This window comes from Lolium perenne, chromosome 3, assembly GCF_019359855.2.
Source record: "Lolium perenne isolate Kyuss_39 chromosome 3, Kyuss_2.0, whole genome shotgun sequence".
Classification (NCBI taxonomy): domain Eukaryota; kingdom Viridiplantae; phylum Streptophyta; class Magnoliopsida; order Poales; family Poaceae; genus Lolium; species Lolium perenne.
The window spans coordinates 296,484,661-296,556,510 of NC_067246.2; the positions used below are offsets into that span (position 1 = coordinate 296,484,661).

At 44.3% G+C, this 71,850-nt stretch overlaps 3 protein-coding genes across 3 annotated transcripts; 1 reads left to right on the top strand and 2 right to left on the bottom strand.

Moving 5' to 3' along the window:
* The first annotated feature begins 9,918 nt into the window (after positions 1-9,918).
* On the top strand, positions 9,919-39,016 carry LOC127345082 (uncharacterized). The gene is made up of 8 exons (XM_051371496.2): positions 9,919-10,283; positions 11,209-12,235; positions 12,775-12,995; positions 13,090-13,216; positions 28,989-29,265; positions 29,363-29,495; positions 29,576-29,662; positions 38,241-39,016. The coding sequence occupies exons 2-8, from the start codon at positions 11,263-11,265 to the stop codon at positions 38,337-38,339; spliced, it is 1,917 nt and encodes a 638-aa protein (XP_051227456.1). The 5' UTR covers positions 9,919-10,283; positions 11,209-11,262; the 3' UTR covers positions 38,340-39,016.
* Positions 17,003-19,210, bottom strand: LOC127345084 (uncharacterized). The gene is made up of 5 exons (XM_051371505.2): positions 18,092-19,210; positions 17,897-17,995; positions 17,752-17,823; positions 17,602-17,670; positions 17,003-17,522 (listed from the first exon to the last, which is right to left on the bottom strand). Exons 1-5 carry the CDS (start codon positions 19,156-19,158, stop codon positions 17,348-17,350), a joined length of 1,482 nt encoding a protein of 493 aa, XP_051227465.2. The 5' UTR covers positions 19,159-19,210; the 3' UTR covers positions 17,003-17,347.
* Positions 19,248-21,208, bottom strand: LOC127345086 (uncharacterized). The gene is made up of 3 exons (XM_051371513.2): positions 20,649-21,208; positions 19,733-20,552; positions 19,248-19,646 (listed from the first exon to the last, which is right to left on the bottom strand). Exons 1-3 carry the CDS (start codon positions 20,942-20,944, stop codon positions 19,248-19,250), a joined length of 1,515 nt encoding a protein of 504 aa, XP_051227473.2. The 5' UTR covers positions 20,945-21,208.
* Positions 39,017-71,850: the final 32,834 nt, after the last annotated feature.

The following is a 71,850-nucleotide window of genomic DNA, read 5'->3' on the forward strand; positions in this document are numbered from 1 at the left end:
CACACTAAGGTGGCGCGGCCAAGGAGGGGCCCGCGCCGCCCTAGTGTGTGGGCCCCTCGTGACGCCTCCAACCCTACCCTTCCTCCTACTTAAAGCCTTCGTCGCGAAAACCCCAGTACCGAGAGCCACGATACGGAAAACCTTCCAGAGACGCCGCCGGCAATCCCATCTCGGGGGATTCAGGAGATCGCCTCCGGCACCCTACCGGAGAGGGGAATTATCTCCCGGAGGACTCTTCATCACCATGATCGCCTCCGGATTGATGTGTGAGTAGTTCACCCCTGGACTATGGGTCCATAGCAGTAGCTAGATGGTTGTCTTCTCCTCATGTGCTATCATTGTTCGATCTTGTGAGCTGCCTATCATGATCAAGATTATCTATTTGTAATGCTACATGTTGCGTTTGTTAGGATCCGATGAATATGGAATACTATGTTATGTTGATTATCAATCTATCATATATGTGTTGTTTATGATCTTGCATGCTCTCTGTTGCTAGTAGAGGCTCTGGCCAAGTTGATACTTGTAACTCCAAGAGGGAGTATTTATGCTCGATAGTGGGTTCATGCCTCCATTTAATCTGGGACTGTGACAGAAAGTTCTAAGGTTGTGGATGTGTTGTTACCACTAGGGATAAAACATCAATGCTTTCTCTAAGGATATTTGTGTTGATTACATTACGCACCATACTTAATGCAATTGTCTGTTGTTTGCAACTTAATACTGGAAGGGGTGCGGATGCTAACCTGAAGGTGGACTTTTTAGGCATAGATGCATGCTGGATAGCGGTCTATGTACTTTATCGTAATGCCCAATTGAATTTCACACTACTCATCATGATATGTATGTGCATTGTTATGCCCTCTTTATTTGTCAATTGCCCAACCGTAATTTATTCACCCAACATGCTTTATCTTATTGGAGAGACACCACTAGTGAACTGTGGACCCCGATCCATTCTTTTACATCGAATACAATCTACTGCAAACATTGTTCTGTACTGTTCTTCGCATACAAATATCATTTTCCACACCATAAATTTAATCCTTTGTTACAGGAAGCCGGTGAGATTGACAACCTCACTGTTAAGTTGGGGCAAAGTATTTGGATTGTGTTGTGCAGGTTCCACGTTAGCGCCGGAATCCCTGGTGTTGCACCGTACTACACTCCGCCACCAACAACCTTCACGTGCTCCTTGACTCCAACTGGTTCGATAACCTTGGTTTCTTACTGAGGGAAAACTTGCTGCTGTACGCATCACACCTTCCTCTTGGGGTTCCCAACGGGCGTGTGATTTACGCGTCATCAAGACAGTTTTTTGGCGCCGTTGCCGGGGAGATCAAGACACGCTGCAAGGGGAGTCTCCCACTTCCAATCTCTTTACTTTGTTTTGTCTTGCTTTACTTTATGTACTGCTTTGTTTGCTTTCTTATGTCAAAATACAAAAAAAATAGTTACTTGCTTTATTTTATTTACTGTCTTGTTTGCGTTCTCCATATTAAAAACACAAAAAAATTAGTTACTTGCATTTACTTTATCTAGTTTGCTTTAGTTACTATTGCTAAAATGGGTACTCCTGAAAATACTAAGTTGTGTGACTTCACTAGCACAAATAATAATGATTTTTTATGCACACCTATTGCTCCACCTGCTACTACAGCAGAATTTTTTGAAATTAAACCTACTTTACTGAATCTTGTTATGAGAGAGCAATTTTCTGGTGTTAGTTCTGATGATGCTGCTGCCCATCTTAATAATTTTGTAGAATTTTGTGAAATGCAAAAGTATAAGGATGTAGATGGTGACATTATAAAATTAAAATTGTTTCCTTTCTCCTTAAGAGGAAGAGCTAAAGACTGGTTGCTATCTTTGCCTAAGAATAGTATTGATTCATGGACTAAATGTAAGGATGCTTTCATTGGTAGATATTATCCTCCTGCTAAAATTATATCTTTGAGAAGTAGCATAATGAATTTTAAGCAATTGGATAATGAGCATGTTGCTCAAGCATGGGAAAGAATGAAATCTTTGGTTAAAAATTGCCCTACCCATGGACTGACTACTTGGATGATCATCCAAACCTTTTATGCAGGACTGAATTTTTCTTCGCGGAACCTATTGGATTCAGCTGCTGGAGGTACTTTTATGTCCATCACTCTAGGCGCCGCAACAAAGTTTCTTGATGATATGATGATTAATTACTCTGAATGGCACACAGAAAGAGCTCCACAAGGTAAGAAGGTAAATTCTGTTGAAGAAACCTCCTCCTTGAGTGATAAGATTGATGCTATTATGTCTATGCTTGTGAATGGTAGATCTAATGTTGATCCTAATAATGTTCCGTTAGCTTCATTGGTTGCTCAAGAAGAGCATGTTGATGTGAACTTCATTAAAAATAATAATTTCAACAACAATGCTTATAGGAATAATTCGGGTAACAACTATAGGCCATATCCTTCTCATAATAGTAATGGTTATGGTAATTCTTATGGTAATTCTTACAACAACAATAGGAGTGTACCCTCTGGTCTTGAAGCCATGCTTAAAGAATTTATTAGTACACAAAATGCTTTTAACAAATCTGTTGAAGAAAAGCTTGGTAAATTTGATATTCTTGCTTCTAAAGTTGATAGTCTTGCTGCTGATGTTGATCTTTTAAAATTGAAAATCATTCCTAATGAAACTAAAGATATTAAGTCATTTGCTACATCAAACGCCATCCAAGTTCGAATTAATGAAAATATTAGATTGATGGCTGAATTGCGTGCTAGGTGGGAAAAAGAAGAAAATGCTAAAGAGAATAATGTAGCTAAAGTTTGGACTATTACCACCACTAGTAATGCTAATGCTTCACATGTTGCTACACCTCCTACTATCAATGGTAAAATAATTGGTGTTGGCAATGTTTCTACTCCTAATGCAAAGCGTGCCAAACTGCCTGAAACTGCTAAAACTGCTGAAACTGCTTGTGATAAAACTGCTGAAATTTTTCAAAATATTGGGGACAATGATCTCATTGCTGTAGATCATAATGGTTTAGATTTTGATGATTGTCACATCTATGAAGTTATAAAGTTCTTACAAAAACTTGCTAGAAGTCCTAATGCTAGTGCTATAAATTTGGCCTTTACAAAACATATTACAAATGCTCTCATAAAAGCTAGAGAAGATAAATTAAAACTTGAAACTTCTATTCCTAGGAAGCTAGAAGATGGTTGGGAGCCCATTATTAAGATGAAGGTCAATGATTTTGATTGTAATGCTTTATGTGATCTTGGTGCAAGTATTTCTGTTATGCCTAAGAAAATCTATATTATGCTTGACTTGCCACCATTGAAAAATTGTTATTTGGATGTTAATCTTGCTGATAATTCTACAAAGAAACCTTTGGGGACGATTGATAATGTTCGCATTACGTTTAACAATAATCTTTTCCCCGTTGATTTTGTTGTCTTAGATATTGAGTGCAATGCATCTTGTCCCATTATTTTGGGAAGACCTTTTCTTCGAACTGTTGGTGCTATTATTGATATGAAGGAAGGTAATATTAAATATCAATTTCCTCTCAAGAAAGGTATGGAACATTTCCCTAGAAAGAGAATGAAGTTACCTTTTGATTCTATTAGTAGAACAAATTATGATGTTGATGCTTCGTCTCTTGATAATACTTGATTCACACTTTCTGCGCCTAGCTGAAAGGCATTAAAGAAAAGCGTTTATGGGAGACAAACCATTATTTTACTACAGTACTTTTGTTTTATATTTGAGTCTTGGAAGTTGTTACTACTGTAGCAACCTCTCCTTATCTTTATTTTATTGCATTGTTGTGCCAAGTAAAGTCTTTGATAGTAAAGATGATACTAGATTTGGATTACTGCGCAGAAACAGATTTCTTGCTGTCACGAATTTGAGTAGTATTCTCTGTAGGTAACTCAGAAAAATCTGCCAATTTACGTGCGTGATCCTCAGATAAGTACGCAACTTTCATTCAATTTGAGCATTTTCATCTGATCAAGTTTAGTGCCCCAGACAAATTCGTCTTTACAGACTGTTCTATTTTGACAGATTCTGCCTTTTATTTCGCATTGCCTGTTTTGCTATGTTTGATGGATTTCTTTGTTCCATTAACTTTCAGTAGCTTTGTGCAATGTCCAGAAGTGTTAAGAATGATTATGTCACTTCTGAATATGTGAATTTTTGATTATGCACTAACCCTCTAATGAGTATGTTTTGAGTTTGGTGTGGAGGAAGTTTTTAAGGATCAAGAGAGGAGGATGATACAATATGATCAAGGAGAGTGAAAACTCTAAGCTTGGGGATGCCCCCGTGGTTCATCCCTGCATATTTCAAGAAGACTCAAGCATCTAAGCTTGGGGATGCCTTGGGCATCCCCTTCTTCATCGACAACTTATCAGGTCACCTCTAGTGAAACTATATTTTTATTCCGTCACATCTTATGTGCTTTACTTGGAGCGTCTTTATGTTTTCATTTTTGTTTGTGCTTGAATAAAATCGGATCCTAGCATTCATTGTGTGGGAGAGAGACACGCTCCGCTGTTGCATATGAACACATATGTTCTTACTTCTTAGCATTATTCTTAATGTTGATGGCGAAGGTTGAAACTGCTTCGTTCATTGTTATATGGTTGGAAACAGAAGATGCTACATGTGGTAATTGGTATAATGTCTTGAATACTTTGATACTTGGCAATTGTTGTGCTCAAATAGATCATGTTTAAGCTCTTGCATCATGTACTTTGCACCTATTAATGAAGAAATACCGTAGAGCTTGTTGACATTTGGTTTGCATGATTGGTCTCTCTAAAGTTTAGATATTTTCTGGTGAGGGTTTGAACAACAAGGAAGACAGTGTAGAGTCTTATAATGCTTGCGATATGTTCTTATGTAAGTTTTGTTGTACCGGTTCATACTTGTGTTTGCTTCAAACAACCATGCTAGCCTAAGCCTTGTATTGAGAGTGATTACTTCTCGTGCATCCAAAATCCTTGAGCCAAAAACTATGCCATTTGTGTCCACCATACCTACCTACTACATGGTATTTCTCTGCCATTCCAAAGTAAATTGCTTGAGTGCTACCTTTAAAATTTCATTCCTTGTCTTTGCAATATATAGCTCATGGGAAAATAGCTTAAAAACTATTGTGGTATTGAATATGTACTTATGTATCTTATTTCTTATAAGTTGCTTGTTGAGCGATAACCATGTTCCTGGGGACGCCATCAACTATTTCACCTTTGTTGAATATCATGTGAGTTGCTATGCATGTTCGTCTTGTCTGAAGTAAGGGTGATTTATCATGATCAAATGGTTTGAGTATTCATATTGTTAGAGAAGAACATTGGACCGCTAACTAAAGCCATGATCCATGGTGGAACTTTCAGTTTGGACAATAATCCTCAATCTCTTATGAGAATATTATCTGTTGTTGAATGCTTATGCATTAAAGAGGAGTCCATTATCTGTTCTCTATGTTGTCCCGGTATGGATGTCTAAGTTGAGAATAATCAAAAGCGAGAAATCCGATGCGAGCTTTCTCCTTAGACCTTTGTATAGGTGGCATAGAGGTACCCCTTTGTGACACTTGGTTGAAACATATGCTATGCAATGATAATCCATGTAAATCCAAGCTAATTAGGACAAGGTGCGGGCACTATTGGTATACTATGCATGAGGCTTGCAACTTATAAGATATCTTATGCATAACACATATGAATTATTACTACCGTTGACAAAATTGTTTCTATGTTTTCAAAATAAAAGCTCTAGCACAAATATAGTAATCCATGATTCCCTCTGCGAAGGGCCATTCTTTTACTTTTATGTTGAGTCAGTTTACCTACTTCTTTCTATCTTAGAAGCAAACACTTGTGTCAACTGTGTGCATTGATTCCTACATATTTGCTTATTTGCATTCATCATATTACTTTGTGTTGACAATTATCCATGAGATAAACATGTTGAAGTTGAAAGCAACCGCTGAAACTTATATCTTCTTTTGTGTTGCTTCAAAACTTTCTACTAAGAATCTATTGCTTTATGAGTTAACTCCTATGCAAGTCTTATTGATGCTTGTCTTGAAAGTACTATTCATGAAAAGTCTTTGTTATATGGTTCAGTTGTTTAATCATTGTCTTTACCATTACTTCGAATCGCTGCATTCATCTCATATTGTTACAATAGAATTGATCAAGATTATGATAGCATGTCACTTCAGAAATTATCTTTGCTATCGTTTACCTACTCGAGGGCGAGTAGGAACTAAGCTTGGGGATGCTTGATACGTCTCAAACGTATCTATAATTTCTTATGTTCCATGCTACTTTTATGATGATACTCACATGTTTTATACACACTTTATATTATATTTATGCATTTTCCGGCACTAACCTATTGACAAGATGCCGAAGAGCCAGTTGTTGTTTTCTGCTGTTTTTGGTTTCAGAAATCCTACAAAGGAAATATTCTCGGAATTGGACGAAATCAACGCCCAGGGTCTTATTTTTCCACGAAGCTTCCAGAAGTCCGAAGAGGATACGAAGTGGGTCCACGAGGTGGCGCCACACTAAAGCGGCGCGGCCAAGGAGGTGCCCGCGCCGCCCTAGTGTGTGGGCCCCTCGTGACGCCTCCAACCCTACCCTTCCGCCTACTTAAAGCCTTCGTCGCAAAAACCCCAGTACCGAAAGCCACGATACGGAAAACCTTCCAGAGACGCCGCCGCCGCCAATCCCATCTCGGGGGATTCAGGAGATCGCCTCTGGCACCCTGCCGGAGAGGGGAATCATCTCCTGGAGGACTCTTCATCACCATGATCGCCTTCGGATTGATGTGTGAGTAGTTCACCCCTGGACTATGGGTCCATAGCAGTAGCTAGATGGTTGTCTTCTCCTCATGTGCTATCATTGTTCGATCTTGTGAGCTGCCTATCATGATCAAGATCATCTATTTGTAATGCTACATGTTGCGTTTGTTGGGATCCGATGAATATGGAATACTATGTTATGTTGATTATCAATCTATCATATATGTGTTGTTTATGATCTTGCATGCTCTTCGTTGCTAGTAGAGGCTCTGGCCAAGTTGATACTTGTAACTCCAAGAGGGAGTATTTATGCTCGATAGTGGGTTCATGCCTCCATTTAATCTGGGACAGTGACAGAAAGTTCTAAGGTTGTGGATGTGCTGTTGCCACTAGAGATAAAACATCAATGCTTTTTCTAAGGATATTTGTGTTGATTACATTACGCGCCATACTTAATGCAATTGTCTGTTGTTTGCAACTTAATACTGGAAGGGGTGCGGATGCTAACCTGAAGGTGGACTTTTTAGGCATAGATGCATGCTGGATAGCGGTCTATATACTTTGTCGTAATGCCCAATTGAATTTCACACTACTCATCATGATATGTATGTGCATTGTTATGCCCTCTTTATTTGTCAATTGCCCAACTGTAATTTGTTCACCCAACATGCTTTATCTTATTGGAGAGACACCACTAGTGAACTGTGGACCCTGGTCCATTCTTTTACATCGAATACAATCTACTGCAAACATTGTTCTTTACTGTTCTTCGCATACAAACATCATTTTCCACACCATACATTTAATCCTTTGTTACAGCAAGCCGGTGAGATTGATAACCTCACTGTTAAGTTGGGGCAAAGTATTTGGATTGTGTTGTGCAGGTTCCACGTTGGCGCCGGAATTCCTGGTGTTGCGCCGCACTACACTCCGTCACCAACAACCTTCACGTGCTCCTTGACTCCTACTGGTTCGATAACCTTGGTTTCTTACTGAGGGAAAACTTGCTGCTGTACGCATCACACCTTTCTCTTGGGGTTCCCAACGGGCGTGTGCTTTACGCGTCATCAGCACCAGCCTTATGCAGTTGTGTCTCCGGCCTACACACATGCATGGTTAGCTTGACTCACTCACATCATTTGTTGCTTCTTTTTGGCTTCGCAATTCATGTGACTATTTGCTTCGGTTAACAATTCCCTTTTTTCCCTTCTTTATTTTTTATTTTTTGTTGTTACTTTTGTATAAAATACATACGTGGTATTATTTAGGCTAACATTTTTGTGTTTTTTTAAAATTCCCTTTTTTGTTATTTTGGTACGCTAATTCATTTTTATTTGGGTTAACTTTTATAATTTTATTTTTCGTGCTAGTTGTTTTGTAGGGGAGAAATAACGGGTGGGGAGATAACTTGCAACTCAAATAAACTACCACTTGCTACTCAAATATAGTACATTTTTTTATCAAGGCATATTTTTGGAAAATAATGGACATAGGGTTGATAAGTTGTGAGCTAAAAAGACGTCAAACTATTCTATATGAAATTAGCTTTTCACGTCGTTAAACTTTCCATATTTTACTGTTGATAAATAAAGGCTAGAGGGTTCATAAATTGTAAGATAAAAAAATTCATCAAAATATTCAAAATAAAATTAGCTTTTCGGATCGTAACTCTACACATTAATCATTGGTAAATAACGTCCATAGAGTCGATAACTTGTTAGTTAAAAAGTTCTCCAAAATATTCTTAATGCTTTTAACTTTTAGGTTTGACAACTTTTCACATTTACTGTTGATAAATAACGCCATGGAGTGCTAGGGTTGGGCATTGGGGATGTAGCTAGAGTTATGTAAGGGGGTGGATGTGCCAACACCCCATTTTATACGCTGAAATCAGCCGAGGGGGCGGTGGCCCGCATTAAGGCCGACACCCATAGCTAGGCCTGGTGAACTTGCATCGCTGCGTGGCCATTAATTTCACTTGGAAGATGCGTAAGTGATGCCGCCCCACTAACACTGCCGCACCGTGCAGAAGACGATCTGCCACGCGTTGCGTCCAAGCAGACGCATTCAAGACCCAATAAATTTGGACCGCGTTTACGTTTCGGTGGACCATCCAATCACTATGTGTCAGATGGTTGAGTTAAGAGCAAATCTAAATTTTAACCGTGTTTTTTTGTCATGAAGACGAGGCAATAAAACACCTTTTTTCTTTCAGTGTGGATTTGCTAGGTTTATATGGTCAATCATTTAGATCGATTCTATCTTATATTCGCCACGAAGCATCGCGCATATTTTTTGGCAATTGGCTAAACGGAGCGGATTCTAGGTTTAAGTTACTTATTAGGGGTGGGAGTGTTTGCCGTCTTATGGTCGCTATGGGTATGTATGAATGACAAGGTTTTTCATGATAAAAAATCTTATGTTATGCAGGTCATATATCGGTGTATGGATTTGCTCCGTTCGTGGCCGTCGCTTGAGCACACGGTGGATCGCGACCTCTTGAGGAGGTATCTACACTGTTGGAGGATATGACGAATGACTTTATTTTTCAACTAGGTGGCTGCATAGTCGCAGAATAACAGCTCCTCATGTCTAGATTTTATCTTTTGTCGTCGGAACCCATTTGTGTTATGCGAAGACTGAGTGTAATATTTTTTTTTAAAAAAGTAATAAAGCGTTTTTTTAAAAAAATTAAGTTTTAACTGTACTAACGCAAATAATTTTGCGTCTGTTCAGGTCAAGCCTCCAAAGACGACCAACCGCGTACTCGTGTCTCTGACGGGCGTGCACTTAAAAGACGCATATACTCCGCATGTGCTGCAAACCATGCTTTAATCAAGGTTGCGCTGTACGCGCACCGCCCAATGGCCCGCCACCAGATGCGTCGCCGATCATCTCTTCCAATATTTCCATATTGCGGAGGGAATGTTTCCAAAAGTTCTTAATTCCCGGTTGGAAATTTCCAATCGAGTTCTGAACCCCAAGTTGAAAGCTGCACTTCAGACCCGTTTTCCCTGCCGATCTTCCTCTTTCAAAGTCAGGCGCCTTTTCCCTGACGATTTCTACTACTCCGTATAATACTCGCTGTTCCAGAGCTTTCCGGTGTTTCTTTTTGACGGGCCTTTCCGCCGTTGTTTGACCGGCAAGTGAGAGGAAGAGGGGTTGTAGGGAACGAGATAGGTTTTGTTTTTTTGCGGGGAGGGAACGAGATAGGTTAAATTAAACCGTCCTTAAACTATTTATATATTTATTTATTATGCATGTTGGGTAGGTGAGGCAGTCTCCCCCAACCCACCCCAACACCCAGACACCCAGCAACCCACTGTCCATGAACTTTTTTGATGCATCTGAGTCAACTCCTGAAATTGAACAAATGAGTGAGCCTTGCTGCTGAAGAACCTCTCAGATCAGCAAGTTTGCTCGACCGCAGGCGTCAAGAATCACTCGTACTACCGAGGAACAGGTACACCCGTTGCTTCATCATCATGACCTATTTAGTTATGGGATTGTGTTCCTTTGTTCCCCATCACTGTTTTTCACCATGGTGCTGCCGGAAATATTTTTGGGATATTTAGAATGGCTCTTGCCTTGGACTAGAATAATAAGTATGCTTCGAGGAATTTTAGCTTCAGGATCATTCCAAGGATATGTTTGTGGATGAGAAGTACTAGAAGACACCCAAACGACCAGCTTCTCCGAGGGAGGCACGTCAGGACAGGGGCAGCTCCTCACGTTTTGCGGGTTGAAACTATCTCGGGGATATTTAGAATGGGATTGTGTTCTTTTGTTGTCCATCGCTATTTTTCACCATGGTGCTGGCCGAAATATCTCGGGATATTTAGAATGGCTCTTTGCCTTAGACTAGAATTATAAGTATTCTTCGAGGAATTTGGCTTCAGGATTTGGGGATGAGAAGTAGAAGACACCCAAATGACAGGGCAGCTCCTCAAATTTTGCGGGTTGAAACTTGAAAGCATGGATATGCCACCATGATAGGTGTTAATAGCACACAGGTGTGTAACAATCAAAATCATGATTCCCTGCCTCCTAATTCGTGTCACATCCGCCCCATCTCAGCAAGAGCGGAAATTTGTCTCTCTGCCACAATAATTGCTCTAATGCTATATTTTCTGATAATGCTAACCTTTTGTGTTTTTGCATCAAGGTCTAGTATATCCTAATTGTAAGGATATGCATCCAAAAACGTAGGTCGTCTTTGATATCAGCATTTTCTGTATGAACACCAATTCACCTTCTCTTTTTCAAAATAAAAATACTCGCAATCAAAGTTGTCTTTAGTTGGAGAAATAACATCCCCCCTCACAAAACATAACTGTTGGTTTCTACTTTCTAGTAAGCATGCTGATATTAGTTACATTCTGACGCAGGCAAGGCACACCTCTCCTTATTTTACGAATTTGATCTTGATTTATAGTTTGTATATGGATTACCAAGGGAACAAAGTAAGGGATTTCCTGCATGCTAATGGAAATGTGGTGCTCGAAAGAGTGGATAACAACTCTGATCTAAGATCTTTCACTCAAAAAGAGATAGAAGACATCACTGATGGGTATTGCACCGTCCTGGGAGAAGGGGGTTTTGGCAAGGTTTACAAAGGAAAACTAGATTACCATCGTCCAGTCGCAGTGAAGAGATACAAAAATGGAACCAATAAAAAAGAGTTCGCCAAGGAAGTGATAGTGCATTCCCAGATAAATCACAAGAATGTTGTCAGACTGTTAGGTTGCTGCACGGAGGAAAATGCGCTTATGATTGTTATGGAGTTTGTATGCAATGGAAACCTCGAGAGCATCCTCCATTGCAGCAATGCTAATGGTCCTGCTGCGTTCCCTTTGGACAAACGTTTGGACATCGCTATTGAGTCCGCTGAAGTATTATCATGCATGCATTCAATGTATAGTCCTGTTCTTCATGGTGACATCAAACCTGCTAATATACTTCTGGACGAGAATCTTCGGCCAAAGATATCGGATTTTGGGATAGCAAGATTGCTTGCTGCTGAAGAGAATCAATATACCAGATCTGTCATTGGCTGTATAGGTTACGTTGACCCTTTGTTCTGTCAGAGTGGGATCCTAACTCCAAAGAGTGATGTATACAGTTTTGGAGTTGTTTTACTGGAAATCATCACGCGAAAGAAAGCTGTGGATGGGAATATTATCCTAGCTCAGAGTTTCGCCGAAGCCCTGAGGAAAGGGAAAAAAGTGAGACAAATGTTTGATGTGGAAATCGCAAATGATAGAAAGAACATGAAATTGCTTGACGATATCGCAAAACTAGCAGCTGAATGCTTGAAACTGGAGGAAAAAATGCGCCCAGAAATGGTTGAAGTAGCTGACAGACTTAGAACAGTTAGAAAAGCTTTCCATCAGCGCAAGGGCAGAAATTCTACAGGTAATAAAGCATTTGTGTTGTCCTTTTCGATTGGCATGGAAGTTATATGATTCATCTCTTCTTCAGTTAATGTTAAGTTTATCTCACTAGTTGTCATCGACATTATAATAGTTCCTCTGTTTTGTTTCTGAGCACACCATAAGTTATTCTCTGCTCCAACCATCGATCCCACATAACCTGGCTTACTCTCGTGCAGCCCAACCAACCAGCATAAAAATTGCTACCATGGGCGGAACATAAAATTACTCATTCTTCCCCCTTCCTTAAAATATCGCTAATAAAAGTAAAAATCGCACACGATTGAATCAAATTGCACAATTATTATTGCAGAATATTAAGAAATAAATACTGGGACAATCTTGCATGCCATAAACGTGTTTTGTATTCTCATTACTCTTGCACTACAAGGTATCTTACTGGTGGTGTCACTACAGGAACTGGTCGATAAATATTCATTGTGCTAAATAGCACAACTAGTAATCGAAATGTTCTTGGCAGCTTCTCATATTTAATTTTTATTTCGTTTCCCGCTAATGCAGGTACCAACTCTGGACTTACGAGAAGTGTAAAGGCAGACAATACTCTACCACTTGTGGTGTCGACCATTTCCATGGATGAACTGAAAGAAATAACCAATAACTTTAGCAATCGTGCTCTAATAGGAGAGGGCTCATCGAGTGAAGTGTTCTTCGGAGTGCTGAAAGATGGACATATATCCGCAATCAAGAAGCTTCATCCTACTAAAGAAATTATTTTGGAGGTCTCTGCGTGCCCTTCCTTTTTCATCATTCAAGTCAAATTTCTTACTCGGCACAACACGGGCTTGCCTTCTAACTAGCGCCCTTCAGCTGCAGGTTCCGGTGGTCTCAAGATTCAAACATACGAACGTTACTCAACTTCTCAGATACTGTGATGAAGGAGGCAACCGTGTTCTTGCTTACGAGTACACATCCAGGGGGTCTTTGCACGATATTCTCCATGGTGAGTTTTTTTTTAAATCTGTTCTTCATAGGGTGTTGTTTCACATGATGGACCAATCCGAAGATCTCGCTGCCACTAATGGTGGATAGAATATCCTTGTTGTGTCATCTAACTCTGTAGAGACCTACACAAACATGTCGCAATTCTCCACATGTTGTATAGATGACCACGCATGAAGCAAAGTTATGCACCGTAGATAACCTGCATAAGAGAAGGATTTCATAATTAATTTTTTTCATTTTTTACATAGACAAACCATCCAAATTACGTCAGGCGCTCCCACCCTAATAAGAAATTTAAATCCATGATCCGCACCGTTTAGTCAATTGTTAAATATATTAGCAACGTTACGCAATGGGTACATGGTAGAACCTACTTGGATGACTGCAAATTTGCACCAAAGAATATGTGTTTAACACTCTGGCCGTGATGATAAAATACACACTTTGTAATTTCATGCCAATTATGTTTTATAAGATTGTCTTTGATGATGATTACTCATATACAAAGATAACATGCAGAATCTTAGTCTTTAATAGAATCTTCAATTTTCATTTTTTTTTGTTATTGTCAACTGGAATCTCTGACAAGATTAGTGCTCTACACGTGGAGTCTATAGAAAATTTACCACTCATGTAGATTCCATTGTAATCCATGAGTGTCTTGGATCAATTGGACCAAAGTCCAACGTTGTAGCAAAGCATTCTACGATGCAAGCCTAGGCCAACAAGGTATCTTCTGAACGTCACATTTGGTGTGGAGGACTCCAGCACATTGGCTATTATAACACTCTTGAGACAAAAAATGTTGTGCATAGTTAGATATTATTCTTGGAGTACAGTATTACCCAACCACTTATTCTCCTGGAACCAATTTTCGAGCCATCCTTAATGATGAGTGAACCATATGCGAACACATACACACACACACGACACACTGCTGGGCTTGCAATTCCCTTCCTCAGCGACAGGATATTTTCTTCAGGAGCCTCGCGCGACCATGGCCGCGTCCAGGGACGGCGGCGCTCCGCCTCGCTGATCTCCCAGCTCCGGCCTCCTCTGCGTCCACCCCGGCCAGATCCGGAGTCCTCTCGGCCCCCTCTTTCCGCCCATCTCGGAGTCCGGGGCCGCCGTCACCAGGGTCGTCGCAGAGCTCGACATGTGACGGGCTCCGGTTCCACCGCGCACGCCGGCCGCCGCGTGCCGCCTCCGTCCTCCGTCCGTGGATTCCTCGCGTGGTCAGCCCGGCCACGCTGCTGACGCCCAGCTCCAGCGGCGTTCCCCCGGCCGACAGTCCGGCACCTTCGCCTGCGCATCGGGGCTGCCGCGCGCCATCTCCCGGCAAGCTCCCCTGCGCACTCCGGCTCCTCCGCGCTCCGCCTCGAACCACATCGTCGCCCTGCCTCTTCAGGCGAGATGGGCTCGCCCATGCCCCCCCCCCCCCCCCCTCGCTCGTCGCGGCTGCCTCCAGCTGGGAGGTTTCGCAAGGAGAACAGAGGAGTGGTCGCCCCCAAGCCTGCGACGACAGCCGCTCTTGGCCCAACGCTCTGCGTCAACGCTGCCTCGAGTTCTAAGGCCCGTCCCGTGGCTGCGTTGGCGGTGGGGGTGGACACTCCAGCGTCGTCCGCCGCCCCTGCTCTGGCTGCAACAACACTGCTGGCAGAAGTTCATGTGCCGCCTCCACGTTCGAACGTCGACAAGCTCGTCCCCTTGTCTTCCATACAAGAGCAGCGCCCCCAGCACCTCACCGCGCCGCGCCCTTTTCGTGGTCCTCTGCTGTTGATGACGATGACTTCGATGATGAGCAAGAGCTCTTGGCCCCCTGCACGCCTGTAGAACGATAGGGAGGGAGAGAGATTGGCGGAATATGATGGATGTATTATTGAGCCTCATGGGCGAGTATATATAGGCGTACAGAGATCATCTTGGAATGCAAGACAAGACACAAGATCTATCTCTATCCTAGACTACCTAAACCGTACGTATACCAAATATATATCTCTAACACTCCCCCGCAGTCGTAGCGGTAGTGACGTGAACAACAGTAGCGTCGCGGACGGTCAGACTGGAGATAAACCGAAGTGGACCCCAGAAGGCTGACACTCCCCCGCAGTCGTAGCGGGAGCGTCGTGGACGGAGTTGCGTCGCGGCAGCTTGGACTGGAGAGGAGGCTGGTGAGGCGCAAGCGAGGTGGTAGCCCTTTATGCCGATGTCGAGGTAGCCGAGAGCGTGGGTGCTGCAGCCTTGGTCGAGGGAGCCGCGCGAGGAATTGCCGTGGTCGATGTAGCCGCAAGCGCGTAGTGCGCGAGGAGAGTGACGGAGACGCGTCGAGGCAGTCGTGGAGGTTGCTGATGCCGAAGTCGATGCAGTCCGAGCCGTCGAGGACGAGGTGCGGCCCTAGTTTTGCCAGAACCAGGCGCACGTCGGGGACGAAGGCATACTTCGGTTTTGCCAGAACCGAGTACACAGAGACGACGTCGGCGACGCGGTCGAGGCACTCGTAGACGCGATGCCGAAGACGACGTTGTCGACGCCGATGAAGACGACACGTCCGGCGCGAGTTTGCCGTGACTCGGGGAACGTGTCGGGGACGAAGGCACTTCCGGTGTTGCCGATGCGGGCATGCGAGGGGCAGGGACCATCATGAACTTGTCACCATGTCAGAGGGACTAGCAGAGGAGGCCTCCGGAAGCGTCGCGGTCGCAGATCGACGGAGAGATGCCGACGCTGCCCGCGGTTCTCGGAGTAGAGTAGCAGGTGGTGTAGACGGGGACGAGGCGATGACACGGGCGACAAAGTCGAGACGGTTGGAGACGTAGAAGGCGGCTAACCCAGCGGTGACCAGGGGTGGTCATGCTGGACGCCTAGACGGGAGTTGCGGTGGTCGGCGAGCCCAGCGCGACCTGAAGTGGCTGGCGAGCCCAGCGGCGACCTGGGGTGGGGGCGCGGCGGCGGTACACGAAGTAGGCGAGGAAGACCCAGCGGCGTGACGAAGACCATGCGCGGATGGAGGCGACCCACGCCGAAGGGGCGGCGTTGTGGTGGCCTCGGACGTCGATGCGCGGGGGACGGCGAAGGTGATCGCGTGCGGTGACGCCACGGCCTGAGGGGCCGGCGTAGCTGCAGGGCGCGAGTCGGTGCAGCGGCGGACGCCACTGGGCGACGTACGCGCCTCAGAAGGCGCGTTGTTGGCTAGCAGCGTGGACCAAAGGCGGCGGCGCTGCGACCCGAAGGGGCGACGCAGCGGCAACCCGATGCTCGATCGGTGGTAGGCGCGTGCTTGGGGACGTGCTTGGCGTTGACGTGCGCGGGGTCGGTTGATCAGACCGACGGCGGCACGATACGCGCCATGGCGTGGACGACGCGCAGATCGGAGTCGATGGCGGCGTTGTCGATGTAGTCCCGGGCGATGACGGCGAAGACGGACCAGCGATGGAGACCGCGCAGCGAGACGACTGTGGCGTCGCACGTAGGGGCGCCCCGTGTGCGGCGCATGCGGCTGTGCCGTGTGGTTGATGGCCGGTGCAGGTCGATGCCGTTGTCGGAGTAGAGGCGCAAGTGGACGACGGCGATGGGCGACTCAATCCGATCTATGATCGGTAAACCAAAAAAAAAAGAGAGAATTCCTTATTTGGCCTGGGCTGAAGTTTGCCTTCCTTTCTTGGCCCTGACAAAAAATTTCTTCCTTTTATGACAAGTAAAGTTTGGTTGGTTCCTTATTTGGCCCTCTAGTACAACTCAAGCACTAACAGTGTTAAGTACATGTCTAAGATGACACTTTTGCCCCTGCTGCAACATTTGATCAGATTTTAAGAAATTCGAAATTTTGACAGAACTTCCCTATAACTAGATGCCATAAACAGTTCATATATATATATAATGTTAAACACAACATGTACCAGTTCTAAAACTATAGAAATCCTTAGATATCACCACCAGGGGACACATGCATCACACGGCATGGTCACATACATGATGTCAAGTTCACAAAAAATGTCACATGGTCACATACATGATGTCAAGTTCACAAAAAATGTCACATGGTCACATAATTGATGCCAAGTTCACAAAAGATGGCACAGAACAAGTGCACACATTACAAGTTCCATACAAACGGCTCCACATTTCAGAATCACAAGCTTAGCCTTCTTTTGCTTCTTGTGCTCATTGCAGGGCTTGTACTGTTAATTCTTTTGCTTCTTGTACCCATTGCTGGGCTGTCAAATGGCACCAGAATTTTTGTAACATGCTCTTTCTTATTTTGCTCGATGGAAAGCGGCACAAGTTGATTTGAGCATGTTTCTGATCTGTAGTTATACATGTGCAACATTGGTCATTTGAGAGCAATTATAGGGCTGGAAAGTGTAAATTAAATAGAACCAATACCTCTTTGATCCTCCAGATTCATATTTACCCTTTTTCCCCTTGTTGCTACTTGTGCCCTCCAAGCTTTTCCTATGCAGAGAAGAAAGCATGTAGTATAGCAACATGTTTTACTGTAAACTAATTTAAATTTTCAGAAGTAGTTGCAATTACCTTTTTGATGTAGAAGCACTAGATTTTGCTTCTTTTCCCTTTTTCTTTGTTGTAGTTTCCAAGCTAAGGCTACTGTGAGAATAAGCTACTTAGAATTCAAACTCAGAATTCATGTAATAATTAGTGCAAGTGTAGAAATGCTAACCTTGGTGGGAAACACATCCTTGTTGGTGCTCCATCGTCGCACGGCACAATGGATGATTCAGCTGTTTTGATGGTCGTTTTCTTCCTCTTTGGTGGTTCTCTAAATCAGCAACAAGAAAATTAATTTACAAAATATAGCGTTGTTTAGAAATATATAATAATGCAAGAACATGAAATAAATATCAATCATTTTTACCTAACAGCCATCATTGCAGCAATGTCATCCGGGTTGCCCTTCTTACAATTGTGCCAATGATGCCCATAATCCTTGCAAATAGGGCACAAATGTTTGCCTCTTTTACTTTTCTTGTCGCCGCAACCTTTGTACCTCTCAGTTTTAGGCCTACCAGCTGTAGCCTTTAGTAATGGTGGATGCATGAAGAATCCATGGTCAGATTTAGGCCACTGACTCTTGTCGGGCATAGCAGGGATTAATTGGGCATAAGCTGCTCTAAATGTGTCAACGGAGTAATATGAGTCGACATAGTTCTTTATGTGTGCATCACTTAGTGATGTGATGAAGGCAAGAGCATGTTTGCAAGGAAGACCAGAAACTTGCCATTGTCTGCAAGAACATGTCCTCTCTTGCAAGTTGACAACAAACCTAAAACCACCACCTCCCAATGCAGTCACTTCAGCCAATATTTCTGAGCTTTCTACCACCTCCAAGTTTAATTCTCTAGTCATTGCATTTAGCCTTTTCATGAGGTGAGGCAGAACCAAAGCATCTAACTTCTTTGCTACTTTTCTTCTTCGGTTCCACATTATCATAATAAGCTGTCTTGCCTTGTCCATGAAATCATCTAAGTTCAATGATTTGTAGTGCTTAATCCAATTATTAAAGCACTCCGCCAAGTTGTTGGTTACATAGTCCACCTTGCACAAGGTAGAAAATTGACTCCTGGACCACAACCTATTGTGCCACTTCCTTATATATGCAGTTGCGGCTGGCTTTACTTCCTCCATTGCAACCCAATGTTTGTCGAATACATACGGGTTCCATGAGTATGCAGCAGCCCAAAGGTGGTCATCAAACACCTTCCCATGAAACTTCTTCTTGAAGTTGCTCACCAAGTGAAACATACATTCTCGATGTTCTGCCTCCGGGAACACTTCCTTCACCCCAGTCATCACTGCCTGCCCAGCATCAGTGCATATGGCTAAACCTAGAGGTGATCCTATGGCCTGTCTAAGCAGCTGCATGAACCAGGTCCAGTTCTCATTAGTTTCGGAGTCAAAAACTCCAAAACAGACCGGATACATCCAATTATGGCCATCAACAGCAGTAGCACTAGCTAGCTGCCCCTTGAACTGCCGAGTCCAAGAAGGTGTCGTCCACCGCCAAGTATGGTCTACTGACCAACACGGAACCCCTCTATGCAAGGTTTAAAAGCAACAAATATTCTTCTAAACCTGATGTTACCATTTATAGTATGATGATCGATCTGCACTATGCTACCGGGGCAACAACTTTCAACTTGTGATTTAAATCTATACAAATTATTGAAGCTGCTATCCCAGTCACCATATAGTTGTTTCAAAGCTAGCAGCTTACCCATATAGACTCTTTTGTAGTGAATTTTGATCTTGTAGTGTTCTTTAAGCTTCTTTCGCAATTCATCTGCACCGAGAGTTGCATCTTCAATGAGCCAGTCCTTCACCTTCTCACATATCCAGTGCTTAGTTGCATTTTTCACCTTCTTTTGGTTTTTTGTACTGGAACAATCATGATCAAAAGGATTTGTTTTCACCTGCAAAATCAGAATATAAGTAATTAGCTACAAGATCAGAATGTAAGTAATTAGATACGTAGCAAAAAGATAAGTTCAAAACTTACCACTACAGTACACAAATCATCTGTTGTGGATGCATGTATCCTCCATGGACAATTATCTTCATCTTTTCTTTTACAATGGGCTGTGAACCTATGTGGTGCACTCTTCTCTGTGTTAAACTCGAAATCACGCTTGACCGCATGTTGACGAATGGCCAACTTAAACTCATTCATATTAGGATATGTTGATCCTACGGTCATTGGAGGGTCTTCTCTATCGTACTCAACATTTGGTGCATGGTTTGGCTCCTGTACCTCCTCATCCTCCTCTACTTCACTCTCATCCTCACTCTCATCCACACTCACATCCTCAGGAAAATAGTTTCTGTCCTTCTCTTTATCAGCAAATAGAACCACATTTAAAGGAATAGGTTCTTTATCTGAATACATGTTCTCTTCTTCATCAATACCAACATGCTCATTCTCGGGTAATGGGTTCCGAAGGTAACTATCCTCATCTTGTGATGTCTTGCTGTTCGGTTGGACATACTTAGTGATTGGCGTATATGGTTCAGAGGGATCACAATATTGAATGAACATTTGAACAGACTTTGTCTCCGAGTGTTTCTCAAACATTGTCATCAATTCTTGATCAGATTTTATTTCTGGAAATGTGTTCAGAACCTCATCATAGTATTGAAGATGTGGAACTTCCAAATATCCAGGTGCATACTCCTCTACGATTGATGCCACCAAATCATTATAGTTCGTTAAATCTGAGTCAATAATCTTCTGAAAACAGAAACAACTGATATCTTTTCTAGCTATTTTGGGGTTGCCAAGCAATCTTATTATCAAACAAAAAGTAGAATTGGGATCCATCCTGTGAATGAAATAAGAGAGAGATGCATCCATAAGCACTACTACTAACAAGCAAGCAACAATTTTTGCATTGGAGAAACAAGATCATGAGACATACCCTTCCACAGCGCGCGCATCTTGGCCTCGAACTCCTCCGCGGCCTCGCGCCGCCGGCACGCGCGCTCCGACTCCAGCTGGAGCTCCACGCGCTTGAGCCTCCACGCCGCCTCCTTCCGGTGCGCCGCCCACGCGTGGTGCCCCTCGTCCAGCTCCCGGCAGCACTCGGCCAGCTCCGCCAGAGGAGGGGGAGGACCTTCGGCCATCATACGCTTCGGCCGCCATGCCCGGCTCTCCATCCGCCGCTCCCTCGGCCTCCGCCTGCAGAGCCCCACTGGAGCCGCCTACTTCTCCCATGGCTAAGCCCCTGCCGCCGCGCCGCCGTTGCTTCGCCGCGAGACGAGCCGCTGCAGCCGCTTCTAGGGTTAGCCGCCGCCGGGGTCGGGGGTCGAGGTCGGGTAGGCCGGGGGCGAGGTCGGGGCCGGCCGCGGTGGGCTTGGGAGGGGGCGCCGGGGATGGGGACGGGGGCGCCGGGCTTGGGGACGGGGGCGCCGGGGATGGGGCGCCGGGGTTGGGGCGCCGGGGTCGCTGACCTGCGAGCACGCGTTCGGGAAGAGTCGGTTTTTGGTCCTCTTTTTTTTCTCTTTTCTCATAAATCACTTAGGGGTATAAAAGTCCAGATGCAAAATATTTAACGGGAGCAGCTAACAGAAGTAACGGGAGGGCCAAGTAAGGAACTAACCAAACTTTGTCTGTCAAAAAGGGAAGAATTTTTTTGCCAGGGCCAAGAAAGGAAGACAAACTTCAGCCAGGGCCAAGAAAGGAAGACAAACTTTGTCGAGGCAGTCGTAGAGGCGATGCCGAAGAAGACGTTGTCGAAGCCGATGAAGACGAGACGTCCGGCGCGAGTTTGCCAGACTCGGGAACGTGTCGGGGACGAAGGCACTTCCGGTGTTGCCAGTACCGGGCATGCGAGGGGCAGGGACCATCATGAACTTGTCACCATGTCAGAGGGACTAGCAGAGGAGGCCTCCGGAAGCGTCGCGGTCGCAGATCGACGGAGAGATGCCGACGCTGCCCGCGGTTCTCGGAGTAGAGTAGCAGGTGGTGTAGACGGGGACGAGGCGATGACACGGGCGACAAAGTCGAGACGGTTGGAGACGTAGAAGGCGGCTAACCCAGCGGTGACCAGGGGTGGTCATGCTGGACGCCTAGACGGGAGTTGCGGTGGTCGGCGAGCCCAGCGCGACCTGAAGTGGCTGGCGAGCCCAGCGGCGACCTGGGGTGGGGGCGCGGCGGCGGTACACGAAGTAGGCGAGGAAGACCCAGCGGCGTGACGAAGACCATGCGCGGATGGAGGCGACCCACGCCGAAGGGGCGGCGTTGTGGTGGCCTCGGACGTCGATGCGCGGGGGACGGCGAAGGTGATCGCGTGCGGTGACGCCACGGCCTGAGGGGCCGGCGTAGCTGCAGGGCGCGAGTCGGTGCAGCGGCGGGACGCCACCAGCGACGTACGCGCCTCAGAAGGCGCGTTGTTGGCTAGCAGCGTGGACCAAAGGCGGCGGCGCTGCGACCCGAAGGGGCGACGCAGCGGCAACCCGATGCTCGATCGGTGGTAGGCGCGTGCTTGGGGACGTGCTTGGCGTTGACGTGCGCGGGGTCGGTTGATCAGACCGACGGCGGCACGATACGCGCCATGGCGTGGACGACGCGCAGATCGGAGTCGATGGCGGCGTTGTCGATGTAGTCCCGGGCGATGACGGCGAAGACGGACCAGCGATGGAGACCGCGCAGGCGAGACAGCCTGTGGCGTCGCACGTAGGGGCGCCCCGTGTGCGGCGCATGCGGCTGTGCCGTGTGGTTGATGGCCGGTGCAGGTCGATGCCGTTGTCGGAGTAGAGGCGCAAGTGGACGACGGCGATGGGCGACTCAATCCGATCTATGATCGGTAAACCAAAAAAAAAACGCCGGTCGAGCGACCGGCGACGCAAAAAGAAACCAATCTACGGATTGGAAAAAAAAGACGCAAGGGCAGCGGATCAACGGATCGGCTAACGAACCCTCATATGGGTTGCGCGGCCCCCGAAGTAGATCATGGAGATCGACCTCCCCGGGGGCGGCGCGGAAGCTTGTGCGGCGGCTAGGTCAAGGAGCGTGCCGTTCTGATACCATGTAGAACGATAGGGAGGGAGAGAGATTGGCGGAATATGATGGATGTATTATTGAGCCTCATGGGCGAGTATATATAGGCGTACAGAGATCATCTTGGAATGCAAGACAAGACACAAGATCTATCTCTATCCTAGACTACCTAAACCGTACGTATACCAAATATATATCTCTAACAACGCCGCCGGCTGCCACCAAGACCTTCGACGCTTCGTCTGACCCTGCCGTGTTGATAGAGGGCCTCGGGTTCTTGTCGCTACCGCCTGCTGCCTCGGGAGGCCCGATCTCTGCGGGGGTGTGCTCTGTCGAGGACCACGATGGTGAGGAGTTTGCTTCACCGTTGGCCTCTTCCAAAGGCACTGTTTCCGACTCAGAGCAGGTGATTGCGGAGCCATGCCGTGACCTCTCTACTGCTGCCGCCGCTTTTGATGATGAGGAAGGATGGACCCAGGTGGGTCGGGGCTGTCGTTCCAGCCGGGCGCCATTGTCTTCGCTTCGTGAAGGTCTCGACCGTAGCCTCGCCTTCAAGCGCTGGGCTCGAGGGAGGTGTTTTCGGTGCCTTGAGCGTGGACACCAGGTCAGCTCATGTCGTGGGTCATTCAGATGCATTCGATGTCGTCGTCCTGGTCACCGGGAGCGTTTCTGCCGTGCGCGCTCTCCTGCTGCTCGTTCTCGCTCTCCGGAGGCTCGGGCTCGTTCTCCGGTCGCTCGTGCTCCTTGCCAGCGGAGTCGCTCTCCGTCCGCTCAGCCTCGTCGCCCCTCGTCGCCTCTGAGTTGGGCTGGGGTTTTGGGCCACTTGCAAGGATTCAGTCTCTTCTGTGGAGTCCCAGTTTGCCCTGCTACGCATGGAGGTCCTTCAGAAGTTTGAGTTGCTTCGCTCTGAGGTTCAGGACACTCTTGCCAAGCTTCAGGTTGCGTCGGCTGTTGATGAGGGGTTCGAGTGCTGCTTTGGAGAATTTTCTCCCCGTGCTCTACATATGTCGTCGTCTGTCCTTACGACGGTTGTCGCCACCGAGGTTGTGGCTCCAGTTGTGGAGATCTTGCCTGAGTTGCAGAATCATTGTGGGAAATCATCTGTGGTGCTTCCAGTTGAGCTAGGCCATTTGGAGCCTTTGGCGGTGGACATCGCGCCATCCCCATCTCTGTCTGAGTCCTGCGAGTTGCCCTCCTCTGTGGATAGTGGAGGTCCGTCCATCCGGTTGCCCCTCTTCGACCGTGAAGCTATGTTGGCAAGTATTGATCAGGCGGTCTTCGTGAAAAAGCTTAGTGGCTTGCTCGCTTGCTTGGAGGCAGCTAGCCCTGGATCTAGCGAGGCGATTGCTTGCCTCATAGCTGAGGAGGCTTCTACCGGCAAAATCAAAAAGGTGAAAAAGGCTCTTAGGAAAATAGGCAAGAAGGGTCACGCCATTGGTAAGGCGCCCGCGACTGCTTAATGCAGCTGCGTGGTCCTAGGGTAGTCGTCAGTCTGCGGTTGCTTAGCTAGAGTGGGGTTGTCGCTTGGTGAGTTGCTGGTCTTAGGTGTTGCCCTTTGTGGTTGTGTTGCCTCGTGTTGTTGGTGTTTGTTGTATGGTTTTCGCCCGGTTTCTTCCATTAATAAACCGGACACTTCCTTCTTAATAAATGGTTGGGTAAAGCTTTTGCCCCACAGTTAAAAAAAAAAAATATGCGAACACATATTTCTTTGTCTCCACTAAGTCGGACCAAAATTACGACTCCCCATGTTTCCAATAGACTTGAGGTATTGCATGTGAGTGAGTCTATATATTTTTATTTTTAAAAGGATTTGACAAACTCCGGTAAGAAGCTAATAAATCTATTTATCTAGAAGAGCTCTATTATTGTAGTCACATGAATCCTAAGCCCTCCTTGATATGTGGGTCGGCATACCACATTTTATTTAGCAATCGATATTTAATTTTTCTCACTATCTCTTAGCAAAATAATCTTAATCAGAAACAATCCAATCGCCCCAAAGGAAAAAAATACATATATCATATTACATACTACGTAATTAATATAACTATCGAGTCCACTAAGGGATATTAATTTTCCTTTCTAACTAATTAATCTCTTTTATAATCCCTCTTTGACGTCTTTCTGTTCGAGTGTTCGTATGTCTCCGATATTGTATTGAAATACCCAAATAATTTATAGGAAACTGACCTTGCTTGGAATTAAAAAGTTTCTCATTTAATTCTTTTTTCTCTCCCCTCTCTAATTAATGCATGGCAGGACCTTTGCGGTCAAAAAAATGTGTCTCTGCCACTGGAAAGAACGCATGTCCGTGTCCGCGGACACAAATCGTATCCAAAATGCATCGGGCCATTGCAGATGCCCTCAGTTGGCCGTTAAATCTCTTGTGCGTCGACTATTACGGTTTTTTTTTTGAATTTTTTTGATGAGATGTCTGTATTATATATTGAAACAATAGAAAATAAATTGGAACATATACTTGTTGTGCACAAAGCATATTCTATGGTGTGATCTTAGAGCATCTCCAGTCGGCGTCCCCAAAACCCCGTTCGGCAAATGCGTCAGATCAGAATTAAAAACGCCGCAAGGTGCTGCCGCGATTGGGGGCGTCCGTTCCGAACCATGTCCCCCAAATGTCGTCCCAAACAGAATTTGCATCAAAAATAAGTATAGATCGTCGATATTCAAAAGTAATTGTCCCCCCCATAGTTGTCGCGATCAAATTAGGTGCCATAGTTGGTGTTATCAATATTACAAACCAGGGTGCAAATTGAACATAACTAGAAGAAAGGGTTTGACGACATCGACATCGCTTGTTGAGTCGATGTTGGCCCGTCCAGCATGATTACCTCGGCCTGCTCTGCCGGTGATGCAGATGTGGTCGTAGGTGTACTCGCCAATGTTGAAGCAGGTGTAATGATTGATGTCGTTGCTACCACTGGGGCTGGAGTTGATGCCGATGCCATGGACGCGGCCATTTTAGCATTTATATCATCGAGGATCATGGCTTTGTAGCAGTTGTGTGCCACCAACACCTGGGGATCCATTCCCGCTGTCGAGGTAGTCAACAACATGAAGTCTTCTTTGTGTTTCATCAAGGAGATGCGCTCCTTCTCGATCAACATCTTCTCTTCTTGCTTATGTAGTAGCGTCTCCCACCTCTCGGCGGCCTTCTTGTCGCAAATGAGCATGTTCGACGAGACATCGGCGAGGCACTTGTTGATCGACGACTGCATCTTCTCGGTCGACGCTGCTTCAAGCACGGTAGCCTTGGCTACCTTGTTACCAATAGGGCGCCCTACCGATGCTGCGAGCAGCGCATTCAGATCAATGATGTTATGTTTGCCCTTGCCAAGGAGACAGGCGTCAACTTCCACTTCTCACAAGTATTGAGCTTATTATAACAATGCGCCGAATCATCTATTGCCTTCTGAGGTACAAGCGAGGAGCATGGTTCAACTAATCAAAAGAAGTGCAAACAAAATCAAGTATAGCCACATAGAAAGAGACGGGAGAAGGGACGATGGCACACACATACCTGGTTGACGGGGGTTGGGCCGCTATCTGCCTTTTTTTTTATTTCGGAATGGTAGCCATGAAAGATGGTCACATGCGCCTGTATGGTGGCCCAGTGTGTCGACATTGCCTTCTGGCTCCTCTTCATTATTATTGTGGTATAGTCCTTGTCGAGTTACTTGCGCTCGTCGAACTCTGTCTTGATCCTCGCCCAATAAGCGACATAATTTTGATTCGCACCGGTGATTGCGTCGATGCTCACCGTCTTCTAGGAGTCGAACATGCACCGATCTTCCGGATCCTTCCACTTGGGGCCTTGTGTTCCCATCGCTACCTTCTTTTTCTTCTTCTTGCAACACCGTCCTATTCATCGACGCCTTCCTTAGCCTCGACGCCTCCTTCCTCCTCGTCTTCCTCCTCCTCTTTCCCTTCCCCTTCCTTGCCCTCATCCTTGTTCTCTTCATCGCCCTCGTCGTCCTCTCCATCCTCGTCTACCGCCTCCTCTTCCCCGTACGCCGGCATTCCGTCGAGCGGGGTACGGATGCCTTCCTTAAACTCGAGTAGACTCCTTCGCCCAATGAAGGCAACAACATTGCTATGTCCTTGGTTATGACTCTCATTGCACATCCTATAGAACATGGCGTTCGGGTTGAACCTGCCGTGCGGCGTGACGTCGGTGTAATTACGATATCGTGCTCCCAGATTCGTTGAAGTAATATGGCGTCGATGGGGAGGCCTTCCCGGAATGTACATCGGGCCGCTCGCCGAGCCACTCCATGGGCTCGCAGTAGCAGCAGCAGCGCACGCGGTCAGCGCAACGACGTGCTTCATATTTGCAACTCTCGCCTTCTTCGCGTCCACCTCCATGATCCGATCTCTCCGCTCCGCCATTGCGAAACTGAGCCGCACACAGTCTCTCCCATTCCTCACGGGTCATCGACTCCGGTTTCGTCTTCGGTGTGGGCGCCTTCGCCTCTTCTTCATTGGCGCCTTGCCCGATGGCTTGTCTGCCCCTTTCCGGTCACCTTCTTGGGGTTTTTCTGCGGCATGTCTACGAGTGGCGGCGGTGGTCTGGGTGGGAGTGATCAGCGGATGGAGGGAGAAATGAAAGAAGCGGTGGGAGGGAGGGAAGTGGCAGGAGAAATGAAATTTCTTTGTGTGGATGACACGGCTGGCCCGCCATTCGCCGCGTTGCCTTCTAGTTGCGTCCGGCGCCCCTACAACGTCCCCTCTGTAGCAGGGATGTTCTTGGGGCGCCGGACATCGTATTGGACCTCGCCGGGTCGAAAAGGGCTTTGATGCACGCGGCTAGAGGCGGTTTGACATTGGCGTGTCCAAAATTCCTTTGTGCAACGGTTTGAAGGACACGACTACAAATGCTCTTAAGCCGTTTGAAACAAATCTGGCCCATATGCCCTCCAAACATGCAACAAGGCGATAATATATAGTCTTTCCACAAAAGACCTTGCGGTCAACTGACAGAACTGACATTCTTCGAATGATGACACTCCTTTGATGAAATTCTTTAAACAAATACTAATTGATGACATTCTCGGAAACTGCAATCGTTTGATGAAATTTCAAGAATTTGTACATTAGAAAAGGTAAGGTTTCCTTAATAGGAATCAATTGATTATGTAGTCCAAGGAGTGTGTCATTTTGGCTCTAAGCTCCTGGGAACCCAGAATTTTGAAAATATCTAAAATAATAATTCTAAGCTGCAAAAAAGTATGATTTTTTCATGGATAAGAAAGATGTGTTCTACGTTCTGGTTAATTTTTTCCCAATATTTATTACATTATATTTTGGGCTACAAAAAATTATAAAATTGTGGTTCTAAGAAGTCAAAAAACCAGATTTTGCTTTCAACATTTTTCTATTCTTGTGTAGATCACACCTGAAATGATATTTGAATGAAATTGTTTGCCATACAAACTAGACATCATCTATATGCACTCTTGTAGTTTTTTTCTTCAGATTTTTTAGATTTAAAAGTTAGATTTTTTTTAGAAAAAAGCAAACTAGCACAAAAACTCAATTCGGCTCCCGGATGCGTATGATCCCTCCACCATAAAAGCATATTTCCAACTGTTAAAAAAAATTGACAAAAAAATTTACATGTGCATCTCCACAGTATATGTGTGTTCGTCAAGTTTCACGAAGAAATAATATTTTTATTAGTCTACGTGAAAAAGAGAAAATTTGTCTTGTGACAAGCCTTTGTTTTAGCACCGATTTTTTATCTTTTTTACACACGTCACACGGTAAATCGATTTTTCATGAAACGACTTTGTGAGCATGTAGCACATGAAGATATACGCGTGAAATTTTTGTTTCAAAATTTTTATCATTTCAAAATGTGTCTAACATGCATTTTAAAATAAAGGGAGCATACGCTCCTATGTGCCAAAACATCACTCCCAAACTAGCAGGTCTTTTCAAAGTCCAAGTCAGTAGTACTAAGCAAGTACTAGTACCTTGGTCCTTGGGTCATGATGCGTATGTGCATAGAAACACTTCAGTTTTTAACTTTCGAGGGCGTGTGAGTTCAGAGAAATAAAGAAAACATAGGCACTAGGCGTACCTTCGGTGAACTGTGTCGTGAGGTGTTGATGTGATTTATATTTCCTTGGCTAGCTAAACCTTGTGGGTTAATGTGTTCACGTTTTTGCGATATCTTAAAATTGATTAACTGCTGTTTGTAGGATTAAAAAGATGATATGCTTGTGTTTTATGATCACAGGTAAAAAGAATGTTATTGGAGCCGAACCAGGACCGGTTCTATCATGGGCGCAACGAGCGAAGATTGCCCTAAGTGCTGCAACTGGGCTTGAGTTCCTCCACGAGAAGGCACAGCCTTGCGTTGTCCACACTTGCATCAAGTCCAGCAACATACTACTCTTTGACAGCGACGTCGCAAAGATTGGCGGCGTTGGTGTCTCCAGACAGCCCGAAGACATAGATGATATTCTACTGGATCGTATATATCCTTTTCCCAGTTCCGGCTATGATACGCCTGAGTATGCAACCAAACGTTAATGCTGTCAGATTCTTCCACGTGAGCTTGCTTGGAAAATCATATGTATTCTCCTACTTATCTAGTCTTGGTTCTGCTAGGTATACAATGATTAGGCAATTTAGCACAAAGGGCGATGTCTTCTGCTTCGGTGTCGTGCTGCTGGAACTTTTAACAGGTCGGAAGGCATTTGATCGTACATTACCCCGTGGCCAGCAAAAACTCGTGACATGGGTACGTATGTACATTCAAGGATATCGATATAACTTCTTCAGAGAGTGCAACAGCAAAACTCTAATCACATCGACATGCAGGCTACACCAAAACTTAGCGAATCCAAAGTGCATCTATGCGTCGATAAGAGGCTTGGAGGAGATTACCCATTCAAGGCTGTCGCTAAGGTATATTCTTGAAACTGAATTTGTATTCTCCATGCTCTACCGTACCTAGCAAGAATCTATGCCATTGAGCGCGTAGATATATCATGAGACTACATTTAGAGAGGTTTGGTGGGTGGGGAGGATTCTGGAATCCACTCGTTTCCTTGCTAGCTACAGTTTGATCACTTCCACGTTTCAAAAAAAAAAAAAAAAAAAAACAGTTTGATCACTCTAGAAGTATTGAGATTGGGTCGGTTTAGTCTTTAAAGTTTCAGTCTGCATGTGTAGTCTGCATGTGTAGCTCAAATGAGTTATGTGTAGTTCTAAACTGCCTCGCGCAGCGCAGACCTGCTGCACGTCGGTGGTAAGAAAAACCGATGACTGACAGCCGAAACCGAAAAATCAAGCATGACCCTGAAAAGACCGAGTCCGGAAAGACCATACATCAGGTAGAAAACTTTATAGATCGAACTTAATATGGTTAATTTGGTCATTATTTGCTAATAACCGATCTGACCGAACTTTACGTGAGACTGCCCAATATCTAGAACCGTCCGATCTACTTGAATTGTGGTATTATTGAATGGTGATCAAACTGGTGAAGCGTGGTTATGCTTTTATTTAGATTGTTTAGCGTTTAGTCCTGCCAACTAATAACAATATGCATTAAAAATGAGTACTGCTGAAGTGCTGCCATTTGTTTTTTTGAAACACAAGCAAAAACTTTGCCTCATCCATTAATTAAGAAGAGGGTGCCCGGTTTGTAGCAGAAAACCAGGCAAAAACCTACAACAACTGGGTCAACCCCACACAAACAACACATCCACATAGACCACAAAACCACCCCAACAAAACACTCAACACGACACTCCAACACCGCGCCAAAAAGACAGGCCACGACATTAGGAGGCACCCGTCAACCAACTGCGCATCCAGGGAAGGCCACGGCCAAGGTTTACTAATAAGTATACTTCGGTCTTTATTTTTGACGGATCAAATTTTAAATAGATCAAAATATAGTATCCAAACTGCGGGTCATGACCAAACGCCCAACCGACCACGTCGATCAGGGCGCTTCTGGCATTAAGATTGAGTCAGTTTACTCCTAAAGTTTCAATTTGCACATCCAGTCATATAAGTATCTGAAGTGAGTCACGGGTCATCTTAAACAGCCCCGAGCAGCGCTGACCCGCGCCAGGTCTACCAGGGCGCTTCTGGTGCAAATACATACGAGATGAATGTTGATGAATGTTGTGGTCTTTGGCAAAATTGTTTCCGTGCTCAGTTTTTTTCGAAATGGGGATATACCACGGTTTCTGCATCATGATGATGCACACGGCCCTTTATTAATAACAGGTTCAGAATAAAATTATTATTTACAAACGAAACGCTAACAGTGATTGATACAAAAATCAACCAAAGCACAGAAAACGTGATAAAAAAGGAGAACTCATCAACAAAGCCTCCTAGTATGCCGCCAACCAGCCTGGCACAAGATATCCTGAGCAACCATCAGGAGCCGTGTGCATCCAGTAGCCATAGCATCCCGCTGTCCCTCCGGCGAAAGGAGAGACCAAAGCTGAACCCAATGTGCCACCATATGGATAACCTGTAAAAAATGAAAAGTATTTTTCCTGTTAAAGATAATATCATTTCTGACCCTCCATATAGACCGGCATAAGGCGGAAACCCCAATACGGATCAAAGTCTTAGATTGTCTATCTACTCCATTTAACCAATTATCAAACAAATTAGTAATATTTAAAGGAGGTGGAAGATCATAAGTGAAATTAACTGTGCGCCAAAGAAGTTTAGCTAAAGGACATTCCAGAAAGAGATGTTGGATAGTCTCCTGATCCCCGATCCCCACAGAAAACACATTTAGTACACCCATTCCAATATCTCTTTGTTAAATTATCTTTGGTTAATAATACTTTGTTACTCAAAAACCACATAAATATCTTTATCTTAAGAGGAATCTTAACTTTCCAGAGATATTTTCGCAAAAAAAGAGTATGGTCATTCATAAGATCCTCATACATAGACTTAACCGTAAATAACCCTGTGGATGTCAAATCCCAAACAAAACGATCATTATCTCCATTCAAATTTACCCTCATCAATTTGCGACATAAATTTACCCATGAAGTCCACTTATTCCCCCTCAACACTCTACGAAAAGTAATATTGGGTGGAGCTTGAGCTAAAATCGTGGGCAACCGTTACATTCCTATGGTGTACAATATTATATAAAGACGAATACTGTTGTGCTAAAGGAGTTTTTCCTAACCACGTATCCTCCCAGGAGCGGGTATTAGGATCATTTCCCACTCTGCAAGAACCTCTAGAAAAGAACTCCCCCTTAACCTCCATCAATCCCTTCCAAAAGGGAGAATCAGTAGGTTTTGCTTGCACCTCGGATAAAGTCTTATGTAGTAGATATTTATTTTGAAGTAGCTCTTGCCACACGTACCCCTTCTTCATTAAGAAGTTTGGAGAGCCATTTACTTAGCAGACATTTATTTTTAATCTCGAGGACTTCAATACTGAGCCCCCCAGATCCCTAGGGCGGCACACAATATTCCATTTCGTAAGTCTATATTTTCTTTTATTTTCATCGGATTGCCAAAAGAAACGAGATCTATAGAAATCCAGACGTTTCCTTACCCCAATAGGTATTTGTAGGAAAGATAACATGAACATAGGCAAACTTGATAAAACTGAATTGATAAGGACTAACCTATCACCATAGGATATTAACTTCCCTTTCCAGCATCCCAATTTTCTTTCAAATCGGGTCTTAACTGGATACCAATCAGAATTTCTTAGTTTCCTGTAATGAATTGGAATACCCAAGTATCTGAATGGGAATGACCCAGCATCACATCCATAGATATGTTTGTACTGATCCTCCTCTTCCTTGGACTTTCCGAAACAAAAAAATTCACTTTTATGAAAGTTAATCTTAAGTCCTGATAGTTCCTCAAACAGACACAATATTAATTTCATATTAACCGCTTTTTGGAAGTCATGCTCCAAAAAAAGAACTGTATCATCGGCATATTGTAATATGGAGAGACCACCCTCAACTAGATGGGGTATGAGTCCTCCTACTTGGCCATCCTCCTTCGTCCTCTCAATTAAGATAGCAAGCATGTCCACTACAATATTTAAAAGCATTGGAGACAAAGGGTCCCCTTGCCGCAATCCTTTTTTTGTCTGGAAATAATGACCAATGTCATCATTAACCTTAACACCAACACTTCCTCCTTGAACAAATTGTTGTATTAATTGGCCCCATTCAGGAGCAAAACCCTTCACCCTCAGTGTCTGTTGCAAAAGGGGCCATTTCATTTTATCATAAGCCTTTTCAAAATCAATTTTAAACAGAACTCCATCCATCTTTTTAGTATGTAACTCATGGATTGTTTCGTGTAGAATGACCACTCCTTCCAAAATATTCCTCCCAGCATAAAAGCAGATTGTGTTGGTTTTATCACTTTTGTGTCGGCACTATACGCAAACCATCAAACATGTGCTTCCCAGGCAGCAACCCAGAGTCCTCAGACACTCAGTACACATCGACACGCGTTGCATCATTCATACCTTAATTGCTGGACAAAATCTTCAATCCATATTGGAGGTCATGTGTCAACCATGCACATAGCACACTGATCAGACAAATCGAACCGGTCATATATGTAATTCTTGTTCTTGCAATGCTCGCGAGAAACACCCGCCGTGGTGAATCTCTACCGATCATCATCAGTCCTAGGAGGTACACTGTTCATACGTGACTTCTAGCGCAATTTTTTTTCATGAATACATAATATTCTTTAGTGGGAGACGATGTTCCTACCGATAGCGATACGCCTGAGGTGAATTTGTATATCTCAATACCGGTCGGATCAATATTTTGGACTCAATCTTTCGAAGGTGCTCATAAATGTAGTGTGTGCGTGCGTAAATTCATAGAGGTGAGTATGTACGTATTTATGAACGTCTGCGTTGGTACTGTGTTTTACAAAAAAAAAAAAAGGTCGCAGATCCTCACACAAGCCTACTCCTCTATTGTGGACGTCAATCATACTTGTGTTTTGGTGCATTTAGACGCATCGAAATGACATGGTCTTCAATGAAGCGGTGGCGTCATAGACCATCAAGGAGAAGATCAAGGAGAGTTCCGACTTCTAGTGCAAATTTACATGAATCACCACCAGCAACATAATAAAAGACAGCAGATTAGATTTTCAATCTTCTTCCCCTGGCACCACAATGTCAGTGCAGGCTTATTAGTCTAAATTTACTCTACCACTTGATTCAGGTGGCATGATGATGCTCATTCGTATCAACTCCTGCTACATCAACCTCCGTAGAAGGTACAATAGAGCTGTGGCAGACATCACTGACAACACAATCCAAAGTTGTACTTATCCTCCTATCAGAACCATATGAGATAGGGCCAAAAGTTCATCATTAACATAGCCTAGCTTTTGTTGGTGCAGTTCGGAAATATATTATTACAAAATAGACAACTGGTCATATTATTATGTGGAGAATTCATAGAGAATTCATATTCCAACTAAATGTACATGATCTTTAAAGCTTAACCCAACCCAACATATTGTTGGTGCAACATAACCTGGTACTTTTATTTTTTCGCAGAAACTGCAAAACATAGTCAAGTTAGATATGCGAATATATCAAATTTTGTTATAAATATGTGAGGATTTGACGCATATCACTCTCTTAACAACTATCCATGCAATAACTTGACATCCATTCATAGTGTGCCAGACCTCTAAGTACCGCCTTATCAGTAAGTACATATATATATATGAACAACCAAATGCTCCATCATATCAAAAAGGTTTGGAGGATATATAGCTCAAACTTGCATACAATTTATGCTATCTCCTGCTTAAGACGTTCAACAACTCTTCTTTCACGAGTTTTACTACAGATTTCGCAAACAACCCAACACTATGTATACAGATGGTCATAAGTTCTCAGATATTTCAATGAACAAGTTGAATGCAAATCTAGGCCAAGATATTTGAATAAACAGATGAAATATAAAAAATTAAATGCCATGTTATTTCAGCAAACCGATGGATTGCACAAATTAAGGCGGGCCTATTTCAGCAAATAATTTGAGTGGAAAACTGTGGTCAAGTATTTGAGAAAAAAAATCGATCGAGCGTAATACGATGTATACCAATTCAAACAAATAGACTGAGTGAAAAACAATGTCAAACTAATAGATAAACTGAAAAACAATGTCAACCCATGGACTGAAGCAAATTAACAAATTATAAGAGCTAGACGAGTTGAATTCAAGTGCTAATTATTCCGACTTGCCAAGTGCCGTGGGAATTGACCAGCTGACCGCCGGCAGGGCGGTGGTGTTTCACATAATTTATTTCATTTTTCTCCCTTATTTTTATGGATTTTCTCACATGTTGAGATATTTATTTCAGATCTCACGGAACTACAGGCTTGCAAACCCCAACACATTAAGTTTTTTACTAACTACCCCATACAAAATAGCCCATTTCGTGCCTTGGCCCACCTTTTGTAAGACCACCTAAAACCTATTTAATTTAGCTATTTCGTCCCATCCTCAAAGTCTGGACAATTCTCCGCCTGCCCATTTCTTTTACAAATTATGTAGACGAACCACATTTTCTTATTGAGAATTCGTCAGTTGCAGCACCTTTTCATTATAAAGGAGATAAATACTTATAATTATATGTAACAAAACAAATTAAGGAGACAAATATGCACTATTGTTAGTTTACCCGACATATCATAATTCTTTTTTTTTTTTGAGATCGACATATCATAATTCTAGCACATATGGTTGTTGGCGTAGTGGCAAGACACATAATTCACTTCTGCGGAGGTTTCATGTTCGAATTGTACTCACACACTCCCTCTGTTCGCAAATATAAGAGCATATATATAAACTTAGTCAAAAGTTGACATTCTCTCTATGTTTGATCAAGCTTATAAAAAAAATGAAAATCTAAAATACAAAATCGAACAGTCCACAGAAACGAAAAAATATATAATTCATATTGACGATTACAGCATATCTCTACAGATCGAACGCATTGACCGTGGATCCATCCGAGCGTAATAAACATGACTTATAAGCATGCGCATAGCACACACGCCTGAAAGACGTTATCATACTTCACTGGCAGATATAAGCGTGCGTCCAAGGATCCATTAAACCGAAGATTGAGAAGACCACCTTTTTTTTTTTAACACAAGGTGGGGTCAGAGACCCCAGAGGAGCAATTCATTGAAACATCCGTGGCAGGTACATTTTACAGCGAAGTCCTATGTCATCTCTTGCCCTAACAAACCTATAATTTGAAATAAGGACCTCGCACTTTACAGAAAGCACCCTGAAATTATATGAGAAAAAGCAATCGAGGACAGTGCCTCTGCCACCAGTCGCCGGCGAACTCCAGGCGTATCCGCCGAGCTCAAGGAGCTGCATGCTCGAATACTCCATGCCGGCGAGAAGATTCCGCCGCTGGCAACCACCAGAAGGCCGGGGACGCACCACTTGGTCCTCTGGAGGCGTCGAGCTCCAGCAGATGAATCGGAGGGCCTCCGATATGGAGGTTGAAGAAAGGCCACCATGCTGGCCGAAGATCATGGCGACGAGCTCGGTCGCCATGTGTTGCGCTCGAAGAAGATCATGTGCTCCAGGATGCCTCTCCGGCGATCTGCCAAGAACAGCGTCACCAGGAGTCTCACCTTCGATTCCACCTCCATGGTGGCGAAGAAGAAGAGGATCCAGGCTAGATCCGTCCAGATCGTTGGAGAAGCCGTCAAGCTTTATTGAAGGGGGTGAGGAAGCTCCGCCACCCTCTGCCTCCGGCTCCTTCCATCGGAGCGCCGCAGAGAGCAACACCACCACCAGCAGCCACCGGGAGCAGCTCGAGCTCCGCCGTGGCCTAGCCCCCAAGGGCATAGCGCCATACTCTACATGGGTAAAACGAGGAAACTACCAGATCTACACCTACACCTAAGCCTAGCTACTCTGGCGCCCATCCATGACCATCTCCGGCCGGCTAATCCGGCGGAGGAGGCCCTGGAGCGGCCCGGCCGCTGACGGTGGACTCTCAAACCCTGTAGCAGCTAGAGAGGGGAGATGGGGGAAATGGTCTATAGAAGACCACCTCTTTAATGAGAGCAATGAGATGGTGTTGTCCACCCCTCGCCGAAGGAATGATAGCGCTCCGTCGAGCACCACCATCAACGGGAGATGAGGGGCAATCGCACAGTTTGCCCTTAGGGCATCTCCAGCGGCGCGACGCATTTCGAACGTCCGTGTCCGTTTGCGTCGGGCCAAATGGTCAAAATCGTCCAGCGTCCATTTGCGTCAGGGGTGGCTCCACGACGCATAATTTTTTTTCATTCATGAAGCCATAATTTACATGAAAAAAAACATAAAAAAGCCAGAAAGGCGTGCTAAAAGTACGTGTTGTCTACTGGTCGTCGTTGCTGACGAGGTCAATCAACTGTGGCGTCGGCCATGGAAGCTCGTACGTCGGCGGTGGAGGAGGTACCGCCGAATGGGCAAAAGGCTATGGCCAGGGATCCCACGCTGGAGCAGCAGGCGGAGCGCGGACGTTGGAACGCGTCGGCGTGGCCGGAAGAGTCGCCGACCTCCCCTGCGCGAGCGCTGACTCGCGCAGCTGGATTGCGAGCCCGTCCCACAAAGCGAGCTCGTTGAGCTCGTCCTGCTCGCTGTTGGCCAGTGCCATGACAATGGCCTCCTCCTCGGAAATTTCCAGCGGTTGGGTCTCCGGTTCCCACGCCGGCCCGCCCGGAAGTAATCCTGCGGAAGACGAAGCAGTTGTGCCGCTGCCAGGCGGGTCCGTGCGAGGACCGAGCGGACACTTTGCGCGTCCGCAGAGACGCAAACCCGCGGATGACCCGATCACTTTGCGTCGTCCCGCTAAAAGCGGTGCTAAACGCATTTCCGGTCATGGCGGAAACAAACGGTGGCTGACCCTGAAAGCGCCGCTGGAGATGCGTAACCCTGAAATATCTGATGCACCGTAAGAGCTTCTGCTATCTCTCTCGTTTGGCCCTTTGTGCCCTGACGTGACTCGTCTTCCCGAAACATCCGATTACCCCTATAGAAAGATATTCGAATCAGGCCAGGATTCGGTAAGAAGTGTTTTGAACAGCGTGTAGGTCTAGCTCAAGTTAATGCAGGTAAACCAAACACCTCCTGACCCTGACCAACCCGACGGTGGTCTGCCTGCCGAAGGTACCCGACGGGATTGTCTCTCTCTCAGGGTCGCAATGCTGCAAGGAGAAGCGTGGGGGGAATTTCGTGCACCATTGTTCTCGTTGCAATGAAAGAGAGAAGACGTACTCCCGAGATTCTTTTGTTAGATAGAACTAGAAGCGTCACCGCCCTGTTCCATTTCATTAGCATGAAACGTATTTCTGGGATTCTGTTTCTAGCTCTTATTGAACTTGTTATAATTCTAATCTCAGTCACAGTATACCATTCTCAAAAGAATAACAATTGCTTTCGTGTATATTGCCGCACTCCTGCAAGCAGATGGCTGCAGTCGCGGCGCTCTGTGTCCAGTACGAGGCGGACTTCCGGCCGAACATGAGCAGCGTGGTCGAGGCTCTGACACCGCTAGTGAGCACCTGAAGCATCTGGAGTGTGAGATGTCGTCTTATCTAGTACAGTATGAGTGAAATAGCACGTGATGTGGTTTTGTAGCTGGGAGACGAAATCTTCAATTGAAACATCATGTAATTTTATTGCGTCTACTTTGACTGTAAATGTAACAGGGTCTCAAACGGACATGAATTTGGTGCACATGGGTGCCAGTGCTCCCTACACTTTCAGTTTTTTAAAACTTTTAAAATCTCACACTTTTATGTTTTAAAAAATTATGGCGTTAAATATGTAAATAGATATGTTCATGAGAAGTGTATGCAAAAATGTCCCAGTAAAAAATACTTTAAATTTTGGGACTGTCAGAAATTTGTTTTTTTATATTGTTCAAAATACAAAGTATTTTTTAACGAAACTTTTTTGCATACACCCCACCAGTATATATCTATCTATATATTTAACGTCATAATTTTTTAAGACTTAGAAACGTGAGGTTTTAGAATTTTAAAAAATCTAAAAGTAAGGAGACCAGTGGTACCCATGTGTCAAAGACAGTTTCCGGGTCTCAAACAGCCTAATCTCATAATTACTCTTCAGAAGACTAGATCTATATTTCACCATACAACCAAATACGGAGAAACTGTTGTCAAATACCATGGCGATTAAAGACATGCACATATTTATATTTTATCCATCTTTTTCTCACTCGCCACCGCCCTCACTTCTTAAGTAATAGGAAATTTACTGCAGGACTTCTTCAGCATTACTATTATATCCACTTCACTTCTGTACTATCGTGTTAGACCATCTCCAGTCGCGTCCCCCAAATCTTCCTTTAAACGGCGTCAGATTGAGCGTTTGGAGCATATTTTTCGTTCGTGCCGCGTTTGGGGACGTCGCTCCCCAGCCGCGTCCCCCAAACGCCGCCCCAAACATTAAAATACTATTTTTTGCATTTTCATTTTAATAAATAGAAGAAACATTCCATAAACTAATACATAATTGGAAACATGGTTTACACGAAGACATAATTTAGAACATGGTTTTTCACAAACTAATACATAGTTTGAACCATGGTTAACACAAATATAAAACATTGCAAAATAACTAAACCTAACCAGGCCGGGCATCGAAAGTTTCGTGTGTTCGCTGCCAAAAAAGAACACTCGAGGGCACACCCAGTCACCCAAACTGGAAAATCTAGCTTGTGAGGGTGCCCATGTTGGTTCTTGCGAGTAAGAACAACCAGAAACCTCCGTGCATATTTTCGCTGCGAAGAAACAACACTCTTCACTGGTAATGCCGGCGGCAACGTGTTTCGTCGATCACCCTGATGCTCATGTCCCTGCCGCCAAAGTAGGAGAACACGAGCACGAAGCCGGCTTGGAGGCGGTGGTAGCGCGCGAACCTCTCCCAGCCGATGTGGAGGTACATCTTGCCGCGCACGTCGTAGATCACGTCGACGATCCACCGGAAGTAGCCGCAGGCATCCTCCCGCAAATGCAGCGAGCCCGGGCGCCCGGCGCCGGCGACGAAGTCGGCGAAGGTGTCCGGCAGCCGCTGGATGGCGTGTGGGTCGCCCTTGAGGACGACGACGAACTCGATCAGCACGGGCCCCTCCTCGTCCTGCATGTCCGACGATGAAGACGACGGCGTCGCAGGCGACAGCGAGCGTGCAGCTTTGACGCGGCCACGACGACGACCACGGACGCGAGCTCGACCCGCGCCTCTACCAGCCATGGCGTCGACTCTTGAGATGGTGGAAGCTAGGGTTGGGGAGAGAGGCGCTAGGATTTGTGTGTGATTGGGACGATGAGAGGCGGCCCTTTTTATAGGCCGGAGGGAGGCGGGGGAGCGGTGGCGCTCATTAACGCCGGCACGTAGAGCTAGGTGCGACGAGACGCTTCACTGCGCCTCTGCGGGAACTGCACCGTCGCTACGTGCCAATAACTTTCGTCGCGAGGTATGTGACGGTTAGGTTAAAATTTAATGTGCCGTTGACTCGTCGGTCCCGTCACTCCCCGCCTCGCTTATCGGTGTGTCCGGTGTTCCCATAGCGTCCCCTGTGTAGCGGGGACAGGCTCGGGGCGCCGGACACCATATCGGGGCGCGCCAGACACCGTATCGGGGCGCGCCAGACAAAAAACGGCTTTGGAGGACGCAACTGGGAACGTTTTTTTTGTCCGACGCGTCCCAAATCCCTTTGGGACGATTTGGACGACGCGACTGGAGATGCTCTTACATGCATTTTAAATTACAAATGCAACATCTGAACAAAAATCTTGTCTAGAGTTTCTATTAGCAGATTAAGCAGGTGGAAGGGCATGATGTGTAGTTTGACGTTCCAGGAAACTAAGCATGTGAATATTGTCTTAGAGTTTCCTTTAGCGGACTAGGAGCATCTCCAACAGCATTGTTATCGGATTGCTAAAATTTTGGTATAAGAAGAGGAGAGAAAAGTTATAGGAATTCACACAGAATTCTGCTTTCCTAGCTTTCATATAATTGCAATCCAAAACTGGCAATGAGCAAGTGGGACCCACATGTCAGTGGGTTTCTAATTTTTTACCATTATTTTTTTCCTTCCATTTTCCCTTATCCTCTTCTTCAGGGCATCTCCAATGGGGCGACGCATTTTAGCGTCCGGAAATATCCGCGTGCGTCCGTTTGCGTCGGCTAAAATGGTCGAAATCGACAGCGCGTCCGTTTGCGTCGGGGTGGCTCTAGCGACACGACGCATTTTTTGCTCGAATCACTTTTTTTATAACATGAAAACATAATTTAGATAGTTTAACACATGAAAATAAACCTAAACGGCTGCGCCTACTGCTGCTCATCGTCGCTGTCGAGCACGATGAGCTCCGGTACCGTCCACGGCCAGTTGGAAACCGGCGGAACGTACGCCGGGCGCGCTGGCGGTGCTGGAGGTGGAGGCGCTCAGGGCTGTGCTGCGGTGGAGGCGCCCAGGGCTGTGGCTGCGGTGGAGGCGCCCATGGTTGTGGCTGTGGCGGCGGTGGAGGCGCCCAGGGATGTGGCAGCGGGCGGTTGTGGCGCGGCCGAGTCCTGTAGCACTAGTTGTAGGGCTTCATCCTCCGACAGGCCCGGCGGTATAAAGTCGGTGGCGTAGCGGGACAGCGACGGCTACACAGGCGGGTCGTTCTCGAAGACGAGGACGCCGAGCTTCGCCTTCTCGTCGTCTGTCATGTTGTCCGGGAACTCAAACTCGCGGCCCTCCGCCATGGCCAGCTGCCAATCCTGGAAGACGACTGCGACGTAGTCGTCAGTGTCGTCCTTGACCTCCTCGTTGTGGTACACCAGCGCTTCAATGTAGTCGTCGGCGTCAGCATATTCGTCGTCCTCGTCGCCGTACTGCGCAGGCGTCGGCGCCTGCTGCGCACGCGTCTGCGCCTGCTGTCTTCGAGGACGAGGCGGCGGTGGATGGTCAAAGGGAAAGTCCCTGTCACCCATGAAGCCCGCCTGCCTCCTCCGATCCCTCTCGGTCGAGAGATACGTACGCCAGCTGTCGGAGTCGATGGCGTACACTGGATCGGCGCGGAGGTTCGGCGGCAGGTACCGCCTCCTTCGCCGGATCTTGGCGGTCCTATCTGGCTCGCGGGCAGGCACCGGAGGGACGGGCACCCGGCGGTAGCTGAGCCGCCAGCCGCCAGGCATGTGCACGTCCCCCCAAGTGTCGCACGGCGTCTAGTGCGCGTGCATCAGCCTCGCCACGCTGACGGGCAGCGGCACCCTGCCCAGCCGCTCCTCCTTCTTCGTGCCGCTGTCGGCCGCATCTAAGTCATTCTTCTTCTTCCCCATGGTGCTGCGGCGGTGGTGGTGCGAGTGAAGGTGTGGGCGATTGAGGAACGGTGCCGGTGGATTTTTAAGGCCGGCCGCGCGCGGGAAACGATGTCATTGAAGGCGGCGCAAGCCCAGCCGCCGCCCACCAGTGCGCGCGCAGAAGAGGCTGATGAGGTGAGGAGAGGAGGGGAGTATGTCCATGTGTGACATGGCCGGCATGGCCATGCACATGCAATCTAGGGCTTGCTCCCTAGGTTTGCAAAGCTGGCAAGGGAGAGAGAGGGCCAGGGGACAGGGTAGAAGCAAGTGGTGCACTAGGGTTGGCTAGAGCACTATTTAGAATAGTGTTTGAATTGATGCCTATTTGGAAATTGCAAATTCTTGCCAAATTTGGTTTGTGCACTATGGTTCCAAAATTTGAAAATGGTACATTTGGATAAGTTGCAAATGACCAGAGACAAATACAAGTGGTGGTGGAATTTTAAAAATAAAAGAATTGCAAAATTGCAATGTGTGAGATTGTTGTATTTGATAAAAAGTTCCAACTTTGCATGAGCATAGTTTTTGATCCAAGACGAATTTGACATGGTGGTCTTTACCAAAGTTGTTCTCCTTCATGTGCTCTTGGTTGAGGTGCAAAGAATTGGGAAATTTTAGTGTGAAAAACTTGAAATAGATGGGCTCAAAGTAGTGACCAGAATATAAATGGCAGATTTGACCATTATCATATGTGATCACAATTTGAGTTTGAATTTGATTTGATTCCAAAAGTTGTAATAAGTGTTTAGTAACATATTACAACTAATGGTGAAGGCCAAATTGGTCTAGGTCAAAGATTTGAAAAAAATGGCATAAACCATATGTGAGGGTTTTGTGATTTTTCTACTTTTTATTCTTTTCTTCTTCTTGGCTTCTCCTTGACATGGGTGAGGTTTATTTGGTGTTAGAATGAGTTGGGTAAAGGGTTCAAACCAATTTGGGGCAAGGTGGGTGCCAAGGTCAAGATTTGATATTTTGGCTAAGTGTCACATATGCCTCTATGCATATGCTTTCTTGATTTTTGTTTTCACCAAGATTGGAGTTGTAAGCCTCAAATTAGGTTTGTTGAGGTATTTCCAAACCATCTACCGAGGTAGACAAAGCAAAGTTTAGCATTTGCAAAAAGTAGCCATAGACTTGCAAATGCCTTTTTCTTGTTTAAGATCTTTTCTTATTTAAGAACATTTCTTTTTATTTTGCTTTTCAAAGGTTGGTGACAAGAGGGATGAGGTTTAGGGTTTAGTGGGGTTCACCATGGTTCACCACCATTTAGCAAAATAAGAAAGGTAGGGTTCAAGATTTACATATTAGGGCTATATGCCCACATATGTCTTTTTCTTTTATTTTGGTTTCTCAAATTTGACCCACTTTGTTTTTGAGAAGGTTAGGGTCTAGGGTTTTGGAAATGTGTTCAAGTAATAAACAAACAATCATGGCAAAAACACAAGGAGTGGGGATGAGTACTATGCATAACACCCTATGTAAGAAAAGTTTTTGTTGGTTCTCATTTTTGGGAAAAGGAAATTCATTTTCTCTTTGTTTTAAAATTTGGGATGTTACACTACAGCATTAGACCAGAAAGTCAATGCAGGTTTTCATAACCATTTCTTCAAAAGTTTTCTTTTATTCAGAAGAACTATGTCCGTCAGCCTTCACCGGTTTACTAGAACTTCATGGAGTTCCTTTCCGGCAGCGTTCGCAGTTCCAAAACCCGGAACAGGGAGTGACAGGTCACGATTCATTACACTCTGCAGAGGTGTGTTGCTTTACCCATAAGAGATCTTATCCTTGTTGCCAGCCGAGCTGCAGGCTCGTCCACACTTCCTTTGGTGTGAGGCCAGGGGTAAGGTCATAGCCAATCATATTCCTCCGCTACCTCGCACACCCACCCTTTGTTGCATCCCCGACCCTGGGTCCTCGCCGGTGTACTTATACCAATTAAGGATGGCCCCCAACCACGACGATAGTCTGGGATAGAACCAAACTCCTTCGCCGGTAGATGCAACCCATCATAGACCGCAATACCGTGGGGACTTTAGGCTTCCCCAGCCCACCGCTTGTCACCTTGGAATACAAGTGTCTACGGTAAAGCGCATCCGTTGATGTACAAGAGGTGGAAATACAATTGACTATTTCGTCCCACTCCAAATCTTATGGTTAACATGGGCATTACGGCACAAGAATCACTGGACGACATTTGTTGTTTAATCCTAGATGGATATAAACCCATTGCAATGTAACCTCGACCATATCAACACAATCCATGGTTCCATTGCCCACCACATAGTCATATTCATAGTTATGGAAATAGTGATTTTGCTTTTTATGCAATAGTGATAAACATAGTACTTTGCAAGTAATTTGGTAAAAATACTCAATTGACATGAGCAAGCGATGAACTTGTCTTTCCTGACTGCAAGATTATGCAGGCAAGGTCTTTGATACGCAATAACTCCAAATTCTGAAATAGCATCATCGTCCGGTAAGGACGATGTTTAAAAGATTGACAAGGATGCAATAATGCATAAGTATGAGATGCAATCGATCTAAGCGTGACCTAACCCCGATGATTTAGGATTAGTGAGTTGGTATGATTGATTTAGGTGTGTTGCACTTTTAGAGTGATTCACAAACAAGGTTCTTATTAAGAATTGGTTACTTGGAATCATAAACAGGTGCTGCAATTAATATATCATAACAATAACTTTAAATAGCACCCAACAATAAGATTTGGTATAATCCTAACATGTAATGAATAGTGGTTGGTCTTAGTACTATATGGCATGGTTAATGGTTACTTGTTATATTCTTCAAAAGAATAACTTTTGAAGAACATGTCCTTTAATAAAGAACAAGTATGACAATTGGGTTTGTGGGGTTCTCTGGTTTTCTATGGTTCCAATTAGTTTCTGGAGTAAGTATTAGATGGATCCCAACAGGGTTGGATTCATCAGCAACTAGGCTTGAATGGTTTTACTTAAGCATAAGCAACTTAAGCAATTAATTATACATGGTTTCTATCATGGTGGGTTCATCTTGCTGGTGATAGCTATCTAGAGTTTATAGGTCCTATAAGGCAGATTGATGATGATTCTTAATTTACTTCAAAAGAGTAACTTTTGAAGAACATACTTCTTAAGTAATAAGAAGTATTTCAATTAAGGTTGAGGTTGTCTAGGTTTGCTATTGAATCCCCTAAGTAATGAATAACTGGCTCCTTAATAGGATGGGTCATAATTATGAAGTACGTGTAGGGTTTAGTGTGTATGGAAGATGATACACAATGTTGGTATGGTTGATATTAGGATTTATCACAATGGTGTGATGCTAAGCATGGATAGTTAAGGTTGATTCCTTTGAGGATTGGAACTAGGGTTACACTTGTTTGACCCTACTTGATCATCCGGGTTTGCTGGTATGCATACATGGATTACTATAATATTAGTGATATGACTTCTACATTTTATGTGGACATGGCAAGTATTTAGTTGCTATTATGGTCCTATGATTGAAAATAAAGTAATATGATTACATGTTATAACCTAGGGTTTAGGTTTGGAAACAAATTAGGGTTCACCTGATATAGTGGAGCTAGGATTCCTAATGGCATTAGGGTTTTAGGATTCCACATAAAGTTATGAGATTATAAGTTTATTTATAAATTTAGAGGAAAATTCATATTATTGTTATTTTAGTTTTAAAGTATTGGTTGTTGTTTTTGTTTCGCTTATAATTTTCCTCTTGTTCGGAAGTTATTTTGATTTGGCTTTTTTGTATCACTTTCTTTATTTAAAGAATTGTTCTTAAAAATAATACCCAAATGGCTAGGGTTCAACTGGTCCAACCTGAACTAGCCCAACTGGATATGGCCCATAGGCTGGCCCAACTAGGCCTGGACAAAACTAGCCCAAATTGGTTTGGGGTCAACGACCCCCCTCTCTCTCTCTTGTTCCTCACCTTCTCCCCCGCACGCACGCTCCAGTGAGCCCCCAGGGGTTCTGCCTCGCCGTCGCCCTCTCTCACTCTCGCCAGCTCCGGCCACCTCCAGCGCCGCTAATTACCGGCAATGCTCCGCCTCCACCTGATCTATCTTATGCCCTATTGGATTTGATTCCCCGCCCCCAACTCGAAAACCCTAGCCGATGTTCGTGGTTCCAACTGTCGCCGGCGACCATTAGCGCCGCCGCGCGTCGATGGTTAACCGCTCCGGTCTTCTTCACCATCTAACTCCACTTCGACGCCCTCTGATTCCGCGCTGGACGGAAGCCCCAATCCCTTCGGGTTGGCTCGCCGTCGGACGCTTCTGATGCCGCTGCTGCTTGGCATGGCTTCGGCCGCCGCCACGAGGTTCGGCCCCTCCTGCGCGTGCGGCCACGCGAAATCCAAGCCGGTGTGTGATACGTCTCAAACGTATCTATAATTTCTTATGTTCCATGCTACTTTATTGATGATACTCACATGTTTTATACACACTTTATGTCATATTTATGCATTTTCCGGCACTAACCTATTGACAAGATGCCGAAGAGCCAGTTGATGTTTTCTGGTGTTTTTGGTTTCAGAAATCGTAGTAAGGAAATATTCTCGGAATTGGACGAAATCAACGCCCAGGGTCTTATTTTTCCACGAAGCTTCCAGAAGACCGAAAGTGATACGAAGTGGGGCGACGAGGCGGCGCCACGCCAGGGCCGCGTGGCCAGGCCTTGGGCCGTGCCGCCCTGTTGTGTGGGTCCCTCGTGACGCCCCCTGACCTACCCTTCCGCCTACTTATAGCCTTCGTCGAGAAAACCCCAGTACCGAGAGCCACGGTACGAGAAACCTTCCAGAGCCGCCGCCATCGCGAAGCCAAGATCTGGGGGACAAGAGTCTCTGTTCCGGCACGCCGCCGGGACGGGGAAGTGCCCCCGGAAGGCATCTCCATCGACACCACCGCCATCTTCATCACCGCTGCTGTCTCCCATGAGGAGGGAGTAGCTCTCCATCGAGGCTAAGGGCTGTACCGGTAGCTATGTGGTTAATCTCTCTCTCCCATGTACTTCAATACAATGATCTCATGAGCTGCCTTACATGATTGAGATCCATATGATGAGCTTTGTAATCTAGATGTCATTATGCTATTCAAGTGGATTTTATTTATGTGATCTCCGGAGACTCCTTGTCCCACGTGTGTAAAGGTGACAGTGTGTGCACCGTGTGGGTCTCTTAGGCTATATTTCACAGAATACTTATTCACTGAGTTATGATTTGAGTTGGATGTCTCTATGAAATTGTGGTGTGTTAGTACCTCCTATGAATGCTCACAGTGACAGCGTGGGGTGTTTATTAGTACTTGGGAATACATCTTTAAGGTTTGCCTACATGATGAATTAGAGTTCGTTATCTTGCCAGAGAGTAATTCAGAATAGCATAGTGAAGTGCTTATTTATATTCCTTTATGATTGCAATGTTGAGAGTGTCCACTAGTGAAAGTATGATCCCTAGGCCTTGTTTCTAAGCATTGAAACACTCTGCTGCATGTTTACTCTCTGCCATATTTTATTCAGATTGCTATTACCACTCATATACATTCATACCACTTGTATTTCACTATCTCTTCGCCGAACTAGTGCACCTATACATCTGACAAGTGTATTGGGTGTGTTGGGGACACAAGAGAATTCTTGTATCGTGATTGCAGGGTTGCTTGAGAGGGATATCTTTGACCTCTTCCTCCCTGAGTTCGATAAACCTTGGGTGATTCACTTAAGGGAAAACATGCTGCTGTTCTACAAACCTCTGCTCTTGGAGGGCCAACACTGTCTACAGGAAAAGAAGCCAACAATAGACAGCAGTGTGGCTCAGTTTCGTCGGCATGGCCCCAGCTGCCACGCCTCCGGCTGCTCATCTCGTGGACTACCTAAACCTTGACGCCGGCAGGACGGCATCCTCTGCAACCCCGGTGTCAGCGACCCGCAGATGTTGCGTTGTTGTACTGGTTGTTGGTGATGATTTGTGATGGTGGGGATGGCATGATGGCTGCTGCTGCTGCGACGCCTACATCTCCTTCGGCGTCGGCGGGACGGTGCTGCGACGCAACCCCGACGTCTACTACACCGCCCACTCCACAAGCACTGCACTGTGAGCTATTTCCTCTCCATTACCCTGCCTATGGTTCTGTTGTCATGAGCTGTATAATTCACTGCTAGATGCTAGTTCAGCGTCTCACTTGATACTAAATTGGAGTTAACCGACTTGTTGCTAGTGGTAGTATCTCACTTTGGATGGTCTAATCATCTAGATATAGTTGGCCTTCTGTGATGATGAAATAGCTCTTATTTACTGCATATACACTGTATTGTTAACTGAAGAAGTTCAGTTCTACTACTGTTAAATCCCTATGTTAAATCCCTATTGAGCTCAAACATTCTACAAAAGCAAGTCATGGCTAGTACTTGTGTTGCTTGGGCAATAACAGTATGCTTGTTGGCTGGGTGGCAATTAAACGATTGCTTTAATTGTGGCTCTTCTTGGAGATTACTTGGTTGGCCTGAGAGTATTTCTTGGACCCCAAGTTATTCCGATGTGTTATGTAACATATACTTTCATGTGCTATGCAAAGTGGATACTTGATTATTCCTGGACATAATTTATTTGTTGGCTTTCTCACAGGGATCTCTCTGTCTGTGGTTAGGGTATGAGCTCCTGGTTTTACCAGGGATCACTAGCTAAGGCTAGGTGATCTAGCTCCCCTCTCTACTGAAACCTCACTTTCGGATAGTAATTCATAAGAACAGATATTATCTTGATTTGGTTGCCTTGCCAATGATGCAAAGACTGAGGAACAATATTGGATAAGAACAAATACTATGACTTCGCTTTTAATTCTCTGTGATGACTTAGCATAGCAGTACTATGCATATCTGAGAGAAAATCCATCTCTCCATCCTTCTAGATGAAAATCTAGTTGAATGGTAGTTTGATGGAGTGTGGTATATTCTTCTCTTTATTTCCCCTGATCCGTGTTGTGCAAGCTAGTATGCTAAGATGCTTATATTAAATCAATGGATCAACCTGTTGTAGCAGAGTGGAATAGCTTGTGATGATGACCTTGATCTACTGCTTGTTTTACTGCACCTCCTCCTAGCTTCTAGATTTGCTTACTATTGTTGATCTTGCAGCTCTGGCTTGATCTTGGTGATGACCTACTTCTTCCTTGTTTGTTTCTTGTTGATTATCTAATATTCTGGATGGATGAAGAACAAAGGATGTTCTTGGTGGTTCTTGGGTTGGTTGATGTGTGCGGGGAGAAATGTGGTGCTTAGACAGTGTTTGGGCCGCAGGCAGAGGCTTTTTATATGTCTGCCGGCTGGTTTTCCCAGCCGACAACACATCCATGCAAGCCTATGTGTGTGTTGCTAGCTTGCTTGGCTGGTGTATGTGGCTGGGTGCATCTCCCCTTGAGGATCAGCTCGGCTGAGAAAGATCTTCCTTTTTCCATTTCTTATTTTTTTTAACTTGGCCACTTGGCTTTTCTTTACTTTTGTGTTCTCGTTGTTTGTTTTGCAGGTGATAAGTTAAACAAGATGATCTGGGAACATTGACGAAGGGTATGAGCTTCAAGATTTAGTTTTAGGAATTTATTTCCTTTTCTTGTACTTGTACTTGTATTTTATATTCTTATATTCATTTGTAAAGACATTGTATTATTGTGTGAATATCAATAAAGAAATATTTTGCTTGTTGTAGAATATCCTTATTCATGAATTACTTGTCTTTATAAACCTTGTAATATTGGATGATGTAATTAAATGTTAAATAATTTATTTATTTTGAGTTTTATATTTTGTTTGATTAAACATGTTGTATGTTACACAATGGTCTAGAATTCAAATTCCAATTCAAATTTAAATTTGAATTCTTATCACTCATATTTGAATTGAATTCAAATTGTGTTCCCCAAAATCAAATGGTTCAACAAAGGTCATGTTGAAGTTTATTGCACTCACGTCGAGTACTAACACAATTCCACCGACGTAAGAGAAACCTCGATCACCTTGATGGGTTTAAGCAAAGATCACAATCAAGTGAAGTTTATGACGCTTAACTTGATGATCTACTTCAATTTCAGCAAGTCAAGTGAAACTTCAGTTATGACTGTTTTACTTTAAAGCGCGAAAATTCCCCAGATTTTCTATGCATGAATGCAATGCACACATCTGTTTTCTCTATTTTTGTAACCCCAAATCCTGGGATGTTACATCAAATCCGCCCCACCTCCGCGCACACAAGGTGCTCAACGACTTGCCAGGTAGGCGCGATTGGCCGCTGTTCGTTGCGTCGTCTGCCTCGGTGCAATTTTAACCATTGATTTTGCTTTAGCCATGGACATCGACGATGAGATGGTTGCCCTGCTGCTGGAGGACGAGCAAGCCTTCGACGATGACATGCGGGAGCATTTGCTGATCATCGCGTCCCTCCAGGACATGGTTGACGCTGAGGCGGAGAAGAGGAAGAGGCCGCGCCGCCGAGGATCAAGGCGGGTGATGTCTACGCACGCTTCTATTCCTATAGACAGTGTTGGGCCTCCAAGAGAAGAGGTTTGTAGAACAGCAGCGAGTTTCCCTTAAGTGAATCACCCAAGGTTTATCGAACTCAGTGAGGTAGAGGTCAAAGATATTCCTCTCAAGCAACCCTGCAATTAAGATACAAGAAGTCTCTTGTGTCCCCAACACACCTAATACACTTGTCAGATGTATAGGTGCACTAGTTCGGCGAAGAGATAGTAAAATACAAGTAATATGGATGATTGTAAGTAGTAATTGCAATCTGAAATAAAAATGGCAGCAAGCAACATGTAACAGAACTTGTTGGAAACTGTGTTTAAATGCTTAGAAACAAGGCCTAGGGATCATACTTCCACTAGTGGACACTCTCAACAATGATCACATAACTGAATAAATAAATGCTACTCTTAAACACTCTCTTTGTTGGATAACAAACACCATTCATTGTGTAGGGCTACAAAAGTACACCTCAAGCCGGAGTAAACAAGCTCCACAACGTCCGGAGTTCATATTAAAGTAACCTCTAGAGTGCATAATAGACCGTTTCAATTTAGACCGAGTAGTAACATAGCATACACACTGTCACCAATAGCTATGAAAGGGGGAATAGATCACATCAATACTATCATAGTAATAGTTAACTTCATAATCTACAAGAGATTACAATCATAACCTACCCCAAGTACTACATGATGCACACACTGTCAACTTTACATCATGGAGGAGGAATAGACTACTTTAATAACATCACTAGAGTAACACATAGATTAATAGTGATACAAAGCTCATGATCACATAAAGATCACACCATGGGAGAGAGAGATGAACCACATAGCTACCGGTAGAGCCCTCAGCCTCGGGGGAGAACTACTCCCTCCTCATCATGGGAGACAGCGATGGCGATGAAGATGGCGGTGGCGTCGATGGAGATGACTCCGGGGGTAATTCCCCGTCCCGGCGGCGTGCCGGAACAGAGACTTGTGACCCCCGAAACTAGGTTTCGCGATGGCGGTGGCGCCCCTGGAGTCTTTCTGGAATATGATTGATTGATATAGGGTTTTCGCGTCGCGAGGGATTATATAGGCGAAAGGGCGGCGTCGGAGGGGTCCCGAGGGGCCCACCCCATAGCTGGGCGCGCCCCCCTCCTTGGCCGCGCCGCCAGGTGGAGTGGGCCCCCCTGGCCCCTCTCCATTTCTCCTTCGGTGTTCTGGGTCCGTCTCGGTAAAATAGAAGGTTTGGCTTTTGTTTCGTCCAATTCCGAGAATATTTCCTGAACAGCTTTTCTGGAACCAAAAACAGCAGAAAACAGGAACTGACGCTTCGGCATCTTGTTAATAGGTTAGTCCCGGAAAATGCATAAAATCATTATAAAATGTGAGCAAAACATGTAGGTATTGTCATAAAACTAGCATGGAACATCAGAAATTATAGATACGTTGGAGACGTATCAAGCATCCCCAAGCTTAGTTCCTACTCGCCCTCGAGTAGGTAAACGATAACAAGGATAATTTCTGAAGTGACATGCTACTATCATAATCTTGATCAATACTATTGTAAAGCATATGAGATGAATGAAGTGATTCAAAGCAATGGTAAAGACAATGACTAAACAACTGAATCATATAGCAAAGACTTTTCATGAATAGTACTTTCAAGACAAGTATCAACAAGTATTGCATAAGAGTTAACTCATAAAGCAATAAATTCTTAATAGAAGGTTTTGAAGCAACACAAAGGAAGATATAAGTTTCAGCAGTTGCTTTCAACTTTCAACATGTATATCTCATGGATAATTGTCAACACAAAGTAATATGAAGAGTGCAAATAAGCAAGTATGTAAGAATCAATGGACACAGTTGACACAAGTGTTTGCTTCTAAGACAGAAAGAAATAGGTAAACTGACTCAACATAAAGTAAAAGAAAGGCCCTTCGCAGAGGGAAGCAAGGATTACTCATGTGCTAGAGCTTTTATTTTGAAAACATGGAAACAATTTTGTCAACGGTAGTAATAATTCATATGTGTTATGCATAAAACATCCTATAAGTTGCAAGCCTCATGCATCGAATACCAATAGTGCTCGCACCTTGTCCTAATTAGCTCGGATTTCCATGGATTATCATTGCATTACATATGTTTCAACCAAGTGTCACAAAGGGGTACCTCTATGTCACCTGTACAAAGGTCCAAGGAGATAGATCGCATTTGATTTCTCAATTTTGATAGATCTCAACTTGAGGACATCCATACCGGGACAACATAGAAAACATATAATGGACTCCTCTTTAATGCTTTAAGCATTCAACAACATATAATATTCTCATAAGAGATTTGAGGATTAATGTCCAAGCTGAAACTTCCACCATGATACATGGCTTTGGTTGGCAGCCCAATGTTCTTCTCTAACAATATGCATACTCAAACCATTCAACTCATGGCAAATCACCCTTACTTCAGACAAGACGAACATGCATAGCAACTCACATGATATTCAACAAAAGTGTAACAGTTGATGGCGTCCCCAGAAACATGGTTACCGCTCAACAAGCAACTTATAAGAAATAAGATACATAAGCGACATATTCATCACCACAATAGTTTTTAAGCTACTTTCCCATGAGCTATATATTGCAAAGACAAGGAATGAAGTTTTAAAGGTAGCACGCAAGAAATTTACTTGCAATGGCAGAGAAATACCACATAGTAGGTAGTTATGGTGGAAATAAATGGCATAGGTTTTGGCTCAAGGTTTTGGATGCACGAGAAGCATTCCCTCTCAGTACAAGGCTTTGGCTAGCAAGGTTGTTTGAAGCAAACACAAGTATGAACCGGTACAGCAAAACTTACATAAGAACATATTGTAAGCATTATAAGACTCTACACTGTCTTCCTTGTTGTTCAAACTCTTTTACCAGAAAATATCTAGACTTTATAGAGACCAATCATGCAAACCAAATTTCAACAAGCTCTACAGTAATTCTCCACTAATAGGTTCAAACTACATGATGCAAGAGCTTAAACATGATCTATTTGAGAGCTCAAAACAATTGCCAAGTATCAAATTATTCAAGATAATATACCAATTACCACATGAAGCATTTTCTGTTTCCAACCAAATAGCAATGAACGAAGCGGTTTTCAACCTTCGCCATGAACATTAAAAGTAAAGCTAAGAACACCAGTGTTCATATGAACAAGCGTAGCGTGTCTTTCTCCCACACAAGGAATGCTAGGATCCGAATTTATTCAAACACAAAAAAAATAAAAACATACAGACGCTCCAAGTAAAGCACATAAGATGTGACAGAATAAAAATATAGTTTCACTAGAGGTGACCTGATAAGTTGTCGATGAAGAACGGGATGCCTTGGGCATCCCCAAGCTTAGATGCTTGAGTCTTCTTGAAATTTGTAGGGATGAACCACGGGGGCATCCCCAAGCTTAGACTTTTCACTCTTCTTGATCATATTATATCATCCTCCTCTCTTGACCCTTGAAAACATCCTCCATACCAAACTCAAAACAATCTCATTAGAGAGTTAGTGCATAATCAAAAATTCACATGTTCAGAGAGTACACAATCATTCCCAACACTTCTGGACATTACCCAAGGTTACTGAAATTTAATGGAGCAAAGAAATCCACTCAAACACAGTAAAAGAGGCAATGCGAAATAAAAGGCAGAATCTGTCAAAACAGAACATTCCATAAAGATGAATTTTTTCGAGGCACTTAACTTGCTCAGATGAAAAAGCTCAAATTGAATGAAAGTTGCGTACATGTCTGAGGATCACTCATGGATTTTCGCAGATTTTTCTGAGTTTCCTACAGAGAGATCTACTCAAATTTGTGACAGCTAGAAATCTGTTTCTGCGCAGAAATCCAAATCTAGTATCAACCTTACTATCGAAGACTTTACTTGGCACAAAAATGCAATAAATAAAGGTAAGGAGAGGTTGCTACAGTAGTAACAACTTCCAAGACACAACAAAACCGTAGCAAAATAAAAAAATGGGTTATCTCCCAAGAAGTGCTTTCTTTATAGCCATTAAGATGGGCTCAGTAATTTTAATGATGCTTGATACGTCTCCGACGTATCGATAATTTCTTATGTTCCATGCCACATTATTGATGTTATCTACATGTTTTATGCACACTTTATGTCATATTCGTGCATTTTCTGGAACTAACCTATTAACAAGATGCCGAAGTGCCAGTTGCTATTTTCTGCTGTTTTTGGTTTCAGAAATCCTAGTAACGAAATATTCTCGGAATTGGACGAAATCAACGCCCAGGGTCCTATTTTGCCACGAAGCTTCCAGAAGTCCGAAGAGGAGACGAAGAGGGGCCACGAGGGGGCCACACCATAGGGCGGCGCGGCCCCCCCTTGGCCACGCGGCCCTGTGGTGTGGGGCCCCCGTGCCGCCTCTTGACCTGCCCTTCCGCCTACAAATAGCCTCCGTCGCGAAACCCCCAGTACCGAGAGCCACGATACGGAAAACCTTCCAGAGACGCCGCCGCCGCCGATCCCATCTCGGGGGATCCAGGAGATCACCTTCGGCACCCTGCCGGAGAGGGGAATCATCTCCCGGAGGACTCTACGCCACCATGGTCGCCTCCGGTGTGATGTGTGAGTAGTCTACCCCTGGACTATGGGTCCATAGCAGTAGCTAGATGGTTGTCTTCTCCCCATTGTGCTATCATTGTCGGATCTTGTGAGCTGCCTAACATGATCAAGATCATCTATCTGTAATTCTATATGTTGCGTTTGTTGGGATCCGATGAATAGAGAATACTTGTTATGTTGATTATCAAAGTTATATCTATGTGTTGTTTATGATCTTGCATGCTCTCCGTTACTAGTAGATGCTCTGGCCAAGTAGATGCTTGTAACTCCAAGAGGGAGTATTTATGCTCGATAGTGGGTTCATGCCTCGCATTGACACAGGGACGATGTGAGAAAGTTCTAAGGTTGTGTTGTGTTGTTGCCACTAGGGATAAAACATTGATGCTATGTCTAAGGATGTAGTTGTTGATTACATTACGCACCATACTTAATGCAATTGTCTGTTGCTTTGCAACTTAATACTGGAGGGGGTTCGGATGATAACCTGAAGGTGGACTTTTTAGGCATAGATGCAGTTGGATGGCGGTCTATGTACTTTGTCGTAATGCCCAATTAAATCTCACTATACTCATCATGATATGTATGTGCATGGTCATGCCCTCTTTATTTGTCAATTGCCCAACTGTAATTTGTTCACCCAACATGCTGTTTATCTTATGGGAGAGACACCTCTAGTGAACTGTGGACCTCGGTCCAATTCTCTTTACTGAAATACAATCTACTGCAATATTGTTCTACTGTTTTCTGCAAACAATCATCTTCCACACAATACGGTTAATCCTTTGTTACAGCAAGCCGGTGAGATTGACAACCTCACTGTTTCGTTGGGGCAAAGTACTTTGGTTGTGTTGTGCAGGTTCCACGTTGGCGCCGGAATCCCTGGTGTTGCGCCGCACTACATCCCGCCGCCATCAACCTTCAACGTGCTTCTTGGCTCCTACTGGTTCGATAACCTTGGTTTCATACTGAGGGAAACTTGCCGCTGTATGCATCACACCTTCCTCTTGGGGTTCCCAACGGACGCGTGTTGAACGCGTATCAAGCAGCTTTTTCTGGCGCCGTTGCCGGGGAGATCAAGACACGCTGCAAGGGGAGTCTCCACTTCTCAATCTCTTTACTTTGTTTTTGTCTTGCTTAGTTTTATTTACTATTTTATTTGCTGCACTAAATCAAAATACAAAAAAATTAGTTGCTAGTTTTACTTTATTTGCTATCTTGTTTGCTATATCAAAAACACAAAAAAATTAGTTACTTGCATTTACTTTATCTAGTTTGCTTTATTTACTATTGCTAAAATGGCCAACCCTGAAAATACTAAGTTGTGTGATTTCACAACCACAATTAATAATGATTTCTTATGCACACCTATTGCTCCACCTGCTACTACAGCAGAATTCTTTGAAATTAAACCTGCTTTACTGAATCTTGTTATGCGAGAGCAATTTTCTGGTGTTAGTTCTGATGATGCTGCTGCCCATCTCAATAATTTTGTTGAATTATGTGAAATGCAAAAGTATAAGGATGTAGATGGTGACATTATAAAATTAAAATTGTTCCCTTTCTCATTAAGAGGAAGAGCTAAAGATCGGTTGCTATCTCTGCCTAAGAATAGTATTGATTCATGGACTAAATGCAAGGATGCTTTTATTGGTAGATATTATCCCCCTGCTAAAATTATATCTTTGAGGAGTAGCATAATGAATTTTAAACAATTAGATACTGAACATGTTGCTCAAGCTTGGGAAAGAATGAAATCTCTGGTTAAAAATTGCCCAACCCATGGACTGACTACTTGGATGATCATCCAAACCTTCTATGCAGGACTAAATTTTTCTTCACGAAATTTATTGGATTCAGCTGCTGGAGGTACCTTTATGTCCATCACTCTTGGTGAAGCAACAAAGCTTCTTGATAATATGATGATCAACTACTCTGAATGGCACACGGAAAGAGCTCCACAAGGTAAGAAGGTAAATTCTGTCGAAGAAACCTCTTCCTTGAGTGATAAGATTGATGCTATTATGTCTATGCTTGTGAATGATAGGACTAATATTGATCCTAATAATGTTCCATTAGCTTCATTGGTTGCACAAGAAGAACATGTTGATGTGAACTTCATTAAAAATAATAATTTCAACAACAATGCTTACCGGAACAATTCTAGTAACAACTATAGGCCATATCCTTATAATAATGGCAACGGCTATGGTAATTCTTATGGGAATTCTTACAACAATAATAGGAATTCACCCCCTGGACTTGAAGCCATGCTTAAATAATTTATTAGTACACAAACTGCTTTTAACAAATCTGTTGAAGAAAAGCTTGGGAAAATTGATATACTTGCTTCTAAAGTCGATAGTCTTGCTGCTGATGTTGATCTTTTGAAATCGAAAGTTTTGCCTAATGAAAATCATCATAACAAAATTGTTACTACAGCAAATGCCATCCAAGTTAGAATTAATGAGAATATAATATTAATGGCTGAACTGCGTGCTAGGTGGGATAGAGAAGAAAATGAAAAACTAGCTAAAGAGAAGAATGTAGCTAAAGTTTGGACCATTACCACCACTAGTAATGCTAATGCTACACATGTTGCTGCACCTCCTACTATTAATAATAAAAGAATTGGTGTTAGCAATGTTTCCACTTCTAATGCAAAGCGAGAACTGCTCGAAACTGCTAAAACTGCTGAAATTGCCTGTGATAAAGCTGCTGAAATTTTTTCCAACATTGGGGATGATGATCCCATTGCTTTAGATTATAATGGTTTGAATTTTGATGATTGCCACATCTCTGAAGTTATAAAGTTCTTGCAAAAACTTGCTAAAAGTCCTAATGCTAGTACTATAAATTTAGCTTTCACGCAACATATTACAAATGCTCTCATAAAAGCTAGAGAAGAGAAACTAGAGCGCGAAGCCTCTATTCCTAAAAAGCTAGAGGATGGTTGGGAGCCCATCATTAAGATGAAGGTTAAAGATTTTGATTGTAATGCTTTATGTGATCTTGGTGCAAGTATTTCTGTTATGCCTAAGAAAATTTATAATATGCTTGACTTGCCACCGCTGAAAAATTGTTATTTGGATGTTAATCTTGCTGATCATTCTACAAAGAAACCTTTGGGGAAAGTTGATAATGTTCGCATTACCGTTAACAATAATCTTGTCCCCGTTGATTTTGTTGTCTTGGATATTGAACGCAATGCATCTTGTCCCATTATATTGGGAAGACCTTTTCTTCGAACTGTTGGTGCTATCATTGATATGAAGGAAGGTAATATTAAATATCAATTTCCTCTCAAGAAAGGTATGGAACACTTCCCTAGAAAGAGAATGAAGTTACCTTTTGATTCTATTATGAGAACAAATTATGATGTTGACACTTCGTCTCTCGATAATACTTGATACACACTTTCTGCGCCTAGCTGAAAGGCGTTAAAGAAAAGCGCTTATGGGAGACAACCCATGTTTTTACCTACAGTACTTTGTTTTTATTTTGTGTCTTGGAAGTTGTTTACTACTGTAGCAACCTCTCCTTATCTTAGTTTTGTGTTTTATTGTGCCAAGTTAAGCCGTTGATAGAAAAGTAAGTACTAGATTTGGATTACTGCACAGTTCCAGATTTCTTTTCTGTCACGAATCTGGGTCAACCTCCCTGTAGGTAGCTCAGAAAATTAAGCCAATTTACGTGCATGATCCTCAGATATGTATGCAACTTTCATTCAATTTGGGCATTTTCATTTGAGCAAGTCTGGTGCCATTTTAAAATTCGTCGATACGAACTGTTCTGTTTTGACAGATTCTGCCTTTTATTTCGCATTGCCTCTTTTGCTATGTTGGATGAATTTCTTTGATCCATTAATGTCCAGTAGCTTTCTGCAATGTCCAGAAGTGTTAAGAATGATTGTGTCACCTCTGAACATGTGAGTTTTTGATTATGTGCTAACCCCTCTAATGAAGTTTATGAGAAGTTGGGTGTGAAGGAAGTTTTCAAGGGTCAAGAGAGGAGGATGATATACTATGATCAAGAAGAGTGAAAGCTCTAAGCTTGGGGATGCCCTGGTGGTTCACCCCTGCATATATCAAGAAGACTCAAGCGTCTAAGCTTGGGGATGCCCAAGGCATCCCCTTCTTCATCGACAACATTATCAGGTTCCTCCCCTGAAACTATATTTTTATTCCATCACATCTTATGTGCTTTGCTTGGAGCGTCGGTTTGTTTTTGTTTTTGTTTTGTTTGAATAAAATGGATCCTAGCATTCACTTTATGGGAGAGAGACACGCTCCGCTGTAGCATATGGACAAGTATGTCCTTGGTTTCTACTCATAGTATTCATGGCGAAGTTTCTTCTTCGTTAAATTGTTATATGGTTGGAATTGGAAAATGATACATGTAGTAATTGCTATAAATGTCTTGGGTAATGTGATACTTGGCAATTGTTGTGCTCATGTTTAAGCTCTTGCATCATATGCTTTGCACCCATTAATGAAGAAATACATAGAGCATGCTAAAATTTGGTTTGCATATTTGGTCTCTCTAAGGTCTAGATAATTTCTAGTATTGAGTTTGAACAACAAGGAAGACGGTGTAGAGTCTTATAATGTTTGCAATGTGTCTTTTATGTAAGTTTTGCTGCACCGGTTCATCCTTGTGTTTGTTTCAAATAGCCTTGCTAGCCTAAACCTTGTATCGAGAGGGAATACTTCTCATGCATCCAAATACTTGAGCCAACCACTATGCCATTTGTGTCCACCATACCTACCTACTACATGGTATTTCTCCGCCATTCCAAAGTAAATTGCTTGAGTGCTACCTTTAAACAATTCAAAATTTATCACCTCTGATTTGTGTCAATGTTTTATAGCTCATGAGGAAGTATGTGGTGTTTATCTTTCAATCTTGTTGGGCAACTTTCACCAATGGACTAGTGGCTTCATCCGCTTATCCAATAATTTTGCAAAAAGAGCTGGCAATGGGATTCCCAGTCCCAAATTAATTAACAAAAATAGACACTCCTCCATGGTATGTGATTGTTGGACGGCACCCGAAGGATTCGGTTAGCCATGGCTTGTGTAAGCAAAGGTTGGGAGGAGTGTCATCATAATAAAACTAAAATAAAAAGGCACTCCTTCATGGTATGAGATTGTTGGCAGGCACCCGAGGATTCGGTTAGCCATGATTTGTGAAAGAAAGGTTGGAAGGAGTGCCACCCAAAATAAAATAAAATGGGAGCCGCTCTTTGAAGGTTTGTCTGGCAAGGGGGTTAGAGTACCCGCTACCATTCGTTGACAACAACATACACCTCTCAAAACTTTATTTTTATGCTCTCTTTATGTTTTCAAAATCAAAGCTCTAGCACAAATATAGCAATCGATGCTTTTCCTCTATGGAGGACCATTCTTTTACTTTCAATGTTGAGTCAGTTCACATATTTCTCTCCACCTCAAGAAGCAAACACTTGTGTGAACTGTGCATTGATTCCTACATACTTGCTTATTGCACTTATTATATTACTCTATGTTGACAATATCCATGAGATATACATGTTACAAGTTGAAAGCAACCGCTGAAACTTAATCTTCCTTTGTGTTGCTTCAATGCCTTTACTTTGAATTATTGCTTTATGAGTTAACTCTTATGCAAGACTTATTGATGCTTGTCTTGAAGTGCTATTCATGAAAAGTCTTTGCTTTATGATTCACTTGTTTACTCATGCCATATACATTGTTTTGATCGCTGCATTCACTACATATGCTTTACAAATAGTATGATCAAGATTATGATGGCATGTCACTCCAGAAATTATCTGTGTTATCGTTTTACCTGCTCGGGACGAGCAGAACTAAGCTTGGGGATGCTGATACGTCTCCGACGTATCGATAATTTCTTATGTTCCATGCCACATTATTGATGTTATCTACATGTTTTATGCACACTTTATGTCATATTCGTGCATTTTCTGGAACTAACCTATTAACAAGATGCCGAAGTGCCAGTTGCTGTTTTCTGCTGTTTTTGGTTTCAGAAATCCTAGTAACGAAATATTCTCAGAATTGGACGAAATCAACGCCCAGGGTCCTATTTGACAAGGGATTAACTTGTCAATGCCTATGGATTGTAGGCTAGGGTTTAGTTAGAAGTAGAGGGTAAGTAGATCTCGAAGGTTTCAGCCGAAAAGTACTCGACGATTGTGAAAACTAGGATTTGCAGACAATGATTCGGTTTATTCTTCGTCCCTCGACTCCCCCTTTATATAGGAGGTGGAGTCGAAGGATTCGTGTTGTACAAGTTTACAGAGTTCGGGACGGTTTCTAACTCATCCCGCCAGATTACAAGTAACACTTCCTATTACAACTCTATTTCTTCCTTAAACGCATCTTGGGCTCCCGAATCTTCTTATTCTTCGGGTAGTGGGCCTTCAATAAACCCCGGGCACTATATTCGGCAGGCCCATTTGGGATGCCTATGTCAGTAGCCCCCGAGATTTTGCTTGAATTGTAAAGTCAGGGAAAATCTCCACTGTTTATTTTTACCCGAAAGCCTTAACTTTCTATATTTCTTCTCATAAAATTCTATATTGTACAGGGATATTGGTAATTTGGGGCTAGTTCATCTGACGGATCAGGTACTAGTTAACTGCTCTAGTGGCAATCCGCAAAAACCTACTTCAAAATCACGTCCCTGGACATGATCTCGGGATACTGGTGTAAACTTCGACAGGTGCCGCTTAAGGTCTTACCATTCTGTCGAGTCCCAGTCAAATTTATCGGGTACCTAACGCGTCCGTTAGGATTTTTCTTCGTATCTGTTGATACGGATAAAAGTAGCAGAGCGCAGTCTTTGGCGATGCCACGCCCAGCAGAATGGATTCTGGGGTCTTACCTTCGCAAATTTGCGGCATTCAGAAATTGATCGCAACTTTGGCGTTCTGAGAATATATTGTCGAGTGCTTTTCCGGCTGTTGGAATGGCACATTTTATTGAGTCAAATATGACTTATATTGTTCTCCCGATGGGAGTATATGTAGAGTTAATTATAACTCGAAATATACTCTCTTGCTCTTCTATTTTTCCTTTGTTAATTTCATCGGGCACGCGAACAGCGTTCCCGATGGGAGTAACCCTGAGGCTACAGCCAAGAACTTGTGCTTGGTTGTAGGCTCAACATTTTATTCCACCTTGTCGCTATTTTGTCATTATTTCGCAATATGAACTCTTTCCTCTTCTTCTTCTTCTCTCTCTTTATTTTTATATTTCTCGGGTGCGCGAACAGCGCTCCCGATGGGAGTAGCCCCCGAGGCTACAGCCAAGAACTTGTGCTTGGTTGTAGGCTCAACATTTTCTATATTGTCATACTCGAAATTTTACTTTTTGTCGGAGTAGCCCCCGAGCATTTGGGCAAAAACTTGTATTTGATCAAAGGCTCCCGAAGTATTGAATATTTCATCCTGTCGCCAATCTCTGAATACTTCCTTGTCGACATTCTTCACTTAATCAAATTTACTTCATCCTTGACAAGTAGTCGTGAATTTTCTGTCCTGTGGGTCCATTGCTTCCACCACGTTGACACGTCGTGCAAGTGGGGGACACACGTCCTCCGCTTTTTCTGGCGCACGTACGGTAACGCCTATCTCAGTAAAAATACCTTTTTACCCTTGTTTCTAGAAGATCTATTCTCACCACACGATTTCTCCATCCAACGGCACGCTGCTTCACCCGATTCTTATATAAACCTTTCTTCAACCTCCGTTCATCCCCTCGCTTGCGCCGCTCATCTGTTCCCCTTCGCAAAACTTCTCCCGCGCCCGAATCTCTCCAAGCTTCCGCACTCACGACCTTACTCGCCCATTGCCGTTGATGCCACCGCGCACGCGACTCACTCGCCACAGCACTCCGGAATCCAAGATGGCTGCCGAGGATCTTGAGTGGGAGAGATCCAAAATCTCCAACCAAGACACCAACATGCTGAAGAGGCTTGGCCTCATGAAGAAGGAGGACGCCATCCGCTTCCCCAAATGAAGAAAGCTACCCCAAGCCTCCAATGGAGTACCGGGTTAGTTTTGTTGATCATCTAATCCGCGGCCTTTCGACCCCAATCCATGATTTCCTCCGCGGCCTTCTTTTCGTTTATGGGATTCAACTACACCAGTTGACTCCCAATTCCATCCTTCACATTTCTATTTTCATCACGCTTTGCGAGTGCTTCCTTGGAATCACTCCTAATTGGATTCTTTGGAAACGAATTTTCTGCCTCCGCCGCAATGGCTCCCACAACGTCACTTATAACATAGGTGGCGTTGTAATCTGTGTTCGTACCGATGTCGACTATTTCGACGTCAAATTTCTGACTCTGTCCAAGGATGGCGCAAAAAGTGGCTCTACATTCACGAAGAAAGCGCCAATTCTGTGGAGCACAACATAGTTCCTTTTGACGGAAGTGCCGGGATTCAGCGTCGCCGTTCTGGGATGCCGAAGCTTCTGAAGAAGAGAAAAAGGCGACAGAGGCGCTCATGGCTCGTATCCATCATCTTCAAAACACTCGAGGCAAAGAGCTATCTGGTGTTCAAATTACTGCCTACTTCCTTAGGATTAGAGTGCAGCCTCTTCAGGCTCGCAAAAATCCCCTTTGGACGTATTCTGGTGAAAATGACGCCAACAGAGTTTCCAGTGATCTTTACGCAAGGACCTGGAAAAATTGGTTCGAAGAATTTCTCGATTAGGCAAGAAGGATCCTATTCCCTCCTCCTGTCGAGTGGAACCATACAGTGCTTCTAATCCTCTTCCCGAGGTATTTTGTCTTCTCGAATTTCTATCTTGTTCTGAACTGTTCCTTGTATCTTATTGCAGTGGTATCTCACTTATTCTCTTTTGTCACTATTTTCTTGTAGAATCATCCTACTATGGCTTCCCTTCCTCCTCTTCCTGAGGATGGAGAGGTCGAAGAAAGAGCCGTTGTCGATGATGACAACCAGAGACCCCCTCTTTTGTTAATGAACCCGCATGATTCTCGAAAATCTGCGGGATCTACTGAGAAGGATGCTGCCTCTGAAGGTACAACATCAGCACAATCTCCTCCTCCTGCTGTTTCTCCGAAGAGCAAAAGGAAAAGGAGCAATGCCGAAGATTCCGGGACCTCGAAACCCGAAGAAACTGCTCCTTTACCTCGAAAAGCAGCTTATGATCCATACATCGAGAGTATCATCAGCTCGTAGGTTCCTTGCTCTTTTCCTTTTTTATTTGAAGAATTTTATTTTGCCTTGCTTTTTATGCTGCCACTATTTTGTCACAGTGATGATGAAGAAACTCCAACTTTAGATGTGGCTGCTCGAACGAGCACGTCACATACTTTAGTTATTTCAGAAAAACCAGTTGAAGGGGAGGAATCGTCGCCTCCTCAACAAAATGTTGATACATCTACTCCTCCTTCGAGCCCCCGTGCCCCTTCACCAAAAAGGGCACGGGTTGAAAAGATTGTTGATCCTGCCCCTCGGTTGGGCGGTTAAATGTCGACTCTGCTCTTAGATGATGTAAGTTTGTCGGCATCTATATTTTCCTTATTTTGTTTTTTCACACCTTTTCTCTTTTTCATGCCGACGTTTCTTTTGATGTACTTACCTTTGAACAGCCAATGATCAAAGAGCTTCTTCGGATCGGGTCCCAATTTGTTGGGTACCGTGAATATGCCGCCGTGAGCCGAAGGTAACGACTTTTATACTTGCTATTTTTCTTTGACTTTCTATTCCTGTTGCTTGTCGCTATTTTTTGATCTTTCTTTTCTTTCTTTTTCATATCTCGTCAGAAAAACTTTCAGAGGCCAACGAACGTGTCGACGCACTTGCTCAAAAACTCGAGCAAAGTGAGGCGGCTCGCAAGAAAGCTGAACTTGCTGCTAGTGAAGCCAAGGCCGAGGCTGATGAAGCCAAGGTGAAAGCTGCTAGTGTTGAAGCGTTGCAGAAAAGTCTCACAGATGCTGAATCTGCCTTGAATGAGCAGAAAACTGCACAAGCTGCACGTGAGCAAGATATCATCAAGCGCTTGAAGTCGCAAAGTCGACGTACGCTAAGTAATATCATCCATCCCTTCTGTTTTATTGTACGTCCTGTTTCTTGGTTTTCGACTAATGTTCGGTCTCATGTGGCAGCCCAAACAGACCAAGATTTTGACTTGGAAAATCCCGTCAAGGACCCTCTTCTTGACGCACTTTCTCTTCTGGAATTTCATGGGCGTGAAATTCGCGAAGGCGTGGCCAATGCCAGTGCAAGTTTGTCGGCGTTATTCCCCTACTTCTTCCCGAAGAAAGAGGAACCTTCGACTTTCCTTGCCCTTGCCAAGCTTTTCAATTCGTCGGAAGACCTGGGATTGAAGATGCGTCAGGAGAATATGAAGGTTGCTGTCGAAATCTTTGTTGCCCTGGTTGCCGACAGCCAACAGACGCTTGATTGGATGAAGGTTGGCGACACCGATCAGATAGAGCAGTCAAGATGGAGGTCGCCGATCAAGGCGGCCAAGCCCAACACGAAGAAGATCTTGGCGTATACGGGGATCAAGCCGGCTTCAACTCCTAGCTCCTCGAGGCCGGAGGTCTAGTTGCATGCCTCTGTTTTTCTTTCTGTTTCTTTGCTTCTGTCGCCAAAGTAGTCATTTGGCGACACGTACTTTCTTAACTCCACTGTAATGCCCTTGTAATTATTCCAAGAGATTAATGAAGACTTCTATTTTTGCTTGTTATTTGATGTTGTCTTGTTTATTTTTCAGTTGATATTTGATAACTATACTCCATCTTCTGCTCCTTCCAATGTTTCGCCTTCTTCTTTCCGCGCGAGGAAAGCTTTTGGTGATACCGCTCCTGTCGACGATACCTTGTCGCAAGAACTGGATGAACTTCGGCAACAACTTCAGTATGCGAAGAAGCAAACACTTGTGATGATGGAGCAATCTCGTAAGTCATCTGAAGCCGAAAAAATTGCTCTTCAACAAGCTCACGAAGCCGTGGCTGCTAAGGAAATTGCTGCTTCCGAGGCTGAAAAGGCAACTACTCGAGAAAATTTCATGCTCGAATTAATGAATGAAGCCAGTGCAGATATGTCGGGTATGCCTGTTTCGTCCGCTGATATTCTTTATCTTCATGCTATTGTTTCTTAGAGGTTTCCACTTCTTTGTTTTGATAGGTGCCTTTGTTGATGCTGCTGCCGAGGAAGAGAGGGTAAATGCTAGGACAACCCTCCTTGTTAATCTTTCCCTGGACCATGGTTCGTTGTTTTGGGCTACCCCAGAGAGGACCCGCCAAATTGTCAGATTTCAAGATCGCGCCTCTCAAACTCGCGATTTCCTTGACTTCTGTACCAAGACCTTGTCCATGGTTTACAACTCCATGTTTCCTCGGAACGTCCAACCAAAAACTCTTCCTGAATTGATGGAAAGGTTCAAGGATGCTCGCAGTATCCATGATTTTGTCAAGGCTCAACTAGTAGCTGGCGCCAGATTTGCTCTTATCATGCTCCAAATCTGCCACTCGAAGCTTGACCTTACCCAGGTTGTCGAGAAGGTTCACCAAAAAGTAAAACGTCGGAGAGTTGGTGTTGACAGGATTAACACGAAGGTTACGCCTATAGCCGAAGAAATGATTGAAGACCTACTTCGGATGGATGCCGACTTTTTTGCCGATGGCCATTATGCCGATTTTCTTGGTGCTGCTCCTGAGGAAAACAGGGTTACTCTTGATGACATATTGAATCAAGACTAGTTAGTTTCTTCTTGTAGATATTTTTCCTTTGTAATCCATGACTATATTGTAAAGCAATCATTATATTTCTCTGTTTGTTTAGCCCCCGAGTGTTTCGGTGACTCTTTACTATATTTGTATACTTGCGAGGTTTTGAACCAAGGCATTTATATATTTAAGGCGAATATGAGCCCCCAAGCTTTTTATTGAGTACTATTTTGTATTTTTGTTGACTCACGAGGTATTTGAATACCAAGGCAAGTTTTTCCTTTTGTCGATGAACTATATTGAAATTCGTGGAGCGAAGACTTTGGTCATGTCGATAAAGAAGAAAAGTTATATTGTCACTATCTTTATTATATTGCAGCACCGCGAGCCCGCCTCATTAAAAACCTTCTCCGGCCCCACTCGGTGCCCCGAAAAAGGAAAAGAGTGCGTCTGAAAACTCGCGGGCGTTTCAGTATATTGAAGCTTTACAAAGACTATATTTTGACTCTAGGCGTAAAAACGCCTAAGTTGCGCCACGTTCCGGGGGTTTGGCTCCTCCACCCTGTCTTTTTGTCCTTTATTCTCGTATGCTCCTCCTCCAATTACTTCCGTGACAATGTAAGGGCCAAGCCATGGTGACTCGAGTTTTTCATGACTTTTGCGTGAGCCGAAGAACTAGGTCTCCCACCTGAAAAGATCTTGGCCGCAAACGTCATCGTGGTAATTCTTCAAGTCCCGTTGATATTTGGTTACCCGAGATAATACTTCATCTCGAGCTTCATCAAGTGCGTCGACGTCGTCTTCTAGCACTCTTCTCGACGTTTCTTCATCATATTCAGCGACACGTGGAGAGTTGTGCTCTATCTCGATTGGTAGTACTGCCTCTGCTCCATGAACCAGGAAAACGGAGTTTCTGCGTTGCTGTGTTTGGTGTTGTTCGGATGCTCCACAACACGCTTGGTAGTTCTTCTGGCCAGGTATGTCGAGCTTTTTCCAGTGGTCCTAACAAGCGTTTCTTAATACCATTGCAGATGATGCCATTGGCTTTCTCGACTTGCCCATTGGTTTGAGGATGTGCGGCGACGCAAAGTTCAGCTTAATACCCACCTCTTCGCAATAATCTTTGAATTCATGGGATGTGAAGTTGCCGTTGTCCGTGACGATCTTTGTGGGGCACTCCAAATCTGAAGATGAGGCCTTTTACGAATTTTACTGCGGATGCTCCATCTGGTGAATTTATCGGCTTCGCTTCTATCCACTTTGTAAATTTATCGACAGCTACTAGCATGTACTCCTTTCCTCCTGGCCAGGATTTGTGTAACTTACCCACCATATCAAGTCCCCATTGAGCAAAGGGCCAAGACAATGGTATTGGTGCTAGCTCTCTTCGGAGAGTGAGGTTTTGCGGCGAACCTTTGACATGCGTCGCAAGTTCTTACTATGTCCTTGGCGTCCTCGATTGCTGTCAACCAGTAGAATCCTGCCCGAAAAACCTTGGCTGCGATAGCTCGACTACTTGCATGGTGGCCACATATTCCTTCGTGTACATCCTTCAGGATTATTCTTCCTTCTTCGGGTGTAACGCACCTTTGCAAAACGCCTGAAATACTTCGCTTATACAATTCTCCCTTGACCACCGTAAAAGCTTTGGAGCGTCGAATTACTCGCCTTGCTTCAACTGGATCATCGGGTATTTCTTTCCTCATGATGTATGATATGTACGGCTGCATCCATGGTATCTGTATCACCATGACCAAGTCCTGATCCTCTTCTTCGTCCTCTTGCTTTTCCTTGGCAGCCCCCGAGGGTTTCTTCTCCTTCTTTTTTGACTTTGTTGGCTTAGTGGATCTCTCTGTTATCTCTTCCCAGAATACACCTGGCGGGACTGGAAGGCACTGTGACCCGATGTTTGCAAGAACGTCGGCTTCGTCGTTGCTCAACCTGCTAATATGATTTACTTCGCATCCATCGAATAACTTCTCAAGCTCGTTGTACACCTCCTTGTATGCCATCATGCTATCATTGATTGCATCACATTGGTTCATAACTTGCTGAGCCACCAACTGTGAGTCGCCAAAGATTTTTAATCGAGTTGCTCCACAGGCTTTTGCCATCTTCATCCCGTGTATGAGGGCCTCATATTCTGCTTCATTGTTAGATGCGTTAAGGAACGTCATCCGGAGGATGTACTTCAATTTGTCGCCTTCAGGTGATATGAGTACTACTCCTGCGCCAGCTCCTTCTAGTCTCTTGGACCCATCAAAGTTCATGGTCCAAGTTCTCGATAAATCTGGAGGTCCTGTATTTTGCAACTCCATCCATTCTGCGATGAAGTCTGGCAGTATTTGCGACTTTATTGCTTTTCTTTTTTCATACGTGATGTCCCGAGGGAAAGTTCTATTCCCCAAAGGGAGACACGACCCGTAGCTTCGGGTTATTCAAGATATTTGACAAGGGAGCTTCATTGACCACTATGATCGGGTGTGCCGAAAAATAGTGGCGCAATTTTCGTGCTGTCGTGAACACTCCATATGCTAGTTTTTGGTACTGAGGGTACCTTTGTTTTGAAGGTGACAAGACTTCGCTTACGAAGTATACTGGCCGCTGCACTCCATGGATTTTCCCTTCTTCTTCTCTTTCGACAACTAATACTGTGCTAACCACTTGGGGCGTGGCTGCAATATACAGTAGGAGAGGTTCCTTTTCCTTTGGAGCCACCAGGATTGGTGGTGTCGAGATTTTTCGCTTCAGATCCTCGAAAGCTCTGTCGGCCTCTTCGTTCCACTGGAATTTATCTCCTTGTTTTATCAGCGCATAAAATGGTAACGCTTTTTCTCCTAACACGGCGACGAACCTGCTCAAAGCTGCGACTCGCCCGATTAGCTGCTGTATTTCTTTCGACTTTGTTGGCTTTCTCATTGTTACTATGGCTTGTATTTTGTCGGGATTTGCTTCAATCCCTCTTGCCGAAACTAGAAACCCCGAAGTTCTCCCGCTTGGGACGCCAAAAGAACACTTCGTCGGGTTCAGTTTGAGGCAGAATTTGTCGAGGTTGTCAAAAGTTTCTTTGAGATCCTCGATCAACGTTGTCCCCTTTTTTGATGTTATGACGACATCATCGATGTATACTTGCACGTTTTTCCCGATCTGTGTTGCTAAACACTTCTGCATCAGCCTCTGATATGTTGCTCCCGCATTATATAGACCAAAGGGCCTTGTTTTGTAGCAAAACACGCCGTAAGGTGTAATAAACGCTGTCTTGGCTTCATCATCTTCTTTTAATCTGATCTGGTTATAACCAGAGTATGCATCCAAGAAGGAAAGACGTTCGCAACCTGCCGTGGAGTCGATAATTTGATCGATCCTTGGGAGGGGAAAGTGATCCTTAGGACAATGTTTATTGAGACACGTAAAGTCGACGCACATGCGAAGGACTGTCGTGTTTTTCTTCGGCACCATCACTGGGTTAGCTACCCATGTGGCTTCGTAGATATTTCTCACGATAAAACCAGCTTCTTCGAGTCGATTTATTTCTGAAAGCATGGCTTTGCGGTTTGGTTCCGAAAAACGCCGCAAAGGTTGTCTGATTGGTTTATTTGTTGGATCCAAATTTAGGTGGTGCTCGGCAAGTTCCCTGGGTACTCTGGCATGTCAGCTGGACACCATGCAAAGATTTTCCAGTTCTCACGGAGGAACTTGACGAGCGCGCTTTCCTATGCGATATCCATATCGTTTGCGATAGATGTCGTCTTTTTGGATCTCGGGTGAATCGCACCTCCTTAGAATTTTTCTCTGTGTTGAAAGTTGATTCTTTATTTGGCCTTCCAACGTCTGGCGATGCGTCGTAATCAGTCATGCTTTTTGACGCCAAGTACTCGGCTTGCATCCCGAAAGTTTACGCCAACCCGTGAAAATCCTTGTCGCACTTATCGGCTAAGGCAAAGCTTCCCTTGATCGTGATTGGTCCTCTTGGTCCGGGCAACCTCCACAACAGGTATGTATAGTGTGGTACTGCCATAAATCTAGCATATGCTGGTCGTCCCAACAGAGCGTGGTATTGTGATGGAAAATCCACGACTTCAAATTCGAGCTTCTCGATTCTATAATTTTCTCGGGTCCCAAATTGAACATCGAGATTGATTTTTCCCAATGGATAACTTGGTTTCTCTGGTGTGATGCCGTGGAACCTTGTGTCTGTTGGTTTCAAGTTTGCTAAGGATATGTTCATCTTCCTCAATGTATCTGCATACATGAGGTTCAAGCTGCTGCCGCCGTCTATGAACACTCGAGAGACATCAAATCCTGCGATAATCGCCGGCAGAATAAGTGCTGATTGCCCTGGTCGAGGAACTTGCTGCGGATGATCTGCTATTGTGAAGCCGATATCTTGTCCTGACCAATTAAGGTACTCAACTGTTGGTGGAGGCATTTTCTCTGCCATAAACACCTGTCGTGAGATTACTTTTTGAGCTCTATTGGACGGCCTTCCCTTCTCAATCATCAACACCGCTCCGTTGGAGTTAGGATCAACATAGGGTGGTGGTGCAGGTGCTGCCGCTATTCTTAGCTGGTGTCGATTGTCCTATTTAATCGAGGGAGGTCGCGGTAGATCAATCTAGCTCCTAGGCTCACGAGGGTTTCTCTCGTGCTGCTCGAGCGTGAGCATTTTCTCGCGTATCTGAACATTGCCTGAAAATTTCGACGGTCTTTCTGCAGGTGCCCCGACTGTCTTTTCCCGTTCTTTGTCGAGGAAGAAGTGCATCCGGCACGGTCCGTTCAGCATTTCCTCGGGGACACGAAAGGTCTTGGAAACCTCGGCCCAC

What these genes read in the sequence shown, in the direction of transcription:
- LOC127345082 (XM_051371496.2), top strand. Translation starts at nt 11,263, where the DNA reads ATGGATTACCAAGGGAACAAAGTAAGGGATTTCCTGCATGCTAATGGA. An exon ending in CTAAAGAAATTATTTTGGAG is followed by an intron (nt 12,996 to 13,089) that starts GTCTCTGCGTGC and finishes CTTCAGCTGCAG; the next exon opens with GTTCCGGTGGTCTCAAGATT. An exon ending in CATTCAAGGCTGTCGCTAAG is followed by an intron (nt 29,663 to 38,240) that starts GTATATTCTTGA and finishes TCCTGCAAGCAG; the next exon opens with ATGGCTGCAGTCGCGGCGCT.
- LOC127345086 (XM_051371513.2), bottom strand. Translation starts at nt 20,944, where the DNA reads ATGGGAGAAGTAGGCGGCTCCAGTGGGGCTCTGCAGGCGGAGGCCGAG. An exon ending in GATGCGCGCGCTGTGGAAGG is followed by an intron (nt 20,553 to 20,648) that starts GTATGTCTCATG and finishes TTTCATTCACAG; the next exon opens with GATGGATCCCAATTCTACTT. An exon ending in ATGATTTGTGTACTGTAGTG is followed by an intron (nt 19,647 to 19,732) that starts GTAAGTTTTGAA and finishes CTGATTTTGCAG; the next exon opens with GTGAAAACAAATCCTTTTGA.
- LOC127345084 (XM_051371505.2), bottom strand. Translation starts at nt 19,158, where the DNA reads ATGTATCCGGTCTGTTTTGGAGTTTTTGACTCCGAAACTAATGAGAAC. An exon ending in AGGATGTGTTTCCCACCAAG is followed by an intron (nt 17,824 to 17,896) that starts GTTAGCATTTCT and finishes TTATTCTCACAG; the next exon opens with TAGCCTTAGCTTGGAAACTA. An exon ending in GAATCTGGAGGATCAAAGAG is followed by an intron (nt 17,523 to 17,601) that starts GTATTGGTTCTA and finishes GTATAACTACAG; the next exon opens with ATCAGAAACATGCTCAAATC.